This window comes from Sorex fumeus, unplaced genomic scaffold, assembly GCF_029834395.1.
Source record: "Sorex fumeus unplaced genomic scaffold, SorFum_2.1 ptg000078l, whole genome shotgun sequence".
In the NCBI taxonomy this organism is placed as follows: domain Eukaryota; kingdom Metazoa; phylum Chordata; class Mammalia; order Eulipotyphla; family Soricidae; genus Sorex; species Sorex fumeus.
The window spans coordinates 10,626,404-10,698,492 of NW_026606135.1; the positions used below are offsets into that span (position 1 = coordinate 10,626,404).

The 72,089-nt window shown below is 39.8% G+C and overlaps 1 protein-coding gene across 1 annotated transcript; it reads left to right on the top strand.

The window, feature by feature from the left end:
• Nucleotides 1-14,658: 14,658 nt before the first annotated feature.
• LGI1 (leucine rich glioma inactivated 1) lies at nt 14,659-49,710 on the top strand. Its single transcript, XM_056130412.1, has 8 exons — nt 14,659-15,154; nt 15,629-15,700; nt 33,095-33,166; nt 33,270-33,341; nt 41,519-41,590; nt 44,491-44,660; nt 44,910-45,074; nt 48,215-49,710. The coding sequence occupies exons 1-8, from the start codon at nt 14,688-14,690 to the stop codon at nt 49,048-49,050; spliced, it is 1,926 nt and encodes a 641-aa protein (XP_055986387.1). The 5' UTR covers nt 14,659-14,687; the 3' UTR covers nt 49,051-49,710.
• The last annotated feature ends 22,379 nt before the right edge of the window (nt 49,711-72,089 follow it).

Sequence of the window (72,089 nt, forward strand, 5' to 3'; positions counted from 1 at the left end):
ACTGCTTAGTATGCCCCCTCCCCAAACCAAGTTAAAATAAATTAAATAGCAAAGTTTCATTGCCTTGGGTTAAATGCGTCTCTTAAGTAATTGATCATTCACATGCAATTTTATTTGAATCTCAGTATATAAGTGGAAGTATTTTATGAGGAAAATCTAGAAGAGGTAAAGCTTGGAAAACTACTAGCTGAAAAGCCCTAGAAACATAGCCTAACCCGTTAGGTTAAAACAGGTAACCCCTATTTCATTACAAATCACTTGGAGGAATCACTTACTGTCAGTTATTCTGTGTCAATTATCAACTAATTTCCCAACTGAATTAAGAATATAATTAAGGATTCATATTAAAGAGTCCTGTCAATATATGGCAAGGTAGGATAGAGAATAGAATAAAGGATTAAAACCACCTTAACATTTTTTATTCATTTTCTCTGACACTCAAGCAATCAGATATTTCTATAGCTAATAGACAATTGAAAGGAAAGTTACAATATAAGACCTTATATTACTTTTTATTTTCCTCCTCCTCCACATCCTCCTCCCCCTTTTCATCCCCTTCCCCCTCCCTCTTCTTCTTCTCCTTCTCCTTCTCTTCCTTCTTCTTCTTCTTCCTCCTCCTTCTCTCCTTCTTCCTCTCCTTCTTCTTCTTTGGTTAGGCCTTATCTTAAAGTATCATCTTTGTATTTAGGAACTATTAGCATTCCTATACTTGTCAAAGAATATTTTTTGTAATTTTTTTTTGCTTTGGAACCATACCTGATGTTATTAAGTTTGCTCCAGTGGTGTTCAGGTAGCCATGCTGTGCCAGGGATCAAACCAAGAGCTTCTGAAGACAAAACATGCACTCTGGTCCGCTGAACTATCAACCAGCAAAACACACTTTTTGAAAAGTAAAAATAAAACTCATAAATATTGAGATACCATATTTGAAAGTGTATTCAATTCATTAGGAAGGATAGTAAAACTGTTACTAAGGAGAATGAGATGAATTGAAGCATATAGGGACTGAAGAAAGAGTGTTAGAATAAGGTTAGGTTCAACACAAAATTGGTTACTGTCCAATGGCTATAGAATCGAAACTTGAGGATTATGCTCTCTACCTTTCAGAATTTATTTTTGTTCCTCTGAAATCTGATTCTCATGGGGAAGGGGCAGAAGGAGGTAACACCTCCTAACTATGCTTCTTCACGGTTTTATGATTTACCCTCAGAGCTCTATTCCAAAGTCCAGGGGATTAGAAGTATGGTGTGCTAAGGAAGACATCCCTCCTAATCTCACTCCTTGTGCCCCATGCACCAGGCCATGCTTCTCCTCTCATCCTCTCTCCCTTAGTCATTCACAGCTATAGGATAAGTACCTATGTGTTAAGATAAGGGGAAGATTGGAATATCTATTAGGGGATAAGTGTTTTCTCACATGACCTCATTTCCTTTTCATAGAAATCGTGTCAGGAGGTTAACACCTATCCTCCATTCAACACATGAGGAAAGCTGAGGCTGAAAAATGTGGCTAATCTCACAAAATCTTGCCCAAACTCACTTGTCTGGTAAAACTCAATGTCAGGACTTGAGTCATGGCTGTCCCACTAGACCGTGTCCTACTGGACTGGGGTGACTCAAAGGATCCCCTCAGAGAGTCTCTGGAACCAGGATCAGGTCAACTTCAGTCATTTCCTTGCAGCAAATATCATATGAACAACTAATACTGGGTAGACCTTTTAGACAAAACTTGCCTCACAAATATAAGACCTCAAGAATTAGCTCAGCGGTAGGGCGTTTGCCTTGCATGCAGCCAACATGGCCGACCCGAGTTTGATTCCTCCGCCCCTCTCGGAGAGCCCGGCAAGCTACCGAGAGTATCTCGCCCGCATGGCAGAGCCTGGCGAGCTCCCCGTGATGTATCGATATGCCAGACACAGTAACAACAAAGTCTCCAATGGAGACGTTACTGGACCCGCTCGAGCAAATCGATGATCAACGGGAGGGCCTTTACTTTACTTTTACTTTACTTCGTATACATAATGTATCAAGGAATATAATGATAAACAATTATCTATAATTTTGTATACATCATGCATTAAGAAATACCACGATAAACATTTGTTTGACTTGAAACCGATTGTTTCTCAGTTTGAAGCCAAACTGATAATCAGTTTGAAGTCAAACAACCTGGTCTTGAGTAAGCTGATGGTATCTGAGAGCTTCTGTTTGCTCATCTGGAGGGAGAGAATGATAATGCCTTCAACTCGCAAGGCATTCTGAATAGTTGAACATCTGGCCTGTAGGGGGTCCAGCCAAGAAGCAGTGCCCCTATTGACCTCTCCCCGCCATCAGGAGCAGCAGGGGAAGGGCCACATGGGGCAGAAGTGGGTTTGGTGCAGAAGCCTGATGCTTTCCCACTATTGTTGCTTATTCCTTCCCCGAGACAGCAGGGCATGAATCTCTGGTCATAACCAATTCCGTCATTCCCTTGTCATTTTCTGAGGTTAAATTCCAAGCTTCTGGGTCATCATTACCCTGGAAAAGAATGGGTGTGATACAAGGCACAAAGTCATGGGTAAGCAGTGGGAAGCATTTCGTTCTTCCAGAGTGAGAGGATATAGTCCAACAATACAGAGCCCTTCTCAAAGGATAAGACAAAAACTTTTGCAAAAGCCTGAAATCCAGAGCAGCAAGTTCACATTTCCAAAGCAAGATGAGTCTGTTTCAATGGTTGTCCTTTAAATTTTAACAGAATTATCTTACTAATTTATGCAACCATCTGGATAATTTAAATAATTATTAAAGAACCAATACTTTAATATTTAATAAAGAACTAATAATTATTATTTTCATCTTAAAACAAAAAATCAATGGGCAGTTCATGACTTGAAAGGATGAGGAAGTATCTCAAGTGAAAAACGACTAAGAAGTAACGGGAATGATTCAGGCATAAAGCAAAAGTAATTATATTTCTAACTTTATATTTCAATATGCAAGTCCACTCTAGAGAATTACCTCCCAGAACCATTGCTTTTCTTGGGCCACACCCCAATTTAGTATTATGCTTGTTTTATTTCCTAACAACCTTCTTTTTCTTTGCTACTTAAGCCTAGCTAGTACCTACCATGGATTTATTTATGTTTGATACATGGCTCCAAAAAGTTCAAATATTTTTCCAGGAAAAATGCTCGTGGTTTATTAAAACTTTTGGAATTTCTGTATACTTTGATTTAAGTGTTACCATGTATGCATATGCTTGATTAAAGACATCAATGTATTTACCATACAAAAAATTTTTTTTTAAAAAGCCTTTCTAGGTCAATTTTTACAAGATTTTTTTCTCTTCTCTGAAGAGAGGAAATGAAAAAGTTATAGAATAGCATAGTGCCATTCCCCAAGCTCTGTGAAGAGTGTGATTCTCGAATACTTCCAGATTTGACCCAAAAATAAAGCTAGATTATTAGTGCTATAAAGATGAAGAAACCTAGGTATAAAGAAATGAAATGCCTTATCCAAGGCCACCCAGCATCTTCGTGGTTCTTGCCAAAGGATGTTTGTCCATTAGTTTTGGATTCTGTATGGGGTGTTCAGCTTCCCTGAGTTAATGGATTATTGATTACTGTTCAGGAAAATGCACAAAGAAGTTTTTTATGTTCCCCAAAGATGAGAACTTTTGTTTCTTCTCACTGGGAATGCCAAGAGCATTTAGAGGAGGACATTCTTTGTTGTGAAGGTCCAAGACTTTTGGAATGTTAGTATTCTCTAGTCTCAATGTTGCAGTCAGGGTGACAACAGAAATGTCTTTATGCATTTCCAACTAACTACTCTCTTCGTTGTACTCACAGCACTGGATGGAAATTCTGGAACTCAAATAATGTGCTGTGCTTTCCTTCTCCCTTCCTAGTATTCGCAGTCTTCTGTAATACTCTCCTCATTCAATAATAATTCTTTCCTTCACATCAACATTTCTTGAGCACCTAGGAGTACATAAGAATGTTGTGTATCCATTTGTCAGTTTCCCATACATGGCACAACATATGGCAGAAGGCAACTAGCCACAAAGATTTAAGATATTCCCATGCACCGAACTAGTTATTAGAAACTTACTTTTAAAAGAACCCACTCAATACTTTCCTTGCCTTTCCAACTATCTAATCTTTCATAGGATTTCTGGCAGGAATCATTTACATAGAGATCTACTTAAGATTCAGTTGACATGATTCCCTAAAAGATTATCTAGCCTAAGAGTTGCTTTTGAAAACAAAGCTTAAATATCTAGCTGTGCCTGAGGTCATACAGCTCATCTATTGCAGAAGCACTGTTTGGCCCATTTTCTTTCTTCCATGGACCCAAGACCAATGATCAGTCTTCCCAAAATCCACCTTGGTTACATACCCAGATTGGCACAGGGCCCAAAACCTATCATCTCATGTGGGCTCTGCCCTCGTGCAATTTTTCCTGTGCCTAGAAGAACATAAAATCATCATGTTTGTTCCAGGAAACCACTATGATGCAAGGAGACAGTTTTGTGAAAGTGATTAAGAATGTAAATGCTGCAGCTTTAAGCCAGACTGACACTTTGGGCAAGTTGTCTAATCTCTATGAGCCTCTGTTCCCTCAGTTATAAATTGGTAGTCAAGCACTGTAGCACTGTAGCACTGTCCTCCCATTGTTCATTGATTTGCTCGAGTGGGCACCAGTAACATCTCCATTGTGAGACTTGTTGTTATTGTTTTTTGGCATATCAAATATGCCACGGGGAGCTTGCCAGGCTCTGTCATGTGGGTGGGATATTCTCGGTAGCTTGCCGGGCTGTCCAAGAGGGACGGAGAAATTTAATCCGGGTCGGCCGTGTGCAAGGCAAACGCCCTACCCACTGTGCTACCAGACATAAATGCTGTAGTTCAGTGGGACAAACGTGCTCCAGCCCCAATAATTGAAGACAGTAATGAAAATGTGTAAAGTTCATACATTTAACTTGGGTAATAAAAATTATGCAAAACAAAGTTTATGTTTTTAAGTATAATGTACCAGCCCATACTTCTAAATTAATTTTCTCTTTTACATGGTCACTTTAGATATTTTCCCTAATTAATGTTGATTCAATCGAGGGAACAGAAGGACATGAATTTTGGGCCTTGCTGTGAAGGAGGTCAGGACAACTTGGGGCTTTTCGTCTCATTCATCTGAGTTTCAATCAGGATGCACTTGGAATCCTGATAAAATTAACAGAATCAGAGCTGAAATTCTCTTGATTCATTGACCCTTTATTCCCTTCCTTGTAAACCAGAGTTCAAATGAGATAGTTCCCCAAGCTTCCACTCTAGTTCAGTCCAGTTGCTTCCAATAGAAAGGTGGATGGAAGGATGTGTTAAACATATCTTTATTTTCTCTACTCTGGTAGTTTGGCTTCTAGAGCCTTGATGATCCTGGATGGAATGCCTCATCCAAGGTTAGTCAATTCCTAGCAATAGTATGGATGCACTATCCAACAATAGTGTAGGATATCTTGAGTGACTCTCTCATGTGCAAACCAACCATTTCAAAGTTCATGTCCTCAACCTCTTCCTTTCTTGAGTTTTCATGTTCCACACCACTGTCCAATTGCTTAATGAGCCTAGGGCAGGTACCAGATAATTAGGAACAGCACCTATGTCCCCAGACCTACAGAGATAATTCAAATTTACCTAAAAAAAAACCTGTTTAACCAATCATGCTCCTTCCTTCCTATGGAAAATATACACAAAAAATAGCACTGTTGTTTGCATTTTTGTTTTACTCCTTCAGTCTTCTAAAGGACACTAGTGCTTCCTCCTGTGGATTCCCTGCACAATGTGCCATCTCTTCTGCTAGAAACTCTAGGTAACTGAGAGTTTCTTTCTTCACAACAGTCATTTTCAAGTCCATGTGTCTTACTGAGCATATCTGGTGAGTACAAGTCCTGGGCATCCTTACCATGAAGAAAAAAGGGGAAATGAAACCTAGACAAAAGTTGAAAAAGGAAGGTAAAATCAGTAAACATGATTTAAAAAGAATAGAATAAGTTCTACTTATAAAAGGATAGAGATGATAAAAGGTTTTTTCATAATTTCATCCAGCCTTGCAAGAGACTTTTAGGTCAGCATTATTAACCTCACTTTGTTTTGCTGGAGGATCCCAAGCAGTGATCAGGAGACCCAGGAGGCCCCCTGATGATTCTCAGTCAACAGGATAAATCAGTCTGAAGACCAGAGGATGTAATGTGACTCAGACTCTGTGGTATAAGAGATTATACATGGGTGCCACCCTCGTGGACCTTGGAGCCATCCAGAGCTACATCCAGTAATCCTTGGGGGAACATATGGTGTTGGGTATTGGACTGGGGTTGACCACATGCAAGGCTTGCACCTGAACTCCTGCATTACCTCCCTGGTCCTATTAACCTGACTTGACACAAAGAAATTGAGAACAGAAAGATTAAATGACTTGACAAATACACCTTAGTCAATAGACGGACAGTGGCAGGATTTGAACTCAGATTTATTTGAGTTTGCAGTTTTGTGGTAGTCTCCCAAATAATAAGAAGAGAGAGACAGAATAATACTAGGGACATAGATCTATCTCTGAACTTATCATCTAGATAGTCATTCTATTTGCTTTCAGTTCATAGGGCTTATAGAGCTTTCTGAAGATAGAGACTGAATCTGTGCCCTCTACCTAATAGGTGACTCATAAGTACACACTGACTCATGAGTGAATGAAGAACAACTATGAGTATAGCAAAAGAAGTCAGGTACACAGTTCCAAATTCCCAAGGAGTGTATGAACTCTCCCTTTCTCATATATCTTTGATACATCAAAGGAGTATGGGGAGACGAAACTATTCAAGGAAAGTTTTTAATGCTTCCAACAGAAGACACTGAACATCTCCTCAGTAAACTTTTAAAAGAAATGGTCAAAAATCCTTGCTATATGGTTTTGGAGAGATAAAGGTTGCAAAGCTGTTCTGGTATGGCTTTCATCTGGCATTGTTTTTTCTCAAGGTACTCTTGGCAGTTTAGGAAGCTCACTTCTGGGTTTGAGAGAGTTGGTCTAAGTTTCTCAGAATGCCTAAGTGTCTAACTACTCTTCATCACAGATGGCTGGACCTAAGATTAACTACTAGCTTCCTTTGTTTTCCAGAGAGAAGTAATCTACCAACTTTAGTGTAATGTGAAATTTATTTTTCCATTGACTTCTATCCTAAAATTGGAGATGCACTCATGTACTAAAACAGCACGTTTTATTTTCAACCAATAGCAGGTGCTACTGTGCTTCAAATCTGAGCTACCCAGAAGTCCTTATTCAGTTTTCTTGAATAGCTTTGTTCTACTGTGTGCTTAAAGTTTAAAACTTGAATTTGAGAATCATATAAACTTGAACTGAGTTCCAACTAATAGGATTTGTGTGACCTTAGGCAAGTTACTCAATCTCTTTGATGATTCATTTATCTTTAAAATGGGATAAAAATAGTAATAATATTATAATTTTTGAAAAGGAGTATGAGGGCTCAGAATCACTGCTTTAGAATTAATTCTCTCTGTCTCATCTTTCTTAAAATTTTCCACGATGTATTCACAACTTGGTTCTTCATGATCCCACTCTTAAAATAAGGATTGTCAAATTTTGCTGCACTTTTGAATTTCAAGCAATTTTTAAAAGTCTAGTGATTTTTAGGTCACATTCTAGACCAACAAAATCAGAATCTGTAAGAATATGATCCAAGCCTTAAGAATATATGCAGATGTATATTTGATTTGGGGGCTATACCTGACAGTGTCCAGTAACTCCTTCTGGCACAGTGATTGAGAGTCATTCCTACAATGCTTCAGAGACTATATAGTACCAGAAATTAAACCTGGACATATTAAAACCATGTCCTCAGCCCATGGAGCTACCACTCTAAATCATTAAGTATTTCTAAAAAAGTAAGCCAAATTGAAGAAGAGAAACTTCAAAACATATACTTTAACATTTTCATGGTACACATTTCTAGTTAAAGACAATCTTTACCCCGCCAGCAATCTCTAATGTCTTCCTTTAAACACTCAAAATTGCAAAGGATATATTGAGGAGGCTCCCCAGTAATGCCTGAGGATTTTGAAAACACTCCAGGCAATATTTGGTGGCAGTGTGGTACTCAGGTCAATGCTATCTGTCACCCTTTGAGTTACCTCTTTGGCTTGCCAAGGATATTAGAATGCCAAACTGTACCCTCTATCTACTCCCACTTACATCTTCATCCATGAATCAATTATATCCTTATTCTCTAGGGGAGACCAGAGTAGGCTACCTCTACCAACTGTGAGTCTTCTAGAAGCACCCCACATTGCATGAAGTCTTTAGAGGCCTATGTTCAACAGTGGGGTATCAAAGTAAGAACATTCAGGTTAGAGTCCAGAGTTGCTTATCACCAGATACAGGACATTGGGTAAGCTTCTTCATCTCCTCAGCTTTCACTTCCATTTCTATAAAAGAAGAGAGTCAATAGTATTATTATTGATAATATCTAGCCCGTGGGGCTGTTCAAAGGTAATATGGGAGCTCAAAAAAGCAGTTAGCACACATTATTCCTAAAAGGCATCTTTGACCGATGTTCTAGTTTCTTGGATCATGAAAGTTGAATTTCCTGGTCTAACGTTCAAGACTTGTGAGCTTAGTTATCCTTTGAAGAATTATCTTTATCTGTTCAAATTGTTCTTATCAGATCCCAGCACGTGCCCCACATCAAGAGTCCCTGACCCCACACACAAGATCTGCCATGCCTCCTGTCCATCCTCTCTGTTTCTGGTAATAACACACAAGTTCCCTTTGGGGAGCATCCGCTCTTGCCCTCTTGGTAGGACTGCCAGTCAAGGTGCCCTACCTTCCCAAGGCAAATAGAGAAGCAACTGACTGAACCCAGCCAGCTGGACTCTTTCCTTCGGGCGGAAAAGGAGGACCAAAAACTGGGAAGAATTCATCTGAGGTCCTTGTCCATTCGCACCTACACTCTAGATCCCCAAGCTCCCACACATTCTCCATTCCTGCAGCCTGTTTGGGCAGTCCTTCTTAGATACTGGAGTCTCTCACCCTGGCAGTAAGGTTCTTTTGGGTTATGCTAACGGAGTGGATGTCTACCACTTTCTACCAAAATGTCCTAAGCGACACACTTCTAGGTAATTCTTAAGATCTGATCCTCTGCCCGCCGCTCTTAATCCTCTTTCTACCTAATTCTGATAAAGTTACCAGAAGTTGAATGCTTTCCATGGGACCTGCCTTCCCTATTTTATTATCAGTCATACTCATATCAGCCATGCAAAGAAGGTGTTTCTTCTACTTTCTCTTATTATTGCAGAATGAGACATAGAGAGCCAAGGAAGTTGAATAAGTGCACAAAGCAAATAAATAAAAGAAATGTTGGTCCATTGGGTCTAGTTGCTGTCTTCATCGGTATATAAAAAGTAAGATTTTTTTTTCAGTAAGATTAATTGGAATGGAGATTAAATTGTTCTCCTTCCTTCCTTCCTTCCTTCCTTCCTTCCTTCCTTCCTTCCTTCCTCTCTCCTTATTTCTTTTTCTTCTCGTAAATCAACTGAAATAAATAAATTTGTTTTTCATTAGTGAGACAACATGAGGTACAGTTGTAGACTTACAAATTTTTGTGCTTGGGTTTCAATTATACAATGATCAAATACCCATCCATCCACCAGTGCCCATTTCCCACCACCACGGATCCCAGTATCCCTCCCACCCCCATCCCCCCCATCCCCCCCATCCCACAAGAAACACATTTTAATTCAAAACCCTGTGTGCGCATGTGCGCGCGCACTCACACACACACACACACTCACATACTTACATGAAACAAAGGCTTTGAAAGGCCAGGGTGACTCATATTGATATATATGAGTGATAATACTGCATATTATATATTAATATTATTAATTATTAATATTATAACATCATTATTAATTATAATATTGATTATAATATTATTAATATGGCTGGAGCGATAGCACAGCGGGTAGGGCGTTCGCCTTACAAGCGGCCAACATGGCCAACCCGAGTTCGATTCCTCCGCCCCTCTCGGAGAGCCCGGCAAGCTACCGAGAGTATTCGATATGCCAGACACAGTAACAACAAAGTCTCCAATGGAGACGTTACTGGGCCCGCTCGAGCAAATTAATATTTTATATAATTATATAATAATATATAATATATATGCAGTATTATCAATTTCGGATTTAAAACTATGTCATTCCTTAAAAGTCTGCTTATACTCACTAGAGAGACTTGGGGATCTAATAATGAATCTGACCCACAGTTTCGAAAAGACCCTGTCCTATCGAAAAGGCTGCCTAAACTGACACCAGTTTGCATGTCTGAGTGTTTGTAAAAGGAGGCAGGGCCGAGCTGGCTTCTCTTAGGCCCAAAATAACGATTTGTTTACTTGCACAATGTGTGTTTCCTAGGCCACGCCAGCCTGAGGGGAAAACTGGGATCAGAACCCAGGCACAGGCTGTTCCTCTTTTTCTCCGCTTTCAACAGCTCTCCCAGAATCTCAGGCCCCCCTCCAAGACCCTGCCCAACTTTTGAGAAGGCCTGGGGAACGCTGTGCTATGCTCCCAAACATCACTCCAGAGCTTCTCCTGTTCACTGTCAGGACCATTTGACAGTTTCTGTCCTGTCTGCTCCTACTGACCTCAGTGCCATCTAACCTGAGACCCCAGATGGAGATACTGTTAATGTCACATCCCTCCAGCCGCCTCTGGTGCCATTGCACATTGGGTGAGGAAGAGCGTGCCCACCCCCCCCCACACACACACACACAAATACCTGCTTCTGCCAAAGTGTCTGCCAAAGTACGGAGTACCCTCTTTGGTACAGGTATCCAAAGTTGACCCTTCTTACCCTCTCTACATACATTCAGGGGCAGTGGTTTGAAAATAGAATCTCCATTCTGTATCCGCATCCACCTTCCTTTCGTCCCTCTGGGACCTTGTCCTCGGGCAGGGGGGCAGGGGGCAGGGGGCAGGAACTATTCCTACTCTCCTCCAAAGTGCAGGGATCTTTCCTTCCCAGGAGATGCTGTGGTTGCTTCATGTGAAGAGGCTTTTGGCAGGCCCACAGTCTGTCATCCAGCCCAGACGGGTTTGCTTTCTAGAGTGAACACAGACTTAGCGCAACCATTTTTATGTGACGGTGTTGCTTCCCAGGTACTGGGGTCACATGTCCCAAATTCAGTTCTGTTACACATATTAGGAGGATGGCGACAAGTTTTCCCCGTCTCACACCTCACACGATTATAGTGACTTTGCGCAATGATTTCATGTGATGCATACAATGAATGGTCTCGATTTACAGAGGCGAAAGCTGTGGTTTAGCAAGGTTAGTAGCCAGGTCAGGGTCACAAGGCTGGCAGAATGCAGAGCCAACCCCAGGTCCTGCTCAGCTGTTTCTGTAGAACGGAGACTGGGCACTGAGCCGGTCTCAGCCAGGCCTCTCTCCCGGCTTCCCTGGGCCTCCTTCCAGCTCTGCTTTCATCCTTTTAGGCCCCTCTCCCAAGGCCCTGCCCCAATCCGTTACCCACACATACACATTGCCAAACCTTATCATAGGGCCTCCAAGGCAGCTGGAACCCCTAAATCTGCACCCTCTCCCCCTTTACATCCTCGCTGTGTACCGTCTGGGAGGAGGAGTCACCCAGGAAACAACATCAGCAGCTACATCAACACCCTCTTGCAACCCTTTCCACAATTTCATGCAGCAACTTTCCTCAGATCCAACTCTGGAGTGAAAGAGTGGTTCTCCTCCTTGTAAAGACTCTCAGCTTCGCGTGTGACAAGGTTAAAACTTTGCCTGATCTTAGTGGGTGTTTCCATTGAATGAGGGAATTCAAATCAAGGCTTTAAATGCCATAGAAAAAGAAAACGTTATTGTCCTTTCAGAATGCTCAATTGTAATTTGTCCTTAGAGTTTTGCCCCAGAATGGTCCTTTTGCTACTTAAACTTGCAGGCCGAACATGTCAGAGAAGTACAGCTGCAAAGCGAGCAGCTGTGGATATGATCTCTTTCCTTCATTCATTAGTCCTCCTGACTTTACTAGGTCAAAATGAAAAACTGTTCCCCCTTTCTTTGAATGTGTCAGCAAAGCACAAAGCCAAGGGCGGCTCAAGCAACCCTGATCAAAAAAGAGGCAGTAATTGCCTAAACTTTTAGGTTTAGTAGTATATATACATATTTGATTTATAAATAAGCAATTAAACATTTTAAAATTAAAAAATATAAAAGTGAAGCATAAAGAGAATTATGTTAGACTCCATTCACCAATCTAGTCAAATATCTGCCAGCATCCACATATGCAGTGGAGGCTGTGTCACCAAACTTCTGGATGACTGACCCCTCAGTACCTCAGTTTCCCCATCTAAAAATATGCAGACATTAAATTTAAGGACTCTGAGATGCCTCACAAAGTGCTCAAAAGCTTCATTTTATCATGAACACATGATTTTATGTCTGATCATTTAGGAGCTAGGTGAGTGAATAAAAACGATTCTTCATTCAATCTTCACCACAAAATTATTTCCCTGTAGCAAGTTTTCCTATACATTTGAAGCAGGATAAAATTTTCAAAAATGTGACTTGCAGCCAACTTTTAAGTGTCATATTGGCTGTGTAAAGTGGGGCTCGCTGGGCTAGGTACATCGCTCAAAGGGTTGGGATGCATGTTTGTATGTAGGAACCCTGGTCTGAATTCCTGGTACCTCATGCTCCCTACAGCAACATCAGGAGTATTAAAAAGAAGTAAATAAAGTGGAACTCACCTATAGGTCAAGGCTTCTAAAATATCTATCAAATACTCCTGCACTACAGAATCCGGAAAAGTAAAGCATTAGGATGATACTAGAACCATTATTTCCCCTAAACTGAGATTTTTGCCCTTATATAAAAATGAGTATACTTCTAAAACTCTCAAAAGCTGGCTTCCTGAAAATAAACTCCTGGTTCTTTGGAAATACAGTCCAGATATTACCCATCTGCCTCAAACAGCAGATGGGTGAATACAGCCCGTAGCTCTTTCCTCCAGTGGACAGGCCTTTGCAGACCTTGCTGGACACATGTGGTTTGTTCTCCTCAGCTCTCTCTTCCATTCCCCTCAGGATGAAAGGGCCTCAGTAATTACTCCTTCTGGCCATTGCATGCCCCCTGACTTTTTTTTTGACAAGGTCAATACCTTCACTATAACTGGATGTGTGACATGAAACTTCTTAGGATGTGCATGTCCAGACCGTGTTCAGTCTCTAGGCGAATCTGGGTGACCCCACCAACCCCCACTGAATTAACAGTGGGGTTCTTCCTTCCTGACATTACAGTCTTTTGGGGGAAGGGGCAGAAATCAAATCTAAGAAGAGGCAGGACTTCCACTGGACTGTGCTTTCAGAAAACCAGCCAAGTGGTTGGGATATGCCTGAGGTCCACTACCAGAGGCCAGGTGAGAAAGTTCATTCGAGAGATTGAAGTTAGATCCTATTCATTTGCTTGCCTTAACACTCCTTTCATGACTTATCCCTGGATTGATTGCATCATGAACCATGAATCAGGGACTTGGGCCATGAGCTGAGTCCCTCATGCTCCCTGGAACTGAATGCTTTTAGCTGTGGTACAAGGGAGGACCAAGGATCAATTTCTGTCTTCTTCCTCCAACCTCAGGATCTTCCTGCCTTCCCAGGACTGTAGTGCCCTGCTCGCTCGGCCAGGGCCTCTTTCTCTTTTCATCTTTTATCCAAGTCTGCACCTCTATCTCACCCAAAATGATAATAATATCACACAGCCTGCCATTTTGATTTGCTGCTCATAATATTTATGGGGCAGCCCTATCATCATCCCCATTTCACAGATGAGGAATTAGAGGCAGAGATCACATCCTTCACTTCATGGCAAAACTGGAACCTTAGAAACAGGTCTCTTGACTGTCAGTTGAATTGCACCCCCACCCCCACCCCCCACCATAACCGTCTAGGCTCTAGGCAGGATTTCTGCAAAACCCTGGAAGCCAAAGTCAGCTGCCTCTTGCTAGCAGGGAGCTTCCTGCAGGCTTTGGGTGCTCTTGCTAAAGAAGGGAGTAGCATGCAGAAGCTGAGAGGGCATAATCTCCCCAGGTCAGGCTTCTCTTTCCCTCCCTCACCAGGGAAGGAAGGAATGAATTACACTTGGTGGGGGTGGGGTGGGGGAAACAGATTCTGAAAACCAATCATTCATGCCCCGTTGATAAGTGTCAGAAAAGTATTTACTCACATTCATGCCCTGAAAGTCACGCTTCTCCATGTGTTCTTATTTGTCTTTCAGCGATGGCCGGGTCAGGTGAGCTCAGCAAGCAGTGCCACGGCTTTAGCCAAATGCTGCAGAGGGAGAGAGTTTCATTTAACTTCGTTTTTCCAGCCAGGGCTGGCTCCAAAGCGAGTTTTTCCTGGTAGGTTGTTTGCCACATGAAAAGCAAATTCCCAGAGGTTTCTGAGATCGCTGAGATCCCATGCAAGATGCCTGCTCCCACCCACCCTCCCACCCACCCACTAATAAGACATAATGCCGTCCTATTTTTGGTAACAATTAAAGGGCCTCCCGGTGCAAGCAGAAAGCTGTTTATTTTCTGTTACATCACTTCACTTTGCCTTCGAAGGCTGGTCTGTGCTCAGTGTTTTCGTGGTGATGCAAGTCGACTCTCTCCTCCAGCAGTTGGATCCCTCCCATCTCACAGCACCTCACAGGTCTCTTCCCCGAGCAGTGCATTGCTGGAGCGAGGAGCAGCTCACGAATCAGCTGCAGGTCCCTGTTTTGAAAAGCAGATATACAGAGGCAAAGGAAAAGGGTGGACTCCTCTGTGACCTGGTCTTAGAGCAAGATAATCACCATCTGAATTCCAGAAGCCCTGTTCATGTTTGGGGATATTTTTTCGGCTGCATGGAATCAGAGAGAAGCCAAAGGATGGGAAATGCCTGCATCCCCCTGAAAAGAATTGCTTATTTCCTATGTCTCTTATCTGCGCTTTTGCTGACTGAGGGGAAGAAACCAGCGAAGCCAAAATGCCCTGCCGTGTGTACTTGTACCAAAGATAATGCTTTATGTGAGAATGCCAGATCCATTCCACGCACCGTTCCTCCTGATGTTATCTCATTGTAAGGCCCGTAAGCATTTTGATATCTAATTTATGATGTAAAGATTCCAGCCGATTTATTTGGGGGCTTGTGTGTCTGGGTAGAAAGGCATGGGGAGAGAGAGAGAGAGAGAGAGAGAGAGAGAAGAGAGAGAGAGAGAGGGAGGGAGGGAGATTCTTCCTGCACGCTTGGCCTTTTGATAGTACTAACATTTTGCTGCATTTAGAAATTTTGATTTTTTTTTAATTAGCTGCTATGGAACATGGTTATAGATACTCCCCACCCTTGAACATTATTATGAGAAACCTGTAGCAGATTCTTCTCTCCTACTTCATCTAAAAAGGAACATCTAAAAAGGAACAGTACTTCATAAAATAGTGTCAAAATAGTGACTGTTATGCTAAACCGGATTAACATAAGGTTTGTTCTCTGTGTGTGTCTCTCTCTCTTTGTGTGTGTCTGTCTGTTGTTTTGTTTTGTTTTGTTTTCTTTCAGATCCTTTGTGAGATCTGGTTTTACTGAAATCTCCGAAGGGAGTTTTTTATTCACACCATCGCTGCAGCTCTTGTGAGAAATATTTATATCATGACTATTTTTAATATAGCATGTATTTGAATAAGCCCTCTAGCAAAACAATCTCAACATTAAATTTGTCCAATGTGATTCTATTTCTGGAAAGAAAAGGCAGATCAGTAAAGTGAGAGGTAGATGGGTTTGTTTGCGACTTGACACGGGGTGCAGGTTGATTCTTGCAATGATAAATGTGCTAACCTGTAATGCTACCTACTTTCATGGCTAATTTTGAAGTTGTTGAAATGTTGCAACAATGATCACAATTCCATTTTACTATTTTACTTTCATTTTTGACTTGGGAACTTGGGTGATTTTGCCTCAGAGTTTCTGAATTAGTCAGGACAGAACCGAACATACCATATGCGTTCAAGATGTTATCTCCAGGGATATGGGGCAGCCTGCTACTCTGTATGACTTACCAGGGATTGGGGTGAGGGGGGAGAGAAGTTGCAATCTTTCTAGGTAATTGCTTAAAATACTAGTTTTCAGGAAGCTGTTTTCTCATTTTACCTAATTCATAACTAGTTCCCTTACAAGGAGGAAAAGAAAATATTCATACAGAATCATGCACAGGATTAGTCTTTGCTGTGTGTTTTAAGTTGCCACAAGGGAACCATACATTCAGGCTCTGCCTAAAAATAGTAAAACTAAAAAAAAAATGACCAGAAATCAGATATTTCTGCAGCCATAATGTAACATGTATGACTTGGTCAGATGCAGACTCTCTGGTAGTTGGAGTGCCACTTCTTAGACCTGGACCATGTGTGGGTCAAAAGCCTCCATCTCCCCCTGTGCTCAGGTAAGCATCAGGCCACAGTAGATGGTTGTAGCGACATGGATCCAGGAGAGAGTTAACAGATGGGTTGATAGTGTAATAAATTAAATGTTGATTTTCTCAACTGCCTGATTCAGGATGCAAGTTTTACGACTATTTTTTTTTCTGTCTGTTTACTTGTATTAACTGGTCAGTTAGGCTGCTTGAGGTTAAATATGCAGAGTCAAGCAGTATGACTTCAGGAGAGATCTATATGCAAATCTCCCCTCACAATTCATTAGAAACTAGCGTTGTGATCTGGTGCAAATGACTTGCTCTCCCAGGGCCTCAATATCCCTGTCTGTAAAATGGAAGTGGGAACTCTGAATGGCTGTTGTCAGAGTTAAGGAAGATTAAGTAGATAAAATGCTTAGCACAGGGTATGAGAAGAATGGTTACATGGTCTATAATAGGTGATGTTTTTATATGTATATGAAGCTAAAGAATTGAAGATCACACTGGTTATTGTTTTGTTTAGATGGGAAAATAAAAGCCTAAAAGTGGTTCGACTAATTCACAAATCTGATGAGGTTCTATACCATTATATAACAATGTTGGCTAATGTTTTCTCTAGCTAATGTGGTTGAATGGTTAACAATTGAGTAGAATATTCCTAAGGGATTTATCTGATTGATGGGCCAGTGGTGTGATTAGGGAAACTGTTAACACATCAAAGAAATCCCCCAAAAGATAGAGTCTGAAGCATAGAAAAGGACAATCTCTAATCCTGGGATTACATTTGTTGTACCTGGGAAAGTGATAAATTGTGCTTATTCGTTCATTTGTTAAATAAATGAATGTTTCATTTTATAAGCATCCTTTGGTGAGCTAAGGCATCTTTATTCACCCAGGAGAGTTAAATAGATCACTCCTTAAAATTCAAGAAGAGTTCAGTGAACACAAACCAGTCACTCATATTCCAAGCCTAGGTAGGTGTTAGAAGTGGCACAGAAAGACTGGACGGATCAACCTAATCAGTTTGCACATCTCCACTTTGTTTTTCCTGGGTGACAAGCACAGATGTTGGACAATGTTATAGAAATAGTTACCGGCTGCTGCAGGGTAATGTGATTACTTGTATTTAGAATCACAGAGGGAAGCCAAGGAACTGGTTTTTAAATAGCCTACACTGAATGTGTGCCATGCCCCTATGTCCCATGCTCCAAGTTCCTATGGAACATTCCAGTCCTTATTTCCAAAAGTAGTTCAGGTTTCAGAAATAACAAAAGAGCGAGTAATCCTTCCCCTGTATGCCCTTAGTTAACTCGCATTGGCAAAGTTCAACATTGTAGATTTGTGCAAGAGATGATCTTATGCAAAAATTGTTGGGACTCAAAGTTTCTGTTTAATTCTGGGATCCTTATTTTTAAGTTTTTTTTCTCCCTGTTCTTCCTGCCCAATGTTCTCTGCTTTCTTTTCTTCTCAGGAAAGGGCTCCTACATTTATTTTCATTGATCAGGAAAAGAAAGAAAGAAAGAAAGAAAGAAAGAAAGAAAGAAAGAAAGAAAGAAAGAAAGAAAGGAAGGAAAGAAGGAAGGAAGGGAGGAAGGAAGGAAGGAAGGAAAGATAGGCTCCAAATAAAAACTGTGCTAGAATTACAATTAATGGTAGAAATGGATAATTCACAAACAAAAAGAATTCCTCTGTAGAACAAGGGCATGCCATGCCCTGGGATGCCCAGGTGGGCTGTCCGTCTCCCCAGTGAAGGGCCTGAAACAGCCTTGGCCTGGCTTTTGCCATCAGATCAGATCTGACTCACCAGCCACTGATTGGCATTTGCAATGAATTCTAACTGCATTTGTGACGATCACCAGACTGACTTGTTAAGTAGTCTATGAAGAAGAAACGAACTATAAATTTAAGACAACCTATTCTGCAAAGGTAATGGTTTTTTACTCGATTATTGAAAAGGGAACAAATTGCTCATTCCCATCATACACACTGCCAATCTGAAATTTTCATTAGGGCCCCAAATGCTTTCTCAGACCTGCAGAAGGCATGATGAGAAGTGCTTTTTAAAATTTCACCCTGGGGTGCTGAGGGAAACAGATGCCATCCTTTCTTAAACTACGTTCAGTGTTTGGAGTTGGGGGCGAAGATTGTGGTAGGCCGCGGCAAGCACTTTGTGGTGGAGAGGTGGAGAGTAAGAAAATAAAAGCCCACACTCTGTAGGGAAAAGAAAAAGAATAAAATTGTGCCATAAAAATTCACCCAACTATTATACAAACACAATTTTTAAAATGTCTGATATGATTTTAAGCAACAACCAAACCTTTCTCGAGTCGATGTTGTTTCATGCATTTTTTTCCATAGGACCAGTTATGAAACATAGCCAATGAGAATAATTATTCATTCTAGTTTCCCTTTAGTGATAGAAAGTGATGCTTGTAATGAATGCAATTTACAGAAATGTGTTTTCACACATTAGAGCCTTGTTCTTCCAGTTACAAGCTGAAATTCTCAATGATCTAGGCTCATCACAGAAGTAAAATTCAAATTTAAGGGTATAAAGTATGTTCATAATTGCCATTTTTTATAGAAATGTTAATAAAATACATTTCTCTCTTGTGAGCATCCGTACAGGGAGTAAATTAAACAACTGGTTTAGTATCAGGTGTTTTAGAGAAGCTAAATAGGAGCTTGGAATGTAGTTCATTTAATAGAATTAGTTATTTGTCCAGGTTCATCCCTTCGTCTCTCATGATTTTGATCACACACGTTCTCTCTCTCTCTCTCTCTCTCTCTCTCTCTCTCTCTCTCTCCCTCTTCTCCTCCGTCCCTCTCTCTCTCACTCTCTCTCTCCATATTATAGCATCTCATTCTCTTTTCCAAGTTCTGTAGATGTAACTGATGTTTCTAACATTTATTAGAGTTTTGTTCTGCATTTCTCATGAAGGATTATCAGTAGCCAGAGTTTTAGAGAATAGCCTGGATATTGTAAGCAAAGGCCTTATTTCTTAGATATTTGTTGAATTCAGTGCATACTTTTTGGTTTTACACTGACGTCTCCTATTTTAGTAGATAATCTTGCTCATGCTCATATGCTATCTTATGTTGGATATACCTTATTAGATGTCATATAAACTGTGTAGAGAGTGAGCTGAACCAAAAAATGTGAATAGATATTTGTTCATAACATTATGATGTCAAACTCCAACAGTGTACCAGAATTTGAAAGGCAAAGTCCACTAAGCCTTTCACTAGTCCCTCCTGCTTACATGAATATTCATTGTCCTCCTCTGACTTTCTCTAGGTTTTTGACATGTCAAAAATCACACTAGGCCTCCTAGGTTCTTTGTTTGACTAAGGATACCTTTCCCCTGTGAAGGCTAAAATTTCCCCTATCCAGTCTGACTGGACATTCAAAGGGAAATGTTAGTGAAGATGATAAAAATTCTTTGACACAAAGAAGACCTCCTTTCTGACTTACTTTTATTTGTTTAGCAAATGAAAGCATTATTCATTGTATAATTTCAAGCAATAACATCATGAAGCAAAATCTTCCCATTTCAGCAAACATATCTTGGGATTTTTCTGTGCAGCAAACCCAAACTTAGGGCATGTGAGGGACACAAAACCAAGCAACATTTCTCCCTTCTTACCCTGTTATGGTGTCTCCAATATGGTGGCAATGCCATATTTTGCCTATGAGTGAATGTATTGCAGGTTGGTTCTAATCAGCTTTCTCTCATATATTCAGAGAGCCATTCAGTTTTTGGTGATGCTGGTGATGTTTGCTAGTTGGTTACCCTGTGACTGGTGTATGCTGCAAAATCATTGCAGGGGCCTCACAGTGACAGCTGTGATATCAAAATAGTACACTAGTTGGGGCTGGTGATGTGACAAACAGCAGAGATCATAGGTTTTTTGCCTTTAAATTAATATAGGTTCAAATCCAAATCTACTGTTTACTAGTTTTGTGATTTGGGGCAAGTTTCACCAAGCCTTGTTATTTGCATCTACGAAATGGGGAATAACTATATTGCCAATTGCACAGAATTACAGAAGGATTAAGTGAAATAATCCAAGTAAAGCACTTGGAACAGTTCCTGTAACCCAACAAACATTACCCTTTATTATAGTTTCTGATAATCACTTTAATTTGCAAGACCATAACATCAGATTAGCATCTGATTGTATAGGATGGGCTTGCCTACAATCACAGCTTTAAAGTTCTGTTGTTCTACATATAGATCTTATCACAAACTGCTAAGAAGTCTGTCCTTCTCCTAGGAAACTTGAACTATTTACCTTTCTGGGAGTGCAGGGAGAGGGGAAGCATAATCCTGTCACTTATTCCTCATAAAAAAACATTGGCACTACATTTTGTAAAACATGTCTGATTTTGTTTAAGATAATTTAGATGGAAGTTAAAGTAGAGTTAGGGAATGCTATTAAAATTAAGTTGTTAAAAGTTTAAAAATAGGGTATTATAATTTTGAGATCTTTTATGTATCTTTTTTGTTATGGAAATAAAACTGTAGAAATTATACTGAAGGGCATGTTAAAGAAAGTAAAACATAGTGAGATCAAAGAATATTAAAACACTTAAAATATAAATAGAGCATAAGAAGCAAGAAACAAAGGATCTTCAAATAACCAGAAAACAATGAACAAAGTGATAATAACAAAAAGTCTCTAATTGACAATATTTATTCTAAATGTAAATGTATTAAATCCTCCAGTAAAATAATACCATTAACCTGTATTTAGATAAGCATTTCTCATTTCTGTAGTAAGATGGAAAGAGGCCCGATCTAGAAGTATACCTTAGAGTTGGTCACAAAAATCTTTGGACTTCAGAATGTGTGTGTGTGTGTGTATACACATATATACATACACACGCGCACACATGCGCACACACACACACACACACACACATATATAAAATACCAGAGGAAGATTAAATTATGATAGTCGAGCTCAAGTGCTAAGGCAAAGGGAGAAATAGGTTGATTTAATACAATAAAAAATGGTAGTGACTGTGATCCCTCAGAGAAGAAAAATATTACTAAATGCAGCATTTTCAGCTTCAACTGATTGTTTCTGTAGAACATGAACATGAACCATATTTTCCTAATTTTCAGGGGAAGACAGAAATCAGCAGTAGGTTTTTAACAAAATTTAGACCAAGCAAAATAAGTTGGCATTTTGCAATCTTTCTGTTTAGTTAACTAACATAAAGAGTAGCGTAGTCTCATCTTACTCCCAAAACTCTAGTATTGGATTGTATTATAATCTCATCATATTGAATGGGCTATTATAAAGTTATTAAAATAATGTTTTCAATTTTTCAAATTGTTCATGGGTCCTTTACCAGGATCCTTCTTGCTCCATGTGACTATCAACAAATAATATTTCAGTACCTTTTCTGTGGGACAAGAATTAGGAATAAATTGTTAGGCAGCTTTACTTAGCAAGATGACAACTGTATGCAGTGTAAAATTGGATATGGAAGCTGGGACCAGAGATAGTAGGTAGGGTGCTTGCCTTGCATGCAGCCAACCTGGGTTCAATCTTCAGAACCCCGTTTGGTCCTCTGAGCTCCACCAGGAGTGACCTCTGAGCAGAATCAGGAGTAAGCCCTGAGCACCACCAGGAATGGTCCAAAAACAAACAAACAACAACAACTACAAAAAAGAAGAAGCAAGAATCTTCAGGTTTTTCATGCATTGTTCTCACTTGGGTTCCCACCATAAAAGTGGCTAAACACTTCTAGATTGTTCTTCAGGAATTGTATTCACTGCTAATTTATTTGTTTGTCATTGGGCACATTGGCTAAGTGCTCATGGGACCACGTGGTGCTGGAAGTTGAACTCAGGACCCTCTCATGCAAAGCATATGCTCCAGTCTTTAAAACTATCTCCCTGGCTCTGTCAATATAATTTATAAAACATATAATAGATCCAGGTGAAATTTTGTTGGGGAAAATTTGTTGGTTTTATATTGTCTAACACTGAGAATTTTATATATCTCATTTTTAATTTCAACGTCATAATAAAATAATAATATTTTATTGTAATGTGAGGTGGGCATGATCATCTGTATTTTACAGATGAATACTGAATCACTGAAGAGTTAGGGACTCTCCTCAATGTCATGCAGTGGTGACGCTGTGATTTAAACCCACATCATCACTTTAGACTACTTCACTTCCTCTTGAACATGAATCACTGGGTTTGACTTTGCATAGTTTTGTTCCCAAAATCAAACCCCCCTCTCAAAGGGTCAACCTTTGCCATTAACTACGGAATGTGTCCTGATTCTGGGGACAATTACTGAAAAGGAATTTCAAAAGCTCTTTGAAAGAGTGGCAGCATTGCTGGCAAGAACATTTAGTTTCCCTAGGATTCAAATATCATTTGTATTTGTATGCTGCACTGAGAGAGGGAGGGAGGGAGGGAGGGAGGGAGGGAGGGAGGGAGGGAGGGAAGAGAGAGAAAGAGTGAGAGAGAGAGAGAGAGATTTTACTTACCTTAAAATTACTGCTTAAATCAATCCAAACCTATGTTATATGGAACAGTTGTCCTGAAATAGAAAGGTTCTGAGCTCAAATAAAACAGGAAAATACATCTTCTATCTTTGCCTGGCTGTTTGCAATGAACCCTGGCATAGAAATGCTCTGAAATGATTATTTTATTGTATTTTGTAATATCTCATATAATGAGCCATTCTTGGAGACTCTATTCCTTTGGTATTTCTTTTCTTTATTAACTTACATCATCTTGTTTTAGAGAAACTTGCTAACAGAATTTAGAGATATGGAGCAGTGGCAGGAGGGGGGCAGGGGGCAGGGGGGGGAAATCTCATCTCAAAAGATTCATTAAACCATCTGTATCATTTGAAAAACTCACACAACTTTGTTAATGTGAATTCATTGAAAACAATACCTAACAGCCAGGCTCACCGGCAGGCCCAGCAGCAGCTTGGCAAGACTTTTGTGGGAATCAACCAGTGAATGTTCCATCTTGTGGAGGAAATAGTATACACCTGCAGCTTGATTCAAAAGAAAAAGTTCCTTGAGTTTAAATTGGACTGGAGCGATAGCACAGTGGTTAGGGCATTTGCCTTGCAAGCGGCCAACATGGCCAGCCCCAGTTCGATTCCTCCGCCCTTCTCAGAGAGCCCGGCAAGCTACCGAGAGTATCTTGCCCACACGGCTAAGCATGGCAAGCTACCTGTGATGTATTCAATATGCCAGACACAGGAACAATTGTCACAATGGAGACGTTACTGGGCCCACTTGGTCAAATCGATAAACAACAGGAGGACAGTGACAGTAACAGTGAGTTTAAATTACATTCTCACTGTTTCAATTCAAAGTAGGTCCCCCACACAGCAACTCAAATAGTTAAACCAGCACATTCCATGTTTCAGGAAATAGTCTCTTTGCCTTTGCGTAGAGCACAATGTCCAAGGGTTTCATTGTCAATAAGATGGAGGGACGGATATCATATTTTAATCCCTTTTGAAGTTTCAATTTCAGTTTAAGAATACAACCATCATCACTGTCATCACTCTCATCCCATTGTCCATCGATTTACTTGAGTAAGCACCAGTAACATCTCTATCCCTCCCAGCCCTGAGATTTTTGCAAACTCTCCTTACTTATCTTTCCCAACAATCAGAGGCTCTTTCAGGGTCAGAGGAATGAGACCTGTTATTGTTACTGTTTTTGGCATATTGAATACACCACAGGGAGCTTGCCAGGCTCTGCCTGTGCGGGCGGGATACTCTCGGTAGTTTGCCGTGCTCTCCGAGAAGTATATAAATATATATTTCTCTCTATGATTTGTTGCCTAATGTCTGAACCCCATCAAATATGGTGTGTTAATTGTGGAAAATGGGAAAGAAGTGTCTTATGATGTGCCATGTGATCTGGAAAGCGGCCTAGAGCTTGGCGGCAGTTGGGTAGTGGAGGTCGGCTGCCAGGGCTGGGTCCCTTGGGGCAGGGAGGGCTCTCACCCGCCCATTCTGGGGCGCCTGAGTGAAAACAGTCTGGTGCGGACGCTGGTGGCACTGTTACGGGAGCCTCATTTTATGCTCCCTTCCGAGAGAAGCAGTCAATGAGTTCTGAAGGGTGACCAATGAGGAGATTATCTGGTGCCGGCAGGGGGTGGCCTATGGGTGTGATCCCTGGATCTCTCGAGACTGGGGGAAGCAGGCAGAGGATCTTTGCTCCTGGGTACCATTGAGCCCAGAGTGTAAGGTCACAAAGTTCCGCATTACCTGGGTTCTGTGGGACTTCATTCATGCTTGAGGCTCGGCCCGAGCGTCCAGAAAGCAGTCTGAAGAATAGAAAGACTCACGTAATAAGAAGTCTGAGTGACTTCCCTTACTCACTTTACTCACATTTTCTTTTGTGTGTATGTTAGGACTCTCAATCTTAGGAAGATTTTGGAAGACTTTGCATATTCTAAGGAATATACTCTGGGCAAAAGGTATTCTAGATTTGCTGCAGGTACTTGGTGGATCTGATGGGGCTAAAAATGGAAGCACAGCCTCATCATGGCTGTTACCAGCTGCAGGGTGAAGACCCTGCCAGAATCCCAGCTCGTTTACTTTGCTTTTCTCATTTCAGTTGCTATTTTAATTGGAGAACAAAAAACCTATACTGAAATGTTTGCTTGGGGATTAAAGTTAATAAATGTCAAGTTGTTAAAGACGAAGCCTGCTATAGACTAGGCTTCTGACCATGGTTTTACAGACCCTGGGAGATGGAGACTGAACTAATAAATCTGGGAAGGTGTGCTGTTGATTAGTTATCATGAGAAAGGAAAAAATTACATTGTCCTGAAATAAAAGATAAAGGCTATAACGCCCAAAGTGTGGGTTCATGCTTAAAATTTCAATAGTGAGCATGCCTAAAATTGTCCTAAAGCAAACCATGCAAAACAAAAATCTGGTTTTATTCTTGCCCCTGGTTCTGAAAAAATATGGCCTTAGATAAGTCGCTTAGTTTTGGCATGCCTCAATTTTCTACCTGGTAAAAAGAGGGATTGAATCACATTCCTCTCTGAGCCTTTTTTGTGGGGTAGTGGGTGGGGTTTGGGCCACACCCACATTAAGGGGTTATTCCTGGCTTTGTGCTCAGGAGTGACCCTTGCTTGTGCTCAGGGCACAAGTGTGGAGTCAGACATTTTTAACTGGTATCAGCCACGTGCAAGGAAAGAACCTTATCTACTGTACTATTTCTCTGGCTGTCTGAGATTTTTACCCCTCAGAACTTATGTGAAGCAAAAGTCAGGCGATTTCCCATCAACCCCAACTGTGGGCTATCTGAATTAATCAATCCTTAATTCTGCTTAAGATTCAGCTGAATTACTTTGAAAAATTTTTTTGAGGATGAGTTAAAAAATGAAATAATGTATGATGTGTCATGCTTCCCTGTATCAATAGCATATTTTAAAATATTCAAATGTCAATTATTTATGTGGCACATGTACTAAGAATGTGTGCATTAACTAGAATGACTCACCAGCCTATTATTAATTATCATTCAGCCAGCCAACCCTATTCTTTTGATTAAAGGAGACTATTATTAACAACCAGAGGGTCTAAATGATTTAAGCTAAACCAGATCTAAAAAAAGATGTGCCCCAAATCTTCTACCTCTCTAATCGGCACATCTTTAAAATATTTGTGAAATATGTAAAGAAATATATATATATATGTGCCTGAAAATGTGTGCACTTGTGAATGCACACTGCCCATGGCTGCCTTATTTCTTGAATATTGCCCATATCATTCTCTTGAACAGGTAACAATCCCAATACACCTCAGTTTTCTTAGTAGTATAACTGAGGTTTGGCTAGAGAACCTTCACGAGATCTTGCATCCCTAATATTATATGTCCATGTCCTTTGTTCAGATATTCTTTAGAAGAACAGAAGATACGCTCATACACATTATCTCATATATTTATTATAATCTTCCATGAAGTTTTATTATTATAATTCCTAATTTAACAGATTATGAAACAGATTTATGACTGTTTAGAAGCCAGATTCTCTATGCTGTAGTTAATCAACATTGTCTCTCACGTAGTAATCAGATGCTAAGTGCTCTGTCTTCTCTTTTTCATTCATTGTGATCTTCCCTGGGTGGGGATTGGATGGAAGAGCCCTCTAAATCATTTCCCCTTCATAACCAGGAACATTTTCTCTTGGTTCAAATACAACATGTAAGCCACTCATGGACCAAAGATAATTCTGATGGAAGTCACGATATCATAGATGACTAGAGAGAATCTAAAGAAATAAGTTCACTAGAGAAGTAAGTTCACTAATTTTTGTCTCCAAAATCTCCTTTTGGAGATAAAGGATATTTTCTGAGAATGTTTACTCCTTCCACTTGGCCAAACAGAAGGTGTAAACATGGAAGGATCTATAGACATCCTTCTCTATCACTTCTGTATCCTGTGCAGGGCCCATATCTACTCATCCACGAAAAAATCCTGCAGGGCCCCGGGCACATACTCAAGCAACTGTTAAGTCTGCAGTGGTCTCAAACTCTCATAATCCCCTCCTTTGGAACAGAGAGAAAAGACTTGCTGAAGAACAAAAAGGATTTAGGCAAAGTAGGGAGTACAAGTCAGGCTACACGATTCCTTTTGCAGTATGCTCCTTCTCCCCTCCGAGAAAAAGGTGGAGCATGGGTTGCTGGCTCATCTGTTTTGGCATCAAAAGAGGCCCCTCCCAAATCTTTTTGTTTTCTGGACTCCCATTTCTTGCCTCTTGGCCGTATGTGGGACAAACAAAACATCAACATCCTTCTAGCAAATCCAGGATCCCAATTTCTGATCCTCTGATCTTTCCTTTCTTTTTTGTTTTTAATTTTGCTTTGGGGGCCACATCCACCTGTGCTCAGGATTTACTCCTAGCTCTTTGCTTAGAGATCACTTATGGCAGAACTCAGGGTACTCTATGTGATGCTGGGGATTGAGCCTGGCTCAGCTGCTTACAAGGCAAGTACTCTATCTGCTGTTTTATCTCTCTGGCTTTTCCTTTTCACCCTTACCACCAAAACATTCTCAAGTTCATGCTAATACTTTATGCTTCTTTTGAGTTAAATACCCATGGCCCTAACTTTTCAATTTAACCAACTCCTCTAAAAAACTGATTGCAAGTCAGAGTGATAGTATAGTGGAGTAAGGCATTTGCCTTGAACACTGCCAACCTGGGTTCAATTGCCGGCACCCTATATGGCCCCCAGAGCCTGCCAGGAGTGATCCCTGAACACAGAGCCAGGAGTAAGGCCTGAGCACTGCTGGGTGTGGTGATCTCTCCCCAACAGCATTTTTACATTTCTTTACTTGAAAGTAATATTGATTTACATGATTTAAATTTGACTTTGAGACTGCCTAGATGATTAACTCATTTAAAAGAGAGTCTTCCTTTTTTTCCTTCAATTTTTATTTAGGCACCACAATTTATAATATAGTTAATAATAGAGTTTCAGGCACGCAATGTTCCAACACTACCCCCACCTGTCTCAGTGTCTCTCCAACCAATGCCTCAAGGTTCCCTCCCACCCCTCACTCCTGCTCTTGAAAAACTCATTTTTCAAAAGGACCGTTATTTAATTTTATTTCTTAAATCCATATAAGGAGGGAAGGAGATTTCTCAAAAGCTTGTAGCTCCTGCCTTATATGCATGAGACCCTGTGTTAGATCCCTAGCACTGAAACTCCCTCCCAACTTGAGCACCCCCTGCCTCCCCACCCCCCACCTCCCCTGTAACACTCTCAGGTGTAACTCCGGTTACCAGTTACTGCTTCACCCTAATACGACTGCATCACTGGGTCCAAGCACCTGGCAGACCTGCATGGCAGACTCAGTATTGCAGAGGTGGTCCTGAGCCCTCCAAAACTCCTGGAGAAAAAAGAAATAAATCGTTACAAGCTGACCAGTATATTTTTTTATCATTATTTGTCAGAATATGGGTACCAAGTCATTATGTGATCCTTTACTTAAAGACTACCATGTTTGTGAAAAGGGCACTGAACTAGGAGTCAGACCTTACTGGTTTGAGCAAGCTTTTGTCCTCTCAAACTCAATTCTATCAAACGGATATTAATACCTGCTCTACTATGTTCCCAGAGTCATTCCGAAGACCAAATAAGACAATCCAGCAGGAGTCTGACTTGTGCACTATTCTGAGGGTAATAATCATTTAAAGAATAGGCTAGCATGGCTGGAATGACAGTTGCTATGTACAACCTTCCTAAATCTCTTTCTTGGTAAAGAAACATACACTTGATTGCAAAGGGGAAAAAAAAGTCTCCACTCCTCCCACGGTCCTTTTTTTACTGAGGTCAAACATATTTCAAGGAATCTATAAAATAGCAGGGATCAAAGTTTCACTCTCTTTATAGAACATGATCTTTTTAAGTCTTTTTAAGTCTGCATAAGGTAATGAAATGGATAGCCCACTCAACTATATTTAGAATGGATGTATAAATTTACACATTCTTGCCCACGGAATCCTTATCCATAGAAAACTGCAGCTGAATTTAGAATTGGAGGACTAAAATATTCGTTATTGTCTGAGTCAGGGGAATATTTTTAGCTTTTATAAAGAAAGATTTTAAATTTACATAAAAGAAGAGGATACATATTGTAAGCATACATTTTCATAAATTTCTAATTGGCTTATTTCGAATGTTTTAAATTTCATAGGAAAATTGAGAAGAAAGCACAGTAAATATTCTCTGTAAATGCATTGCTTCCTCCATTACCAACATCCCAGACCAAAGAAGGACATTTATTACAATTAATGAACCTACATTATCACCTAGAAGTCACCGTGCATATTAGAGTTCACTTATGGTATTGTAAATGTATAGTTTCAACAAAGGTATAATGACATGTCTCCATTGCTTTGGTATCATGCAAAGTATTTTGTTGTTTTTTATTTTTCTCAAGGGTCACTCTTGGCAGTGCTCGGGGAGATTTGTTCAGGATGTCAAACCTGGGTCGGCCACATGGCAGGCAAACCACTTAATGCCTATCTTGTCTCTCCAGCTATCATACAGAGTATTTTAATTTCAATAAAACCTCTGCACTGTATCTATTAATCGCCCCTCTCCATAACTTTTATTTTTTTTAAACGAAGTGAACTTCTTATAATCAATCAGCACTCAGGTCAAGAAACACTATCTTTAACCCAGAGATACCTCTTGTTCCTCTTTCCAATTACCACCTACCTCCCAGGGCAACCGTTATCCTGCCCGCATAAATTAGTTTTGCTGAATTTATAGTTCATGTAAGCACAACTCTATAGGACGTTCTTTATTATGGTGTAGCTTCTTTTGTTCTGCTTCGGTTTGTAAGATTCATCCATACTTTTGTGTGTGGTTGTAGTTCCAGTCAAAGGTCTCAAGTTAAACAAATCTAGTTAAACACATACTGTACACCAGGAAATGTGTTCAAGGATGAGGTTACAAAGTCAAATTTGGTAAGTCCCTGTTAATGTTGTAGTGACAAGAAATTTAATGTTAAGTGAATTCCTCCTTGTTTAACCAATATTTATTCAGTTTCTTCACAATTGGTAGATATTTCAGCTTAATTATTGATTTATCCACTATGGGAGAAATATTAGAGTTGCTGGATATAAGCAATGAACAAACATAAAAATTCTAGCGGAAATACTCTTCTTATTTTCTGACAAATGTGAACAAGTTCTGCCCAGTAATTACCATTTCCCACTCTGTTTTGCATCTGATTCAACATAAGGGGAGTTAGGGACAGAAGCTATTTCTTCTGGTGACTTAGAATCTGTGATTATAAAGTCACTCATCCAACCATGGGTCACTTTGCAAAGAAGTGAACATGAGAAATTATTTCTTTGTTTCTATTCCTACTTCACTCCATTCTGTACCCAAGGTATTGCTTATGCAGATGAAACAAAAGTCTGGATCCTCAGGAAGCTTTTGGATATTATCCTAAGGACCAAAGAGAATACATTTTATAGAACTATAAAGTGAGAAGACTATTGCCAAAGTTGTCACTAAAATTATCACTGTCACTGTCACTGTCCTCCCATTGTTCATCGATTTGCTCGAGTGGGCCCAGTAATGTCTCCATTGTGAGACTTGTTGTTACTGTGTTTGGCATATCGAATACATGATGGGTAGCTTGACATGCTTTTGCCATGCGGGCGAGAGGGGTGGAGGAATCAAACCCAGGCCCCCCGGGTAGGCCACGTGCAAGGCAAACGCCCTACTCACTGTGCTATCACTCCAGCCCACTAAAATTATGAAACTTAGAATTTTTAAAAATAAATATTGGCATCTGATCTATCTTATTTTTCTTTAATGTTGACTTTTCAGAGTCTAGTGAATTATCTGAAAATAAATCTAACACATTGAAAGAAGAAATAAGAGAGAATCCATTGTCACTCTAAGACTTCTTAGGAAGAATTACAAAATATTATCTAGCTTTGTTTGATTGGTTCTCCTTGCACCCCATTTTTTTGAAATTTAAGGTATATACAAAAGTAAGGTAAAGGTAAAGGTAAAGGCCCTTCCATTGATCGTCGATTTGCTCGAGCGGGCCCAGTAACGTCTCCATTGGAGATTTTGTTGTTACTGTGTTTGGCATATCGAATACTCTCGGTAGCTTGCCGGGCTCTCCGAGAGGGGCGGAGGAATCGAACTCGGGTCGGCCATGTTGGCCGCTTGTAAGGCGAACGCCCTACCCGCTGTGCTATCGCTCCAGCTCTGTTTAGTAAAAGGTAAAAAGGTAAAGGCCCTCCCGTTGATCGTCGATTTGCTCGAGCGGGCCCAGTAACGTCTCCATTGGAGACTTTGTTGTTACTGTGTGGCATATCGAATACTCTCGGTAGCTTGCCGGGCTCTCCGAGAGGGGCGGAGGAATCGAACTCGGGTCGGCCATGTTGGCTGCTTGTAAGGCGAACGCCCTACCCGCTGTGCTCAAATTCACTCCCATTCCCCATATTTCAGCTTCAAACATTATTAACTCATGCACTCTTCATCTCAACTCCCTGCTGTCTCCCTTTGATTATTTTCAAGTAAGTCTCAGATGTTAAATCAGTTTTTTGTAATGTTCAAAAGTGAGATTCCCCTAGATTATTTTTGCATTGGTTTTAGTTTAGTTTAGTTTTGCTTTTTGGGTCTTACCCGCTGTGCTTACTTTTGGTGGAACTTCGAGAACCACATGTAATGCATGGTATCTAACCTGAGTTGCTGTATGCAAAGCAAGCACCTTGTCTGCTATACTATCTCTTGGGCCCCATATATCACTAATTTTAATTCCCTTAGCTAACAAGTTTAAAGAGGTGAAGTCACTATGGTAGATAATAGTTATTTTTAATCCTTAGACTTCAAATGTAAAAATGTTCACTATCGGGGCTGGAGAGATAGCACAGCGGGTAGGGCGTTTGCCTTGCACGTGGCCAACCCGGGTTCGATTCCCAGCATCCCATATAGTCCCCTGAGCACCGTAAGGAGTAACTCCTGAGTGCAGAGTCAGGAGTAACCCCTGTGCATCACCAGGTGTGATCCAAAAAGCAAAAAAAAAAAAGTTCACTATCATAGAATAATGAACTTTATAATGAAATGATTTGTCTGAGATATAAAGTGTCAATTTATGTGAAACTTTTGATCTCATTCCTAATTTAGTCAGTGATTACAAGGGGAACATAAGGTTCCTGCAGATAAGTACCTTACCATATAGTCTGAATATCACTTAAGTTCTTTATAAATTTGTGTTCAGTAACTTGTTTCAACTTGAATCAACACTAATGAGTAAATCTGTAAATTGATACTCACTCTAAAATAGTAATGTCTTGTTTTATTTTTACCTATAATCACTTCTTTTAAATATCTCAGGCAGAAAACAAATTTTACAAGGAATTCACAAAGTATGGAAACTGCTGGTTAATATTCCTTTTATCAGTAGTTTTTAACCAATAACTCTTAAGTTTTAAAGTTGCAAATAAATGTGTTTAAATCAAAGTGTCCTTTTCAACCATTTAGTAATAAGATGGGTCTAAAATTCCTCATAAGCCTCCTCATTTCCCATCTAAAACCTGTTCTATTGTTAAAGGAAGCTGCTTAATGTTCACTGAGCCAGTTGTAAAGGTTTATCAACTGTGAGCTTTCACAGCACAGATAGATGTCCACAGGCTTGAATCTATTTTTCTAGATGTTGACATTGTTTTGTCTGGACAGAATATTCCAGTGGTTTCTAAAACAAGAGGAAAGGATTCTGTGTCTTTGTTATAAAAATTTATAAAATGTTGTTTCAGCTTCTTCAATATTTGTCTTATTTTTTTCTCAAAATGTTACCTAAGGTATGTGAAACATCACTTTTGGGGTGGAGATTGGAGGGTGGGGTTAGGGTAACCCTATATACACACATCCACTTGGTGAGAAGGCCATTGGGGGTTTTTAAAACTTGCAAAAATTACCTGAGAAAAATAATCGTAGAAGGAGGAGGGGTTAAAAAATTACTGTAGAAAACTGACAGTCAGGCATTTTCCATATGCAACTGCCACTTGACAGAAAATCTATCAGTTTAACCATTTTCATTGTATACTTTTCCTGGGCAGGTTATTCACATCGAACTCCTTTGATGTGATCAGTGATGATGCTTTTATTGGTCTTCCACATCTAGAGTATTTGTAAGTAAAAAAAAAAATCTTTGTTTTGAACATAATGATTCAGGACAAGTACTAGCAGTTTCCAACCGCTGCCTGACAAAAAAAAAATTGTAACCTGTTACAGATTTATTGAAAACAACAACATCAAGACCATTTCCAGACATACTTTCCGGGGATTAAAGTCTTTAATTCACCTGTAAGTATGAATGTTGGTATTTTTAAGCTTGCCAATCTATAATGTTGTTTAATGACCTCCAACTTCATAGTTATCCTTGAGAATTTCAGAAATCCAAATTATCTCTTCTTATGCACCTCTACCATCTCTCTTCCATCAGTGTGTGTCAAAAATTTATTATTTTCGGGGCTGGAGCAATAGCACAGTGGGTAGGGTGTTTGCCTTGCATGTGCCCAACCTGGGTTGATTCCCAGGATCCCATATGGTCCCCCAAGCACTGCCAGGAGTAATTTATGAGTGCAGAGCCAGGAGTAACCCCTGAGCATCACTGGGTATGACCCGAAAAGCAAAAGAAAATTATTATTATCAATATGATTTGCCTAAGCCATAACTAAGGAAATAACCTTAATTGTACAGGAAATTGTGTCACTGAGGTAAATTTTTTATCATCTATATGGATTGATAACTCAATAGTTTAATTTGATGTTTATTATTTTTATTTTCCTTAACTTCATAACCATCTAAATATACACTATTTAGATGTTATATGTAAACAGTACCTGGGCAACTTGGTTATAAATGAAACATTTAATTACTGAGCAAGGGGAAATTTTACTTCCCGAGAAGAATTCAGAAATATCTCTTACTGAGTCCAAGTTCCTGTAGCTCAAAAACTAACACTCTAGAAAGAAGAACTATGTGATAAAAACAGTTTTTTTCAAGGACTAGCAGCCTAAGGAGATGGCGAATTTGTTTCCAATATCCATCTTACTCTCAATCCGGGGTTTGGAATTGATAAAAGCACTAGCAGTCCTCTGCTAGAAGTGAGAGCAGAAAAGAGTAATGTGCTGGTGGGTGAGCAGGAGATCCAGTGATACAGGACCTGCTGGCATCTGGGTCACCGGGGCACATCGACCTGTTCTTTGCAAAATTCAAGATAAACTCAGCTTTCACCATCAGCCTATAAAATATCTTCTATATAATATCATCAGGGATAAAATGTCTGTTGTTTATTATTTTCTTTCAGTGCACAGTTGGTTCCTAGTTTAATGCTAAATAAGTTGGCAGAAATACCTCTTAACAATAGGGGAAAGACTAAAACAAAGGGTGAGAAGAATATCTAGAAATTCTGCTCACTTCCATGTCTTGAGACATGTTTCCCAGCTCATGTGGCATGATGTTGCAGTTGAGAAACCCTGAACAGTCTGGACCAAATAATTTGTATTTCCTAGTCTTCCCCACTCTCATACAAATTCTTGAGTATGTGTGTCTGCACACACAATCATGCAACACACATCCTCACACACTTTTACACCAATTACACTTTTAATCAAACTAAAAATGCATGCGTGAGAATAAATGGCTACTATCATTTGTTAAGTGCCTACCTTTATATTGTTCATTATGCTTTCCATGAATTTTCTTTTAGTCCTTTCGACAGTCCTGCCAGATAGGGACAATAATTCCCACTTAAAAAATGAAGAAAATGTCTTGGATTGGCTATATGACTCATGAACTGAGCAGTTATGGAACTATGGCAATATTAAGTTGGTTGCTTAATTGCAATGGCTATTCATCCATTTAATGATTAGATCTTAAGTGTCTGATAAGTGTTATCTCATTAGTGTTAGATAAAGATGTAAGAGAGCCAAGTATTATTCTGGCAACTTTAACCTCCCCCATAACATACCACATTCCCAGTTCTGTTCTAGGGCCCAGCGTGCAGCAAGGAACAAAGACAGACAGAAATGTCAACTCTTTGAGCTTATGTTCTCATATAGTCAGCATGCTACCTCGACCACACCCCCATCTCTACTGCTGTTGGACTGGAAGCAAGGGAGAGCTGAGGGCAAAAGCACTTCACAAAAATAATTATAGCTTCCAAGGCTTCTGTTTACAGTGATTACAATAGAAGTGACATTTTCAGAGTTACTCTGCATGTGATGAAATGTTAATACAAAAATGAGTCTGTGTAATAAATGTTAAAGAATTGGCTCTCAGAACCAAACACTGCCAAAACTCAGTTTCAGACAAAAATAAGTAAAAGAAACAAATACATGGAAAGATGAATGGAACTTCATGACCTCCCTGAATTATATCAATCTCATTCAACGTGACCTCTCTCCAGAGCTTATCATCATAAGGGCTCAAAGGAAGGACAGAAGGGGCTGGAGAGATAGCACAGCGGGTAGGGCGTTTGCCTTGCACGCGGCCAACCTGGGTTCAATTCCCAGCATTCCATATGGTTCCCTGAGCACCGCCAGGAGAGACTCCTGAGTGCAGAGCCAGGAGTAACCCCTGTGCATTGCCAGGTGTACCCAAAAACCAAAAAAAAAAAAAAAGGAAGGACAGAAGACTCAAATGCTATCCTTCCCAGGAACCTCTAGTCTAAGACCTGCCATGCTCTTCAATTCAACTCAACTGACTTCCTTTCAGTTCAAAGGCCTAGGACAATTCCCAGGGTCCTTGCACTCACTACAAGGGAGAAAATTGTCTCCCTACCTTACCTCAAAGGAAAGAAGGGAAGAATGAGGAAAGAAAGGAAGGGATGAAAGCAGGAAAGCAGGAAATAAGGAAGGTAGTAAATAAATAAATAAATAGACAGGAAGGAATGGAAGAGAAAAAGGAGAGAAAAGAGATAAAGGAGTAAGAATGGAGCAATTTAAATAAATGTCCTCAGGGCTAAGGCTCAAAGGCCTTAGGATTGTTTGAATGTGTAGAAAAATATTTGGGGCAATTTTTTTGTCAATCTATAAATTTTATAGACCATTTACTAGTTTGCTTGGCCCTGTAGGGGTACAAAAGACATACACAGTTTCCAATCTCAGAGTATCTGTGTGTCTCCAATTGTTAAAGAAGCCAGTCTTTATTTCAGCTGTCACAATGCCATGCATGTAAGAAACAAGATAATGGCTGAAGGTAAGCTCTACAGACTCTCTGGGTGCACAATGAATTTACCCCTTAACAGAAGTGTGAGTCTAAGCAGGCCACTTAGCATCTTTGTACTTTAGGTTTCTTGTGTGTAAAATTGAAGTGACCATAATCAGCTATAAAAGCAGTCAGGGGCTAGGACCATACTTAGGAGTGCTTAGGAGTCCTATGGTAACTATAAGATTAAATGAGTTTGCTTATGTCGGGTATCCTGAACAGTCTGGTATCCAGTAAACACAACTACATAGGAATATATAAAAATGCAACAACTAAATTCTATTGGTTCTGAAATAGGATCCCAAATGTTGCCGTGTATTTATCCCCATTAAATAATTTTTTATGAAATGGAAAAAAAAACTATACTTGAAGCTCAGCAAATTCAGTGAGACACCAACCCAAGCTGTGAATCTGCATTGCAGGGATCTGGGTGGGCTCCAGATGGCCGTGGGTAATGCTTTCGTAGCAGCAGAGCCCCGCAGCACTGAAACAAATGTGCTCTCTCAGCCAGTCTGGTTGTCCAGGAAAAGACTTTCCAGTAGGTTCTGCAGTCGTGATCTGATGCTTTCTCAGGTACAATAGGAGGGTGCCAAATTTGAGGGAAAGAATCTATGGGAAAGACTGTCTGCCACTGAATATGCTTTATGCTACTCATCTCATCTTTAGGCAGTTTGTTTCCTGGACATTTTAAAGAATGCTTCTAAGGTGGAGTCTGTATCAGTACCTAGAAATGATACTGAATTGAAAGTTTTGAGGAACCTTCATGTTGCTTTGTAATAATTATCACAGGGAGGCTAAGATGAGGGAGGATACTTTGTCATACCCATGCAACATGGGGTGAGTAGGGCTTTGATCTTCTCTCTAACTCAGAGTCTTGGTTCAAGGAATTTAAGAGAATGGTCTTCTGCTCATTTCTTATTAAGATTTGTGCTACTTTGGAGGGGACATTCGGGGGCACAGGCAACACTGTCAGCCTACTCCTGGCTCTGCACTCAAGGATCACTCCTGTGGGGTGGGGGGGAGGAGAGGGGGCTCAGAGAACCATTTGAGGTGCTAGGGATTGAACCTGGTTGCCTGGATGCAAAGCAGGTACCCTACCCCCTATTGCACTGGCCCCCAAATTTGTGCTGTTATCCACTCTTGACCTCACTCATTATCTTTCTTTTATTCATTCAATCAGTTTTAAGTTAAGGGTGCACTGGTGATACATGGAACCCACAGGGAACCCGCAGGAACAATTCCAAGCCTGGGCTACTCTAGTTCTCAATGCCCCAGAAGCTCAAAGCATGCTGGAAAAAGGCAGCTCCATAGAAAAGCTCATCTCTCATCATAGGCATGGACATCATCTGACCACTGAGATATTTAAAGTCTTGGCTCATTCTCCAGTCTGTAATCTCAGAACTTCATGATTACAGACAAATGATTGACAAGACCATTACACAGAGAGATTCTACGCTATGAGGACCCTTTAAAAAATTCAATTTTATTCTTTGTTTTTTTAATGAATTTAAAATGGCTGGAGCGATAGCACAGTGGTAGGGTATTTTCCTTCTACGCAGCCAACATGGCTGACCCGAGTTCAATTCCCCCGCCCCTCTTAGAGAGCCTGGCAAGCTACCAAGTGTATCTCACCTGCACGGCAAAGCCTGGCAAGCTACCCGTGACGTATTTGATATGCCAAACACAGTAAAAACAAAGTCTCAAAAAATGGAGGCGTTACTGGGCCCGCTTGAGAAAACCGAACAATGGGAGGACAGTGGCAGTGACATGAATTTAAAATAACAATACATTTATGTGGCCGTCCCAGGTTCAATTCCCAGCAACCCATATGGTCCCCTGAGCACCACTAGGAGTAAATCTTGAGTGCAGAGCCAGGAGTAACCCCTGTGCATCGCCAGGTATAACCCCAAAAAGCAAATATTAATAATAATAGTCATAATAATAATAACACATGTACTCGAATAAAAATTTTCACAACACAGAAATTTGTGAAGGAAAAGTAAAACATTCTAAAATGTAAAAGAAGAGATCTTCTTCCAGACCTTTATGCACCTTCATGCACCTATAAACATACCTTCGTTCTTTCCCATTTAGATTACATTTCACATACTATTCTCCAACTTTATTTTTTCCATTTAGGTATAATTTCACATCAAATCAAAGCGATCATCCTCATTAAAAAATCTCCATCAAAATATTCCATGTTGCATGTGATTCATAATTTTTTCAGAGTCATTAATGAAACTATAAGTTGTTTCAAATTCTTAGATAATACTACAGACAATACTGAACTAAATATCTTTTCCCAACTCTGCAGTCGGCCTCTACCATGTTTCTTCACTTGAGTACCACAGAAAATTCTTAATTGGCCACCACTAAGATAAATATGTGAGCATTTCATATGAGCATTTCATGTGAGCATTTCAAGGGATGATCATCCCTTTCTACGAATCTGCACTGGAAGTCCTTTATATCAGGGGCCTCTAGTACATCTGTGAAGAATAATTCCTGGACAGTCAGTATTGTTTCCCTAAAACTTGCTGTCCAACTGTAACCTATAACACCACTGCCTCCCAGGAACTTAAGGAAGTTGTTTAACTCCAATTCTTGGGCCCAGCCGTGCAGAAGCTTTCCTCTCATTTCTGAGTCTTAGCTCTTGTTTCTCCTTTGTTCTTGTTTTTGCTTCGTAATGAAAAACAGGCCGTCCTACTTAGTCTACCCCATATCAAACCTGAATACGAAGCCTATCTGAATTCCTTCAGATCGGCCCACTGTGAGTCAGTAATGAATTGACTTTGAAAAGTGGAACAGAGAATGGGCCCCCATTTGGTACAGCAAACTCATCTATTTCTTCCTCTGGTGCCCCTAAGGAAGCCTTGCTGTACCTCTTAACATAGTCCTGCTGTTTCTTTGATTTCCAGGGTGAGAAACTCCCTGTCACAAAAAGCCAGCAGGAAGCTTAATGCCTCATTCTCCAGTCCTTTAAACTAGCCTGCCTTTGTCAAGCCAACCCTTAATTCTATTGAATTTAAAGTCCTCCATATTGTCATACAAAAATACTGTCTTGTCCTGGAAGCCACATAGATCCAAGTCTGTGACTCACCAGCTGCTGCTGTGGCTTGCCTTCACTTGAAGTGTGTGGCACTTAGAGCTCTCATTTTTCAGGCAGGAACTCCAAAATTTACCCAATATTTGAAAGATCCACGCGGTCAGCAATGCAAACGAGCTGCTTCTTCTGTATAACCCCAGAGGTAGCAATAATTCTAGACTTCTATGTTTCATCATTTCATGTCTTCGTACCTACTTTCCTATTGCCCAGTTTCCTCCAAGTTTGTGTTTCGCTTGCATAGCTGTTTGAGTTGGTTTCTAGGAAGAGATGTCCACTTAGGAAACATTTGCAAGAGAATTTTACACCAGCAAACAAATCAAGACTCATAATGAGTGGCTCTGGACAGGTCTAAGACATCAGGATTTTTCTTTTTTCAAACAACTGCCAGTAAAATGACTTATGGAGACACAATCTTGAATAGATCTCTTCAGCTACATTTTACTATGTTTTGAATGTAGATACTCATAGAGGTTCATACTTGTGATCACTTTTAAAATGCTGCTTCTTGGCCAATATATACACAGAAACCCCTTCATTTCCCTCCTCCTCTTTCTCCTTAGTTGTACTTCATTGAAAATAGTCCTGATGCCAGGGATTATCCTCAGTCTCATTTACTTTATTCCAACAATCTTATGAGATGAGGTATTGTTAGTTCCATTTAAAAATGAAAAACTAAGTCCCAGAGATTTATAACCAAAGTCACACTGCCAGTAAATAGTGGAGTCAGCATTCAGACTGAGATCAGATGACTCCAAAGCCATGCCCCTCAGCACATAATAGACCGTTATTGAGTTATTGAGACAAGAGCATTTTTATTCAGTTCCCATGCTATGTTTCACATTCATTGAAAAACTTTTCTTTAATCAAGTAATAATTTCTAAAACTCAGAAAACACAAACAACTTAAAAAACTAATCTTTTAAAACTCTTAGATTTTTGCTTTTGAGAAATCACAAACTATATGAGAAAAAAAGGCAAGATTTTGAAGCATTTTAAAAAGCATTAGAAAAAAAAGCATTAGAGAATTTAAAAGGACTTTGGATACCAACAATATAAATTCTTTAGTTTTAGTGTTTCTTATATAAAAAAACTCCTAAAATAATCATATAACACATAAGATGATATATATAATTATGATTAAAAATTAAAAGTTACTAGATATAGCCTGCCCCCCAATATAAAAGTACGTAGAACCCTTTTCTATCATGCAGTATCAATTCTTTATTACATTTACATTTTGCAGAATGTACATGTTTTCTTTAGCTTCATACTATCAAGACTATTTTCTACTTGCTAACCTTGATTAGAATAACTTTAGTGATTCATGGAAAAAGAGAGAGAGCAATTTGGGGGCAAAAAAGAAAAGAATGGAAATAACCAAAAAGAAGAAAATAATTGGATAGATGAATGGATGGCTATTTACAAGAAAAATATTTTCTGAGGTGTAAAGAAAGCAAAAAGGTGAAAACACAGTAAGAGGTGCAGTATTCTTGGAAAGAACAGATTTGTGTTTCCCAAATTCTGGAGCTGTTGATACGTTAGTTGAATGTTGAGCTATTATCTAGAGCAAGTGAAAGGAAGAGAAGAAAAGGGACAGTATGAGGAGAGAGGCATTTAGGTCAGTTAACCATCAGCTGGGAGAAATTCCCTGGACTGGAAGGTCTGAGACTATGACTTTCATATTCTGTTCTAAATAGGAAGATCTATGTTCAACCATTATCTTATTATTGGTGTTATTGTTGTTGATGTTTTGTTTATTTATTTATTTATATTTTCTTTTTGGGTTACACCTGACGATGCATAGAGGTTACTCCTGACTCTTGCTCAGTAATTACCCCTGGCAGTGCTCAGGGGACCATATGGGATGCTGGAAAACGAACCCGGGCCGGCCGTGTGCAAGGCAAAGGCCCTACCCGCTGTGCTATCGCTCCAGCCCCTGTTGATGTTGTTTTAACCATGATACATGATGGAGATATATATGGAGAGTTCAAAGCAAAAGGGCCAGTAATTGAAAGAAGGATTCTAAGTAGTATCTAGGAAATAAAAGTAGTTTAACATAGTCTGGAAAGACAAAATGCACTCATAACTAAACTTCATCATATAGCACATTTATTAGCTATATTTTCATATAATTTTCATCACTTTTTTCTTTCTTTTTTTAGGAGCCTCGCAAACAACAATCTGCAGACACTTCCAAAAGACATTTTCAAAGGCCTGGATTCTTTAACAAATGTGTAAGAGAATCTAAGAAATTACTCACTAATTCATTAATTTGCAATCGTTACAAAAATGTATGTATGGCATGGCTAGTATAAATTTTAATAGACTAAAATTAAATTGGAATTTTAAAATTTAAATGAACTTAAAATTTACTTTGACTAATGTTTACATCTTCTATGGTACTTATTACTAGAAATTCTAAAGATATAGTGCTTAGACATTCCTTTGACAAAATGTGTTTCTTTATGTGAGTCAGTGATAACAAGGAGCGTCCAGAAAAGAGAAGGCCCAGACAGAAATTTTAAGGTGCCTTTTTTTTCTAAGGAGATGCAGGAAATGGGGTTACAAAGAAAAAACATAAAGGAGTCTGGGAAACTGACAGAGGTAGATGAAAGGTTACACCCATGGGTTTGGTCAGTCAATAAAGAGAGCGCGAAGGGGGGAAGGGAAGAAAGTTTGCCTTTTATCATTAGACAGAACAACAACTCTAGGCTTAATCCCCAGGAATTTGGCTTAAACCCCAGGAAGGGAATGAACTTAATTATTTTTGACCCTTTTTCAAACAAAAGTGCTTTCAAACTTTGACTTTTAAGCCTCAGAGTAAAAGATCTTTGCAAGGAATTTGTATATTTTGCTGTAAACGAAGCAAGTAATATATGTCTAACCCTCTCAAAGCCATTTAGTTTATTTAAGTGCCTTCCAGGACAATAGAAGGATATTTAAATGCCATAAAGTAGAATACAGGAACAAATGAAAGGAAGTATGAAAGCAAAAGTTTATTGTTAACGTACTTTGCTATAGAAAATATGTATATCCAGAACAACTTTATTAACTAAACAACTTGAGTCAAGTAATTTTTGTTGAACCCTATATTTAACTTCCAATCAGTAAATAATGAGAAACTTTCTTTGTTCCTTGCAGTATGGCTCCCACCCTCCCTGCCAATTATCCCAATTCTTGATTGACGGCATATTTTCAAGAGTTTCAGAATCAGGATACTTTCAAGGAGATCTCCAACAGACCAGTTACCTACTCTATTTACAATAGTCCAAAAGAGTTAACATTCACTATTCTGAATCAGAACATTTTTGGGAGACGACGTCAGTTCTGAGAATGTCTTAAAAGTTATACAATATTCCATGACCAAAAGTTGAGGATACATCTTTTTGGGGAACCCTTTGTCCCATTCTTGTGTCAAACTAGACCCCATTCTAGCAAAAAACAACAACAAAAACCCAAACATTAGAAATGGCCTTATCTCTTTAGGAAATCCTGCAATGGGTTTGGTCTCTTGGATCTACTCTGATATCACCGAATTAAAAGAAAAAGTACAGAAGAAGTTGCAACTTGGTAGATTTATTGGTTTTGTTGACTTGTATCCCCTAAAACACATTCTGAAATTTTGAAGTATTTATAATGACTCGAAGGGCTGTCAAGCAGGCTTTTCATGCTGGGAGCCCTGGATTTGATCCTTGGTAGTACATAGTCCCTTGAGCACTGCAGGGAGTGACCCCTGAACAAGAAGCAGAAGAAGCCCCTGAGCACAGCTGATTCTGTTGTGACCCAACTACACAACCTGATCTGCACCCCCTGCAAAAGTATTATTCATGTTCTGGGTGAATCTTAGGAATTCTGTAACTAAGAAGGGTTTTAAGAAGGAGATGCTAGTTATGAACAAAAGCAATGCAAATAAACCGAGAATTTGGTGACTTGGGATCACAGGGAAAATTTAACCTATGCTTTGTAGCTTATTGTGGGCCTGAGCTATTGTATATCTGTGTTGACTCTGTATTGAAGTCATTTCCTGTTAAAACTGAATTTGTAGGCATGGAATAAGTTCAGGATTAATTATATCTGTGAGGAAGAAGAAAAGGAAACAGTTTACATTATTTAATTAAATCTGATACAATAATCACTGCATTCCACTCTCCAGAACTCTCTAGACCTGAACTGTCCAATATGTGTTCACTGAGAACAATGTGTTTCTAATGGAAATTAGGAACAGAACTTTAAATTTTACTCAAACATTAAATAAACTAAATTTTATTTAGTTTTTCAGCTTAAAAACTGGTTTCCAGCTTAATTATTGAAAACTTAATAATTGAAACAATTTGAGAGTGTGAATCTATTTTTTATTGCAAATTTTATTAAACCCAAATACAGATTAGGAGGCCAATGGAGAGAGTTTAGGTGTCAATGGCGTATGCCTCGCATGCATGTGGACCCAACATTGATTCAGATCCCGTGTTTCTGGTAGATTCCAATAATACTCAGACAGAGAAGCACAGTATCAGGAAGCCCTAATATTGAAGCAATCAATTCACTTAATTAATGATTGCTGGAAGTGGTCTCTTAGCTACTCTGAGCACTACCTGGGAAAACAAAAAATAAGTAAATATGTATATATATATACATGTAATATCTGTATTTCTGATGAAATTTAGCTTCCAATTGATATACTGTTAATATTAAATTTGTACTAAACTTCAGCAGCTGTTTAAAAGACCATGCAAAATATCACACTGTTAATTTTAAAATTGTCTGCATATCAGAATATTTGATACATATTGGATTAAATAAGATGTTCCATTAAAATTAATTTTTAACTGTTTGTTTTTAATATGCATACAGAAGTTTAAAAATAAAATATGCGGTTCATATCTATATAGTTTCTTGGACCATATAAATCTAGACTTGAGCTACCTGTGACTTTGAGTGGGAGCAGTTTACAAGGTTTCGATGACTGGGGCGGCCACTCAGGGTACCTTCTGAGAGTAAAGTGAATGATCTCTAAAGTAGATTATTATGAGAGATGATAGGGGAGATTACTATGGTCATTTATTGTCAGAGTGGATGTTATGCCTGAGAAGGAAGGGCCCTGGTATAGCAAAAGCAGCTGGAGTTTATCTTTCAGGGACCTAAGAGGGAATTCATTTAATTGTGACTGTAAACTGAAGTGGCTGGTGGAATGGTTAAGCCATACCAATGCAACTGTCGAAGACATCTATTGTGAAGGTCCTCCAGAATACAAAAAACGAAAAATCAATAGCCTCTCTCCCAAGGATTTTGATTGCATCATTACAGGTAATATATTTCACCTCATAAAATTAAAATAAGGACCACTTTTAAAAAAAACATGTGCAGGAACTGATATTCTTATGTAATTACATTTTTAAAAATATTCAGAACTGTTAAAATGTCATGTGCTTAAAAGCAAAGTACAATTTCATTTTACTATTTCTCTAAAATAAATATATCTCATGTATATTTGAGATCTGGCCAAGAAAGAGACATTAGCACTCGGTTACTGATCATTATCTTCTATTTTTGCAGAATTTGCAAAGTCTCAAGACCTGCCTTATCAATCACTGTCCATAGATACTTTTTCTTATATGAATGATGAGTATGTAGTCATTGCTCAGCCTTTTACTGGAAAGTGCATTTTCCTTGAATGGGACCATGTAGAAAAGACCTTCCGGAATTATGACAACATTACAGGTAGGAGGGTATTTTGAGTGGAAAATCTTAAGATTGAGTTTGACCTCCTACTTAGACCAAGGGCAATAGGAAAAAATGAGTGGTATGGGGGGACAATACTTCTGATAAACTTAGAGTAATTAGAACCACAAGTTTAAGGTAAGGCCTAAGTAACCTGAAATTGTTTCCTAAACCATAATTTCCTCACTTATAAAATGGAAATAATAATACTTAATTCAGAGATATTATAAAGTAATGAGATCAGAACATATATTTAATAATCAGTCCAGGACCTAGCTTAGTAATATTCATTGAAAGTTGAATTATTTTTCTTCATTGAAAAAGCATGGGGCTAGGAATCCATATGGGTGCTAATTCATGTTCTGTCACAAACCAACTAGGTAAGACCCTGACATTCAGTAGGCTTCCCTTTTCCTTACCTACAGAATAATGATGTCTATGACCAGTAAGTCTCAAACTTTGTTGTCCTAACATTATTTCAACAAAGTGTTAATGTGGAAGACTGTGACAAAAACGTCTTTATGCTCCAATAAATTTATAAGCCCTATCTCCCTCATGCAGATTCTTAATAATACAGATGAGACAACTCTGGAAATCTTACAGTAAGCAAACCTCTTTCTAGTATTGTGTTGCCTTTAATTTGATCATGAAAGTTTTAATTTTGTCCTATTAAAACTTTTACTTAAGTGATCACATAAGTTTCTATGTCAACACTTTCTAAGGTTTTAAGTCATAAATAAAAGCATGGAACTCTCTCTGAAATATTTAACTCTGTAGAAACTCTAATACCTTTGAATCTTCTCCTAATAACACTGAACCCTCCACAGGGAAGGTCACCCTTTCACTAAGGCTGAAAGGGTCATAACTGAACTTTGCTTATTGTCATCAGCCCCACTGCGTGAGAGATCAAGACATATCTGGGGCTTTCTTAAGACCGAAAAGCAATATCAAGGGATTTTTTCCAGGTGAACTGGTAATAACACAAGGCATTGGTCAAGGGCCTTGGACTGTTCAGTGGTTTAGAGATGAGATTACTATGCATATCAAAACTATCTGCGTCAATACTATTATAAACATGTGATCCAAATGATAATAAGTTAAAAGTAAGTTTGCTAAAGAGGTGGCATAATGTGAAGAGAAGGATGGAATCTTGGATCATTGGTGAAAGGACACTGACATTGGTGGGAGATTTGGAGCTGGAACATTGAGTGCCTGAAACTCTGTTATTAAAAGCTCTGCAAATGAATAAATGAAATAAAGGGATCTCCTCCAAATTGAGACTGTCCCAATTACCTCCTTTTGCTCATAGAGGAAGATTATGCTTCCTTTCTCCTTTAGCTCCCCTTGGTTTTCATTACCCTGCAGCAGAACTTTGAGAGTGTAGGTCAAGTTCTTACTATTCAGTTCTTCAGTTGCTTTGTATGACTCTTAGATAAACACTTTAAAGGGAAATATACTTGCAGACTTCCAGAGGGCACCATCTACTCCTGACGGACACATGTTTAAAACATTTATGGTAACTATTTTTTCTCTCATCACAGATATTTCTAACCCATCATGGTGTTCTTTCTTGCAGAGTATAGACAGAATCCTCAACACATTTTCTGGGTAGTCAGAATCAATCAATGTAGCACATGGTTGAAATTTTGTAGTCATCCCTGCTCTACTGCACCTGCTCATTGTACAAAAAAGGAAAACTGATTCCCAGGGAAGATAAGTGATTTATGAGGTTATAGACTCAGCTGAATTCTTAAATGGGTCACAAATAAAATAGTTTTGCTAATGGGTCTGACCTATGAGTAGTTCATGCTGACCATACTGCTTCTGAACCCCTAGTTTCATAGTCAGAAAAGCTTGGGGTTCAGATTTTTCTATTCTTTCTCTTTGGATTTCTAGATTCAAACTTACTTTAAGAAAGCAAAATCTATTGAGAAATATAAATTTCTTAAAAAAAAACAGAGTAGATGACTGAGAGATCTCATATCATTTTCTGTGATTTTCCAAAGTAACTTTAAGGAACATCATTCATGGTTGCAAATTCTTTTATCGTTTTCAAGGATTTCATTTCTTTCTCTTCTCCCTTATTACCAATCTAAGCTAAAATTTCAGAAAAATGACAAGTGGCATCTCTTTCTTTTCTCAGGGGAAAATGAAATTAGTTCACTCTTACAGCAAACCAATTACAGGTAGGGCCAGGGATTATACAGACCAAGGCTCAAGACTTCATGAAGTTTCTGAACCTTTTGGAATCTTAGCCCGAATTAAAAGTTCTGGAACACTTAACATCTCCCAGTTAATATCCTGGGTTAAAAGCATAAAGACATGGCCTGAGCAATAGTACTGTGGGTAGGGTGCCTGCCTTGCACATGGCCAATCCAGGTTCAATCCCTGGCATCCCATATGGTATCCTCAAGCACTTCCAGGAGTTATTACTGAGTTTCAGAGCCAGGACTAACCCCTGGGCATCACCAGGTGTGTCCTGCCTCAAGAAAGACAGTAGGAGACCTGGGTTTAAATCCCTGTCTGCTCTCACAAGCAGCACTGAACCTCTCTGCTTAACTGAGAAAGGGAACAAAGTATTTATATAAAAATTTAGGATTCATGTTTTAGGGGACCACCTCTGGCAGTGTTAAAGGGCTAACAAATGGGGATAACTCCTGACAGGGCTCAGGGGACTAAATGGGGTGCCAGAGATAACTGTGTGCAAGGTAAGTACCCTAGCTGTTCCATCTCTCCAGCACCATAGGAGAAATTTTAATGAGATTATTCATCAAAACACATAGTAAGTTCTCAAGAAATGCAGATTCTCACAATGATCATTCATTATGTGTCAGGGAAAGCAAAGCTTCCTTTCAGTGAGGATCAAGAGGAGAAAGCTCAGATTGTAGCTATATGTCCCCAAATATCTAGTGCAGTTGGACGTAACATGACAAGTCAATTGGGGGTAACTAAGTTCTATGGGATAGAAATGTGCAAAACTTTGAGGTTGTGCTGCTAGGGGTCTTGATTAGCCTTGCCTAATCAACCAAAACTAACTTCTCTCAGGCTGATTTTGGTAAAAGTTGCATGGTCTCAGTTGCATGTTTACAGACTCCCAAAGAAGATGACCATCCAACTAATCTCTCTTTGTCTTTTCTCAGGCACGTCCACTGTAGTGTGCAAGCCTATAGTCATTGAAACTCAACTCTATGTTATTGTGGCCCAGCTGTTTGGAGGTTCTCACATCTATAAGCGAGACAGTTTTGCAAACAAATTCATAAAAATCCAAGATATTGAAATTCTCAAAATCCGAAAACCCAATGACATTGAAACATTCAAGATCGAAAACAACTGGTACTTTGTTGTTGCTGACAGTTCAAAAGCTGGTTTTACCACCATTTACAAATGGAACGGAAATGGATTCTACTCCCACCAGTCCTTACATGCATGGTACAGGGACACCGATGTGGAATATCTAGAAATAGCCAGACCACCGCAGACACTCAGGATGCCTCATTTAATCCTGTCTAGTAGCTCCCAACGTCCTGTAATTTATCAGTGGAACAAAGCAACACAATTATTCACTAACCAAACCGACATCCCTAACATGGAGGACGTATATGCTGTAAAGCACTTCTCAGTAAAAGGTGATGTGTACATTTGCTTGACAAGATTCATTGGCGATTCCAAAGTAATGAAATGGGGAGGCTCCTCATTTCAAGATATTCAGAGGATGCCATCAAGAGGATCCATGGTGTTTCAGCCTCTGCAGATAAATAACTACCAATATGCAATTCTTGGAAGTGATTATTCCTTTACTCAAGTGTATAACTGGGATGCAGAGAAAGCCAAATTTGTGAAATTTCAGGAATTAAATGTTCAGGCACCGAGATCATTCACCCATGTGTCTATTAATAAGCGTAATTTTCTTTTTGCTTCCAGTTTTAAGGGAAATACACAGATTTACAAACATGTCATTGTTGACCTAAGCGCATGACACCCAGTTCTGTGGCTGCCATCAGAAACTTTCTACAGTACCTGATCCGGATGAACTCAATGCATGATGACTCTTATCACATTCGCAAATGAATGCCTTTCAAACATTGAGACTGCTAGAACCAAGCACTACCAGTATCTCCATCCTTAACTGTCCAGTCCAGTGATGTGGGAAGTTCCTTTTATAAGACAAATTGAATCGTGTAACTGTTCTTTGCAGTGAAGATGTGTAAATAAGTGTTTAATGGTAAATGTTATTCAAAAAGAGAAATATTAAGATGTACTTTTCCATTTATTTATTCATGTGTTCAGAAACAACTGCCAAATAAAATGTTTACATTTTCTTTCATATCCCAAAGGTAATTATTTATAAGAGTTGTTTTATTTTTGTGATGGTATGCCGAGGAAATAGTTTTATACATCTGGATATGTTGTTCTATTTGGATCAAGAATTTCTGCTGTGAATAATGTATGAAGATGAAACCCTGATACTGGTTACCCATAATTTATGAATAGGTTCATCTGCTAATTTTGAACATTCTAATGTGTTTCAAATAGCTTTTAGGAATGCTTTGAAGTGAAATGGTGACAAATTAAAAGCTGGGTAGAAAAAATTTCCTATTATAAGAAGATTCATTTGAAATAAAGAATAGTAAGAAGACTCCTTTTCTGTCTGATAGCTTCAGTTAAACTCATCATTCAGACAACATAGGAAGCTGAAGTAGAAATTTGAGATTGAAAAAAACACTATTCAGGTGTTTTCTTTAAATGTGTGACTCTAAAATTATCCAACAGCTAACACCATCGTATAGCACTCACTTCAAATATACCTGATATAAAGGCTACATAATCTGATCAAGGGTGCTTCACTTTTAGTGGGTGTTGATGCCTCCTTGACATGTTGCAGAGTACCTGTGAATCTTAGATTTGATTTTTTAAATCCCTGCTCCTGGATCACGTGGGTTTTTAAAACCTAGAACAATTCCTGTGATATAGTAGCATTCAAAACTTCTTCTAAAGAATTTTTGAGGGGGCTGGAGCGATAGAACAGCGGGTTAGGCATTTGCCTTGCATGCGGCCGACCTGAGTTTGATTTCCAGCATTCCATATGGTCCCCTGAGCACTGCTAATTCCTGAATGCATAAACTAGGAGTAACCCCTGTGCATCGCCAGGTGTGACCCCCCCAAAATAAAAGAATTTTTGAATGTCTCCTTGCTATAATGTAATAATAAACTTTATGAGGCCCTTTGACCTAATCAATAATATTTATTGAGTATCTATTAAGTACAGAGCATTAGTGAGGAAAGAAAAACTGAGGGAGAGTACAGCACGGACATTGTCCTTACCTTTCAGGACCATGCAGGACTAATTAGAAAATGGATGAGTGGGGAGGAGATAGGTTAGGACACAAAACCTACGAGCAATCATAACAGTAAATATCTTCTGAACATTTTAATACAAATAACAGGAGTACCAAAGATAGTTATCTTGGAAGTAGTGGTCCTTGTTTGAACTAAAAAGAAAGAAAGAATTTTCAAAGGAGATCATAGCATAGGAACATTGACTTTCTTGTCTCAAATTGGTTCTTTGCACTGCCCTCATGAAGAAGTAAGAACGTTCTCCATCTCATTATCCCCCAGACTCTTTTACCATACTCTTTTGTGTGTGTGATGGAAACACAACTTGTGTCTTATGAACCTAAGACTGGAAAGGTACACACATTAAACGTTTATTTAGTGCTTAAGATGCAGCACCTTGGGGAATGATGCAGAGGAACTAGATTCCTTTACCATACGGAGAAGATATTACCTCTGCTATTAAGACCAGCAGGGAATACAAGCTTTGCCCACTCTTGAGCCTGTGCAAAGGAAGACTAACCTCTGAGTTTTTTTACTTTTTTCGAGTTCCCTTTCCAACAGGATGGATGTTGTCAGAGAATGAGTGCTTTATGCAGACTGGGTTTAAGTCTAGTTCTCTCAAGTACTGTTTTTGTCTACAGGAAAGTTTCTTAGCCAGCCTCAGTTTCTTCATCATTAAAGGGGGTCAATGATGCCTACTCCTAAGACACTAGTAGAATTAAATGAGTGAGATAAAGAGCACAATGGACTGATTTTTGCTAATAATGGCCATAACAACCTCCAATTCCATAGGGTCTATGGAAACTAACTCCCCCACACCCCGTGCCATGAAGAAGTGGGTGCTAAATTCTCCAATTATTGAGTGTGAGCACATTATTACCAAGAGAATGCTATGGAAATGATGCAGATAGACTTATTAGTTGGTAGTAAAAACAATTCAGCATCTGCTTTGTGAACTAGCACTTATGTTTCGGAATCATTGAACTGCCACACAGGAAGTCCTACTAGCCTGAGGTGACAATTATAAGAGGAAGTACAGATTTAAGTCAGCTGCCTTAGCTGTGGTCCCAGACCAGTCTAGGAGTAAAGATGCCTCTAGGTGATTTCAGCCTCTGTCAATATCAGTCATAAAATATTCCCAACTGAGTCTTGATAATTATGGAACAGAGATAAGCCATCTCTGGGATCCCAGTACAAATTCCTCACCTTTAGACTTACTAGTAAAATGATAGTTTTAAATTGCAGCTAAACGTATAGTAAAGTTTTAAATGGAAAACTTTTGGGGGTGATTTATTATACTAGTAGTCATTGGAATAGTATTGAAACCGTTTAATACAGAACAGGCACAAATTAGAACTCTGCAAAGGCTAACAGGCTATAAGCCAATACTCAAAAGTAGTATTTGTTTTGGGGTCCCACTTCACCTTTTTGTATTATTGTGATTCACTGGCATTTTATTTTTAAGAGATAACTCTTTAAAAAAGCAATCAATTATCAATGTTCTTACTCTGTGTCAGAAACTTAGTTGAGTTCAAGAATGTATAGATGAATGATCTATGTTCTATCCTGCCTGTTTTCACAGAAACATTGACTAAGATAGCAAACTGAATCTCTTATTTACCTTAAACCAGGGACCTAGAGATGTGAAACAAGCAGGAGAGGTGGGCCTCTCTGCACTGGGATTATATCTTTTTACATCACATGTTGCTGCTTTTCAAAAATCTTCCCTCTGATAAGAACCTGAAATTATACCTAGGGAAAGAGGATAGGAATAGGGGCTGACAGAGAAAATGAATCTAAAAAGGTGGGGTCCATTTTTGTAAAAATTGACCAGCTTTTTTTAGAGTTGCCATCTCTCTTTGTACTCCTCCTCTACCATATACAGTCGAATTTGGTCTCTCCCCAACCACAGACGATTGGAGTGAATGTTCAGTTTAGGTGCTTAGTCTAGAAGCTAGGCTGAGTAAAGCTTGAACAAATCTGGTTCTCTCTCTAGGACACTAGTGTTTAGGACTACAGAGGCATCAGACTTATTAAGTGGTGATCTTAAAACAGATTTTCTTAAAGCAAATGGATTTACCAAGAACCATTTTCTGGGGAAATATAAGGAAATGAAAGGAGCATGGGGGTGGGGCAAGATATGCTTCAAGTATGTCATTTAGAGTGAAGTCCAGCTTCAGCACAGCCCCACATGGAACTTTATAGCATGAATTAAGCCATAGAATATGTCATATATTGAAAACAAGAAGGATTTTATACATTACATAACCTTTTTTATGATTTGCATAACCTTTTAGGCATCTCTGGAAGATAAGGTTCAAATGAGTCAAGGACAATCCCTCAAGGAACAATACACAAGTGAGTTAATGGAAACCCAAAGCAAGATAGGTGCATAATCCAGAGCGGGTTTATGAGATTATATCTCATCTGGATGAGATTCCTGTCGAAGACCCAACAGTGTTTTCTGAGGAACTGAATTCTCCATTATCGAACAGTTGGGATGGTCCAGAGCATAGAAGATGCTCTGAAAGTTGAGAAGAATGTAAAGAAACAGCTCAGAAAAATGCAGAGGCGAGAATCAATGTGGTCTGAGGAAGGGAAAGAAAGGAGAGGAGTAAAAGAAGAGAGAGTAAATAGTGAACGAAGGATAGGGAGAGAAATCACTTAATCACTTAATCCCCGTTATTCATCGATTTATTCGAGCGGGTGCCAGTAACGTCTCCATTCATCCCGGTTGCGTGCTAGCGTAGCCCAATGGTATCTGTTCGTTTTAGGAACATGTAGAGCCTCAAACCGATTATTTAGGGTCTTGACGAAGAAGTCTGACCATCTTATAGGTGGGAGAAATAGAGGTATAAAAGAAGAAAGACCATGGTGTAGGTATGATGTCCTAGATTTGATCATCTCAAACCCGGAAGTGGGGAGAAAGGAGACTTTGGCAGATGAAACAGCTAAACTGGGATACAGTTCCAATAATAACAGCCAATAGGGGGCACAAGACCAGAGGTATCCTGACAGGTGGTTCCAGGTTGGAGTTTGGGGATCTGGTCTTTATGCCTCATGTTGATTAGTGTTAGAGGTAGACAGTTCCCTGATGAAAATCTGCTCTTGCATGAGTTTGTTTCTTTAGCCATGGCAATCCACAGATAGAGGCCCATCTCTTGCAGGAGGAGAGGAAATAAATCCTATATTTCATAGAGAAATAGTGTAGTGGGGGAGACACCTTTCATGCAGTAGGCTATTTGATCCTTGGCCACCTATAGGGTTCCCTGAGCACCACCAAGGGTGATTCCTGAGTGCAGAGGAGAGAGGAAGCCCTGAGCATAGCTGGGGTTCCTCCCCACGCCAATATCAAAATAGAAGAAAATGCCCAAAATTTAATCCTTTTATTTGACCAGTTAAATGTGATCTCTCCTTTCTCTGGTTCTCTCACCCTTTGCCTCTTTGCTGAGCAAGGCTCCCTCCTCCTTCTGCCTGGATCACGGTTAGATCCTGACTGTCATTTTTCTCATCATGCTACTCACCCGAGGGTCAGGATGGGTCTTAAACCCCTGGAATTATTCTAACTCACTACCTTTCAGCTCCTAGAGCAGCCTTATTTATTGTAAAGTTTCAGGAATGAAATAAGTTCAGCAGCTTCAGTCCATGTTTGGAAACAATCTCTGTTTCCATATCTGAGAAGTAGTCACACTCCCTACAAACAATTCCTGGACCCATAAATAATCTTGAATACTGATTATTCCCCCAAAAATAGATCTTCACAGACTACCCTGCTCCCCAAGGGTAACTGGTGTGGGGTAGAAGTGAGAAGATCTATTTTTTTCCTCCCAATAAACACACATTTCAGGGTAAGGGACTTACACAGTGGTTAAGGTGTTTGTCTTGCATGTGGTGGGCCCAGGTTCAATCCCTGCCACCTCATATGGTCTCTCAAGCCCTGCCAGGAGTGATCGCTGAACACAAAGCCAAGAGGAAGCCTAGAGTACTGTGGAGTATGGCCCCAAAACAACAACCAAAAAAAAAAAAAAAGAAAAAGAAAAGAAAAAGAGCCCACACATTTCAGATCTACCTAAAAGCTAGTCCACAAATGAGGATAAAAATCTATTTGTTTAATATGGGGGACAACCATAAAGGAACTAGCGTGATAAAAATTTCAGAAAAGTCATGCCCTTTAAAATCTGGGGACTCAGATGGAGGAAGGTATCACTTCTAGTGACACTTAGTCTGACGCTGCAGCCTGAACTTGAAACCCAAGTTTGGTATCACCCAATGATGCTCAGGGCCACAAGGACCACAGCCTATAGCCTGGGAGGGGTTTGGAGAGGGGGTTGGGATGCATACGAGAGGCAGGAGGCCCCATGGCCACACTGCTGGTGCTCAGGGTATCCGAATTTTGCAAGCCATGCACACAAGCTCTCTGAGCTATCATTCAGCACTTCTCTTTGCAGTTTTATCCCCAGAGAGGGAGCCACATAATAGTCAGCACAATTCAGAGATGCTCAGAGAATATATCTTTCTAGCTGAGGCTTTTAAAAAAAAAGTTCCCAGCAATATCACATCAAATCAATCCTCTTAATAGTGCCGGATTCCTGAAGTTGGAAAGACAGTACAGATGTTAAGTCACTTGCCTTACATCCTGTGGAGCCTAGTTCAAATCCTTAACACCAGAACATGAGTCTCAAGTATCACCAGGGGTAACTCCTGAGCACAAAGCCAGGAATAGCCCCTGAGGACCACAAAATGTGGTCTAACAATCCCCAGAAAATCAAGAACCACCACAACTAGAACAGTGTCTGATTTTAGGACAACTGTCATCTGAGCTTCATTCCCTCTCTACCAGTATTTAATAATTCTTTTAAAAAACCCTTAATGAAAAATTTTTTATGTAGGAGTACTGCTTTTTATTCAGCCACTGATTAGATGACTGAATTGTGCATGAACTTCACCTTACTATTTTTTATTTTTTATAATTTTATTTGCTCAAGCGGGCCCAGTAACTTATTGAATCACCGTGAGAGCAGTTACAAAGCTTTTGGGTCTAAGTCTCAGTCATAAAATGAAACACCCATACCTTCACCAGTGCCCATTCTCCACCCCCCAAAACTCCAGTATACCCCCATCCCATACCCTCCCCATACCTGTGGGGCAGATGATTTCCACATTTCTCTCTCTCTACTTTGATCCCATTCAATATTTTGACACCAGACCCACCATTATTATTTGAGATTTTACCCCAACACTCAGATCTGCTGAAAAGGCAACAGTAGACAATTTTTTTTCTATTGCTGGTTATGAATAACATATGATGTTGCTTGGCTGCAGTAGTGGCCGCGCGATTTTGAAATTTTGAAATTTTAACACTTAAATCTGGAGGGATTTCTGCTAAAACTTGCTGGGTTCCGAGATTTGCTCCCGAGTCTCTGGGATCATGGCCGCTAAACAGCTTGATCAGGAGGCAAAAAGGTCATTCGTGGGCGATACCTTGGGATCTCTTTGGGGTGGGGACAGGACCGGCTCCACCTCCATCCTGTGAGGCCCAACATATCTCGTCACTGCGGGCCCAAACCTGACTGTCCAATGGCCTCTTGAGGATGGTGGCCACCGAGCCGCCAGGGGGAAGCAGGTGGAGGGACAAAACCCTTTCCCCCGTAGGGGGGCCTGGTGACAGTAACCTACTGTGTGATCCAGGTGCATTTCTGCCAAAAGCTGCTGGGTTTCAAGATTTGTTTCTGAGTCTCTGGGATCATGGCCATTAAGCAGCTTGATCAGGAGCCAGAGAAGTCTTTCGTGGACAATGACTTGAGGTCTTGTTGGGATGGGGAGGACAGGACCGGCTCCACCCCCATTCTGTGAGGCCTAACATGTCTCGTCACTGCAGGCCCAAGCCTGACTGTCCAATGGTCTCTGGAGGATGGTGGCCACTGAGCCACCAAGGGGATGCAGGAGGAGGGACAGCACCCTTTGCCCCCTGGAGTGGCCTGGTGACAGTAACCTACTGCGGGGTTCGGACATATTTCTGCCAAAAGCCGCTGGGTTTCGAGATTCATTTCTGAGTCTCTGGGATCATGGCCGTTAAGCAGTTCGATCAGGAACCAGAGAGGCCATGCCTCCAATTATATAGCTGAGCCGGAGGTGGCTTGTGGTGTGTCTCCCACATACCTAACTTTTGGCCATTTACTTTTTTTTTTAATTTTTACTAGCTTTTATTTCTTTTTTTTTTTAATTTTGTTTTTATTAGTGAAACACCATGAGGTACAGTTATAGACTTATAAACTTTTGTGCTTGGGTTTCAGTTATACAATGATCAAGTACCCATCCTTCCACCAGTGCCCATCCTCCACCACCATGGGTCCCAGCATCCCTCCCACCCCCCATCCCCCCCATCACACCCTGCCTCTGTGGCAGGGCATTCCCCCTTGTTCTCTCTCTCTTCTTTTGGGTACTGTGTTTTGCAAGAGATGGCCGTTTACTTTCTTGGTTAACTTTGCCCCAAGTTTTTGGGGTCTGGCCAAAGGCACAGCAGCAATTTTGGGGTATCTGAAAGTCTGACGTTGCCATCAGGCTGCTGAAGCACTCGCCTCACAGGTACAGATTGACCTGCTGGCGGGCCAATACCCCCCCCTTAATGAAATATTATTAATGCCCCAATTTAATGATAATTCTAGATTATGCTTATTAAACACTATGTGCCAGGTACAAAAATAAATTATACTAACTACTTTACCTAGATTATCATTTTATTCTCTATGATTTTATAATAATAAATTTATTTTGTTCTTGAAATAGCTGAGTCTAGAAAAGCAAATTATCTTACAAACATTCACGACCCAAGTTAAGAAACAAAGTCATAGGGCAGAGGGATCGCATAGCAGGTAGGGAGTTTGCCACGCAAGCAACTGACCAGGCTTCAATGCCTGGTACCTCATATGGTCCCCTGACCCCCGCCAGGAGTGATCCTTGAGTACCAAGCAAGGCTAAGCACTAAGCACTGCCAGGTGTGACCCCTCCACTCACCTCCCTCCCCACAATACACAAAAAAGAAATAAAGCTGGAGCTATAGCTCAATAGTTTGAGTGTCTGTGAAAGTCCTGGATTTGGTCCCCTGCACCACAGAGTCCCTCAAGCGCTCCTGGGAGAGAAACCTGAGCACAGAGCTGGGAGTAGTTCTCCAACAACACAGGATATGGCTCCAAGAAACATAAAAAAGGAAGGAAGGAAGGAAGGAAGGAAGGAAGGAAGGAAGGAAGGAAGGAAGGAAAGAAGGAAGGAAGTCAAGACTTTTTTGAATAGTATACAATAGTAATACCATTTAAGAACTGCTTAAAGCTAAAATACAATTGGGGGTCAAAGAGATAATAGAAGGGTTAAGGTGCCTTCTTTGCTTGAGGCTGACACTGATTCAATTCCTGGCATTGCATATGGACACCTGAGCACTGTCAAGAGTGATCCCTGAGCACAGAGCCAGGAATAAGCTCTGACTGCTACTGGGTGTGGCCTATGGCCCCTCCCTCCCCACACACACTGGCCAAAGACAAAAAAATATGTTAAAAATTGAGAAGAGTTGGGGTGGAACACTAGAACAATGATGGAGAGAAGTGGACATTTGGGTAACGCTGAAATATTTTATGTATAATCCTACTAATAACAGCTTGTAAAACATGGTGCCTAAAATAAAGGCAATTTTTAGTTTTTTTTTTTTTTGCTTTTTTGGGGGGGTTACACCTGGCAATGAACAGGAGTTACTCCTGGCTCTGCACACAGGAGTTACTCCTGGCAGTGCTCAGGGGACCATATAAGATACAGGGAATCGAACCCGGGTTGACCGTGTGCAAGGCAAATGCCCTACCCACCATGCTATCGCTCCAGCCCCAATCAATTTTTAGTTGTTTTTATTTTGGGGTCACATCCGACATTGCTCAAGGGATTACTTCTGACTCTGCACTCAGAAATTACTCCTGGCAGTGCTTAAGGGACCATTTGAAAGGCAGGGGATCCAAACTAGGTTGGCTGTGTTCAAGGAAAATGCCCTACTCACTGTATTATTGCTCCAGCCCAAAAGTCAATTTTTAAAAATATATTAAAAATTCAGAACTTTGTAACTGCCTATCTGACAGTTGACAGAATAGGCACTTGGGAACCTGTAACATCTTCAATAACCTAGGGATATTGGTAGTTATTTATATTTATGGACACAAGCTCAATTTCATCAAACACCTACTATGTCCAAAGCACTATGGTAGATAATAATAAAAATTTAAATGACCAATAAATTGTCCTTATCCTTAATGGATTTACAAACCACTGAATTTTATTTCTAGAAGGCATCATGCAAAGTAAATAAATAGGCACATTAAGGTTTTTTTTTCTTTTTGGATTACACCTGGCGATGTTCAGGGGTTTCTCCTGTCTCTGCACTCGGGAATCACTCCTGGTGGTGCTGGGGGGACCATATTTGATGCTGGGAATCGAACCCAGGTCGCCCGCTTGCAAGGCAAATGCCCTGCCCACTCTACTATCGCTCCAGCCCAGGAAAATTAAGTTTTATAGGTTATAAAGAAGAAAGAAGGTGTGACTCCTGTTTTACTGCTTTTTTTTTTTTTGCCTGTAGGTCTAGCTTGTTGGTGCCCACAATATTTCTTTCCTTGGAGTAATAGTCATAGCAATTTAGATGTAATGGTTTAGGCAAAGGGATCTAAGTTTGCATCTCAATGTGGCTACTTTCTAGCTCTATGACCTTGGACAAATTAATCAATCTTGTCTGTAAGATGTGAATAATAAGTTATAAGTAGGTTTCTATATTTACTACTAGCCTGTGAACTATCCCAGAAGGAATTATCAATATCTCCATTATACTAATGAGTGTAGTCATGTACCCACATAGAGTCACAGAAATTGTGATATGAAATCTTCATCTGGCCATTCTCTTTCTCTCTTAGATGGGGCATACTGCATATATATATATGATATATTAAAAAGGATCTGTAAACATCATCGGTTAGGTGACAAAGAAGCCCTTTATATCTCTCCATCACCTTCTCTTCCATGAGGGCCAAGGATGGCCAAGGTGAGGTATTTGAAGGGTGGGGGGATTCAGGTAACCTATCATCAGAGGCAACTATATCCAGTAAGTGAGGGGTGGGCCAGTGGATAGAGGAAAGTGTGCAAATGACCCCAGCAGCATTCCTGGACTACCACACCAAGGTGGCAGGAACCATGGTCAGTAACACGTAATTGAGGAGTAATTTGAGGGACTTTGGCCAATTTGAAAGTACCAATGTTTTAATAAAATTCACTTTTATTAAAATGTGGTCAATATTTGTATCCATGAAGGAACGATAAATGAAAAACAGCTCTTCAAATTTCTGCCTGGCATTTGTGTCAAAAGCCAGATAGCTCCAACTGATAGAATAAAGCAAGTCTAAAACATTGTTTCTGTTAGCCAAATCACATTAAATGATATGTGCCTTTCCTTTTCAAAAGATGCATTCTTTACTTTAAAATGAAGACAGGAGGTGGGCAGACATTTCAAAGTAGTGGGGCATACTCCTTCTATGAATCTTTGTTCAGTCCCAGCCACTACAAGGCTCCCTTAAGCGTAGATGGATGTATCCCTTGAGACCTCCAAGCACTCACTGGCCTAAGCATTGACCTGTGGAACTCAGTTGACTGAATAGCACTGGGAATGACCCCAAGGCTCTCTGAGTATTGCTTGGAAGGTCCCTCAAAAGCAAACAAAGACAGAATGCAGAAGTTTTTCTATATTGTAGTGAAGTGACTCTAGTCAATTTGCCTTGGGTCATTCTCAACTAAAAGTGGTCTGGTAGGGACAGGGTAATTCCATTTCCTTGTTCACTCTCAAAGGATGTATAAGAATTATCTAACTGTGGGTAGTCAGAAGGATAGTATAGGTGTTAAGGAACTTTCTTAGCAAGTGGATGACCCCTGGCACTGAATGGAAACCCCAAGCAATGCCAGAAGGACCCCCGAGAGCACAGAGCTGGGAATAGCCACTAAGCACCATAGGCGTGGCCCCAACACACACACACACGCACACAAACACACATGCACAACATATGTGACCGCTTTTTCACCCCAGATTCTAGATTCTGATCTATGAGGAGAAAGAGTGTTTAGGTTGTAATTTCCTGAAACCTAAGTACACTAACTGGAACATAAAAGTGCATCTACCAAATATCTGGGGCAAATACTCAGATGTTCCCAAATCTGTCAGTCTTAAAATATTGACTCTATTTTTCTACATAACGACTTCTTCCCAAGTCAGTCTCTCTTTTTATGTTGAAGGGATATCATCCAACATGGCACGTTATCAGTTATGCCCAAGAGAAAGATAATGTCCTCTTTGGCATTAATTCTTGCAAAAGTTTAAGGTTGCTGCGTACTGAGCCAGTATTCATCCCATAAGCTATGTTTTGGCTAAGGATAAAAGGCTTGATTGGCCAATCTTTCATCATATGCATACTCCCTGGAGCACACAGATGAGAAAAAAAAATAGAATAAAAATGAGGTAAAGGTGTTTCCCAAAGTAAAACTGAAGTACTGTTAAAAAGGAAAGGATGCTAGACAAGCAACATAATAAAAGTAATTAAGAGATCTTATTTCTATTGATAATTCCTATTTTAAGAGCCAAAGATACCAAGGGCAAGGCCAAACCCTGAGATGTGTTTAAAATCCCATTACTAAAAGGCTTCAAAAAGCCCATCAGCTCTAATTTTCTGAAACTTGGAGAAGTTAATCTATCTTTGTCTATTATTCATGATAATTCACTACTAGAACTTCTATTTACATTTTAAATTGTGTTCTCTGAAATATTCTGCTTTAAAATATTTAAACTGATAGCTTTGTTTCAAAATAAGGTTTTCCCAAGTGAAATCAAGCTTCCAACTCTGATTTAGTCATCACCCTTCCTTGGGAGATGAGACCAAGAGTTCCTAGATCACTTTCGGTTCTCTTCCTGGATGAGACCTGCATTTCAGATCAATCTCCACCTGGCAAAGACAGAATCAACTGTCTTTGAAGTCTAATACTTTTAAGTCGGACTTGCAGATTAAAATGCTGGAGGCTCCTTAGTGATCCAGAACTTTATCTAACTTAGCCTTCCTGCAGGAATCTAGTCGACTGGAAGATGTCATAGACCATCTTATTAGAGAAGAGTAGAACATAAAACACTGATTTCTGCTAATAATAGTTTTCCAATCTGGTTATTTCCCTGAATCACATAGAATGCAAATTAGATTACTGGGAACCCACCTTGGACCAACTAAAATGGAATATTCAAAAAATGAGATCCTATAATTTTATTTTTAAATCCTCATTAGGCAATTCTGTTATCAATATCCCATCACCAATCTACTCATTCAAATTTCAGGAGCTCTGCTCCAAATAGCCACATTGGAATAACAGAAGTGCTGTGTTAAGAGCACCAAAACATTTTTTTAATGGCCCAGAGCACAGAAAATACTTGCTTTAAGTATTACCTTGAGTAAGACATTTCTTTGTGTCTCAATTTTTTCTGTAACATACTGAAATTGGATCAGACCATACTAATTTTGAAAAAAATCTGTGGCTCTCAGTTAGAATTGGAAAAAAATGACTTGGAAATTTGGAGATCTTGACCAAAGACCACCACTATAGAGAACTACAGAAATTTCTCATAGAAATGAACTTGAGCATTCCCTTTCATTCCCTGGACTATTATTTTATTTTTTAAAAAATTAATTTGAGTGCATGAGTTTTTTGCTTTTGTAATTCTGAGATCGTTGTAAGAAAATAATTAAGCCTTAGATAATTCTTCAGAATTATCTGTTGAGATATACAGTATGAACAAACTGAGAATTATCACATTTTGACTTGAGTTGCTGTCTTAAGATCTGCAAGCAGCATTTGGTATGTTGGTGTTTAATGGATATGACATTTCACTATGCCAAATGGGAATAGAGTATTTTTAGTACAGAATTCACTGAGGTTTAGTAAAGAGGGCATGTACTCTGAATGAAGTGTGAACAAGCAGATACTATTTTTAAAAGCCAAATATAAAACCTGTTCCCATCCACTATCACAAAATAGTCTTATTTACACTTAACTTTTCATCATGAATCTTATAGAAATTACCCCTTTACATGTCCCTTATAAGGCAGTTTTTTGGGTTTCATCCCTGCACTAAATAAATAATTTCTGGTTTTATTTTGGGCTACACCTGACTGTGCTCAGGTCTTAGTCCTGGTTCTGCATTCAGGGATCAATCCTGGTAGGACTTAGGGCACCATATCATAGAATGCCAGAGAACAAACCTAGGCCAGCCACTTGCAAGGCAAACATCCTACTCACTGTTCTATCCATTTATCTCAAATAAATACAATTTTAAAGCAGCATTCTGTCTACTTATGCACTGCCTAACATACATTCCTTATGCTTTTACAAGATTTTGATAGCTATGTTATATTAAACACTAATCTTTATTAATAATTGAGAACAACAATAATATCTACCATTTATTTTCACTACTTTTCGCTATTATTTCATTACTTTTCGCTATTATTTCGCTATTGAGCATTTGCTATATCCAGAACATGTGCTGAATATTTTACATGTATCTAATCATGATATTATTGGGGGGTTGTGGGGAGGGGCATACTCAGCAGTGTCTCTGTGCTCAACGATCACTCCTGGTGGGCTTGGGGGGCCATATGGGGTGCAGGGGATCAAACCTGGTTTGGCTGCATACAAGGCATATGCCCTACTCATTGCCATTGTGCCACCTCTCTTGCTCCCTGCCACAATACTATTGTTATCACTATTTTCTATAGAGGGTACTGATATTCAGAAATATACTCAAGGCATGTAGTTAGTAGACAGCAGAACCAGGATTCAAATCTAGATCTGTCTGAAATATGAACACTATATTTACGTTGATTTATCAAACAGGGTAGGCTGAGTTATGTTGTGACTTTGGTAGCACTCAAGTACTATTGGTTTAAAATCATCAAGACTTGCTTAGTTTCTCAGTGGCACTACTGAGAATGCTGTTCCAAGCCATTGTAATCTTCACTGACGTAAGCTTTAATGACTGGTCACTCTATGTGGGATATTTCCAAATAACTCTATTCAAACAAAAGAGAGCAATACACAGTATATACTAGTTCTTATAACATCTGTCTTGAATGACATACATAATTTCTATTCACATTTCACTTGCACAAGAAAGTCACATAACCATGCTTAAAACCAATAGAACTGAGAGATATAATTCCATTCTGTGTGTGGAAGGAGATAAAAAGAAACAAACAATTGTAAATATCCCTAATGATAATCACAGTGACATTATTGTAGCAATCAGGTAAGCACGGTACCTTCTTCAGGTCACTGCTTCCAACTTTTAGAAAAATGGCTAGTAGGTATATAGTTAAAGCTGAATTTATATCTATAAGTTAAATATATGTATGCATGAGTATATGACTAAATGAAATGAAATAAATTTAAAATTACAAGCAAACAGACAAAATCCCTTCAATATAGGACAAGTATCCATTACTAGATCATCTTTCAACTGCAGCCACAAGAGTCATCACAATTATGATGAAGTCTGAGAAACATTTTAGAATTTTATAAGAGGCTCATAAGTCATGAAGTACAAGTTGGTAGGTGGATCATAAATTGCATTTTCATAATATTTAAATTAATAAATTGTAGCTGGAGCAATAGTACAGCGGGTAGGGCACTTGCCTTGTATGAGGCCAACTTTGGTTAGAGCCATGAAATCCTATATGGTTCCGTGAGCCCACAAGGAGTGATTCCTCACTGTGGAGCTAGGAGTAACCCTGGAGTACCACCAGCCATGGTCCAAAAGCTGGACGAAAGGGAAAAAGAAAGAGGGAAAGAAAGAAAGAAAGAAAGAAAGGAAGGAAGGAAGGAAGGAAGGAAGGAAGGAAGGAAGGAAGGAGAAGGAGAAGGAGAAGGAGAAGGAGAAGGAGAAGGAGAAGGAGAAGGAGAAGGAGAAGGAGAAGGAGAAGGAGAAGGAGAAGGAGAAGGAGAAGGAGAAGGAAAGGGAAGGGAAGGGAAGGGAAGGGAAGGGAAGGGAAGGGAAGGGAAGGGAAGGGAAGGAGGGAGGGAGGGAAGAAAAGGAAGGAAGGAGGAAGGGAGGAAGGAAGGGAGGGAGGGAGGGAGGGAGGGAAGGAGGGAGGGAAGGAGGGAGGGAGGAAAGAAGAAAAGAAAAGAAAGAAAGAAAGAAAGAAAGAAAGAAAGAGAGAGAGAGAGAAAGAAAGAAAGAGAAATTATCAATTGCTGACATCAAAATGTGGTATAAGTTAGGGTAGTAAAGGAGTAGTGACTGATTTCCCTAAGTGAAGAAAACTATCATATCATGTCTGGAAAAGGTAATTTTTCAGAGGTAGATCATGCCTGTAAACCTAGAAGAAGACATATGGAAAGACTTTATGATAGTAAAGTGGCATTAGCAATGATCTCATGGATATAACATCTAAGCAGTAACAGGAAACAAAGAAAAAATAAACAAGTGGGACCACATCAAACTAAAAATCCTCTGCATAGTAAGGCAAACAATCAATATAACAACAAAATAATATCCATATGGGAGAAACATTCACAACCATATATCAGATGGACGTTACGGAGCTGGAGAGATGGTAGAGTGGGCAAGATGCTTGCCCTACGTGCACCCAAGCAACCAGCTTTAACCTGGACACCCAATAGGGTCCTCTGAGCCCACTAGGAGTGATCTCTGAGCACAGGTGGGTGTAGCCCTAAGACAAAAACAAATTTAAAAAGACTTCATTTCAAAAATATATTAACAAATTGCCAAAACAGATTTAAATATGGGCTAAAGACTGGACTAAACATTTATCTAAAGAATATAACAATAGGAACTTCAAAAATACGTAACATGCCAAAAGATATGTGAAAAAGTGCTGAATAGGACTAATCAACAGGGAAAAGCAAATCAAATCACAGTGGGATATCATCTCACATCCCTGTTAGGATGGGCATCTTTTCTTAAATGTTGTACTGGTGGTAGGAATGCAAAGGGGCATGCCTGTTGTGGAAAACAGTATGGCGAACGCTCAGAACATTAAAAAACATAGAACTACCATATGATTCAACCAGCCCAAATTTGGGTATATATCCAAATGAACTGAAATTAGAATTTTAAAAAGATATTAACACTCAACTGTTCATTGCACATTATTAGAACAGCCAAGATATAAAAACAACATATGTATTGAATAATTAGTGGATAAAAATATATTTGCAATTTATTATTACCCAAACTTAAAAATAAAAAAAAGAAAACTGTATAATATGTAACAACATGATGAATCTTCAGAATTTTTACTATATAAAGTAAGTCAGTGGCAGAAGAATAAATACCACATGATTAAATCTATCATAAAATATCTAAACAGTCAGATTTCAAAAAACAGAAATTAGATTATGATTGTCAGAATTTAGAGGGAGTAGAAAGTGAAGAGTTGTTCATCAACAGCCATAAAGTCTCAATTAATTATACAAGATTAATAAGTTCCAGAGTTCTCCTCTACAACATTATCACTATAGTTAACAATTTGTAATGAACACAATATTGAGAGGATAAATGCAATGTTCAGATTTCTTACCATAATAAAATAAAACTTAAAATATTAATAGCACAGCGGTAGGGCGTTTACCTTGCACGCAGCCAACATGGTCAACCCAAGTTCGATTCCTCCGCCCCTCTCGGAGAGCCCGGCAAGCTACCAAAAGTATCTCGCTCGCATGGCACAGCCTGGCAAGCTACCCGTGATGTATTTGATATGCCAAACACAGTAACAACAAAGTCTCCAATGGAGACGTTACTGGGCCCACTCGAGCAAATCGGTGATCAATGGGAGGGCCTTTACTTTTACTTTACTTTACCTTGACAAAAATATTCATATGGAGTAGGTAAGTCTTTAGATATTCCTAGTAATTTCACACAGCCAGGCACAACCCTCTTTATCATCACAATGGTCAAGAAATTTGTGTGTTGACACTTGCCCCACCCCCAGCACACAGACACAGACACAGACACACACACACACACACAGACACACACACACACACACACATACACACACACACACACACACAGAAATTTACCTAAAGAGAGTTCAGGCATCAGAATCTCAGGCATAATAGACCAAAGGTTAGCATAAAATATTTATGCATTCTAAAGAGCTTAGAACAAGTGTTATTTAAAAGCCTAAATACCAAGGTGCATCTTCTATTCCTCTTCCATAATCCTGATGCTAGGTGAAGAAAAGATATTTCTAGACTTACAAAGTCTCATAAATTTTACCTTTCATGAAAAGTAAAAGGATGATATAGAATGAGAAGATTGGACTCAGACCCGAGATTAGAGAGTATACAATTTTCCCAGAATTGATCCCTTGTACCATGTGACTCAGAGCATCACTGGCATTCCTGGTGGCCCCTGGGAATTTTTTTGGTGGCCCTGGTACTCTGGTGCCATAGAACTGAGCAACACATAGAACTTGGGCCCTAAGACTGTACTACCATCCAGTTGATGAGTATCACTGCGAGTGGCTTTTGGGCCCCCTTGGCACTGCTTGGGAGACCAAAAAAGAAAAGGAAAAAAATGAAGTCACGAAATTTGCTTATAAATGGATGTACATGGAGAGTATCATGCTGAGTGAAATGAATCAGAAGGGAAGGGAAGGATATACAATGACTGCATTCATTTGTGAGATATAAAAAAAAATAGTATGAGACTATCATCCAAGGCCAGGGAAAAAGGGGCCAGGAGGACTGGTTAATGGCTAGAAGCTGTAAGTGTGTGGGGATGGAGGGCAGTTAGGATAGAGACAGTATGACAATAATAGCCGGAAATGATTACTGCAGAAAAGAACTGGGTGTTGAAAGTAGGTAAAGGGATAACATGATAACCTTTCAGTATCTGTATGGCAAACCACAATACTCAAAAGGAGAGAGAAGTGCAGGGATGGAGAGGGAGAGAAGAAAAGTGTATGTCATAGAGGGGGAAATCTGGTGGGAGGGAGACTAGGGACATTGGTGGTTGGAAATGTACACTGGTGAAGGGACTCAAGTTGGAACATGGTATGATTGAAATCCAATCATGAACAACTTTGTAACTGTGTGACTCACTGTGATTTAATTAAAAAATAATTTTTTAAAAGAAAAGGATACGAGGCTGACATGGATTAGGAACAGAGGAATCCTGAGGACGGAGGTGAAGAACAATTTCAAGAATGATGCTGTGGGGCTGGAGTGATAGCACAGAGGGTAGGGCGTTTGCCTTGCACATGACCGACCCGGGTTCAATTCCCAGCATCCCGTATGGTCCCCTGAGCATCGCCGGGAGTAATTCCTGAGTGCAGAGCCAGGAGTAACCCCTGTGCATCGCTGGGTGTGACCCAAAAAGAAAAAAAAAAGAATGATGCTGTGATCCAGTGAAGACTACAGATGATGGTAAGTGAGGGCTTCTGGAGGGAGAACCCAGAGGGGAAAAAGTGGAGTTGATGGGTTATTTGATATGGATTTTATTGAGAGGCCTTTGAAAGACTTGATGGTTAATAATTAGTACACAGAAATTTAAGCGATGGGGCTGGAGAAATAGTGCAGTGGGTTGGGAGTTTGCCATTCACATGGCTGACTTGCTCGGCTTTCAATCCCCAGCACCCCATAGAGTCCTCTGAGGCCAGCCGGGAGTGATTCTGAGCACCGAGCCAGAAGGAAGCCCGGAGCTCTGCCTGGTGTGGTCTTAAAAGAAAATCTAAGCAAGTAAATAAAACAATACAATAATTTCAGGAAATTAAGAGTGGTACAAGCAGAAAAGGTAAACAATCATTAACAGGGATCAATAATCATATGCTTATAACAGGATAATACTGATTTAAATAAGATTTTTTTAATGGCTGCTTATTAGTCTTTTAAATATACAAACACACTCATTTATCATTGAACGCTTAATTTCTGCATCTTGGCTATTATAAATAATGCTGTGATGACTATAGGAGTGCATATATCTGTTCAAATAAACTAATTTGTGGGGATAAATTCCCAGAAATGAAATCGCTGAATCACATGGTAAGATTTAAATAAGAATTCTATAAAAGTAAACATTCATGGAATACAATATGTGCCAAGGTAACTGCTTCCCAAAACCTATCACCCCATCAGCCTTACAACCTATTATTGCCAACATCTTTACAGACAAGGAAGTGGCAACCCCCTTCTTTACAAATGGTAAAGGTAAAGGCCCTTCTGTTGATCATCGATTTGCTCGAGCGGGCCCAGTAACATCTCCATTGGAGACTTTGTTGTTACTGTGTCTGGCATATCGGATATGTCACGGGGAGCTTGCCAGGCTCTGCCGTGCGGGCGAGATACTCTCGGTAGCTTGCCGGGGTGGAGGAATTGAACTCGGGTTGGCCATGTTGTCTGCGTGCAAGGCAAACGCCCTACCGCTGTGCTATCGCTCCAGCCCTCTTTTTTTTAACAAATGAAAGCAGAGTAAACCTAAACCTAAACACTAAGCAGAGTAAACCTAAACACTTCTCCCAAGGTTTCGCCCATGAGGGTGAAACCTGAGCCGTTTAGCCCCAGCACTCCTGCTCCTTACGTTTTGCTCTCTTCCACTCTAACCCTGGAGGATGAGAGGAGAGAGTGAAGGAAGAAGAACAAACATATAGGAGGTTGTGTGGATGAAGTCTAAATTCCCATCTTCCCTAACATACAGATTGAGTTCATTTCAATAGAAGAATTCATATTTAAAAAACAGAGGCTGGAGTGATAGCACAGCGGATAGGGCATTTGCCTTGCACGCGGTCAACCTGGGTTCGATTCCCAGCATCCCATATGGTCCCCCGAGCACCGCCAGGAGTAATTCCTGAGTGCATGAGCCAGGAGTAACCACTGTGCATCGCTGGGTGTGACCCAAAAAGAAAAAAAAACCAACCAGATAAAAGTGGCCAGGGAAGAGACTGACCCTTGGAGATGAGACTAGAGAAGAATAGGGCAAGGGACCACTGCTTGTATTAGAATTCCTTTGAACTCTAAAACAGTTTTCATCTAATACTTTAAAAACTATTTTTTAGGTGCTGGAGTGATAGCACAGCTGTTAGGGCATTTGCCTTGCACACGGCCCACCCGTGTTCGATTCCCAGCATCCCATATGGTCCCTTGAGCACCACCAGGAGTGATTCCTGTGTGCAGAGGCAGGAATAACCCCTGTGCATCTCTGGGTGTGACCCAAAAACCAAAACCAAAACCAAAACAAAAACAAACCCAAAACCACTTTTTTTTTTTAAAAAGAGAGGCTTTCTCCAAATTGGAATTTAAAAGGGTCTAAGTTCAGAAGGAGAGGGACAGACACAGAATGATTGCACTCATTTGTGAGATATGAATAAACATGATATAAGACAAATACCAAAGACTAATACCAAAGTAAAAACAAGGCAGGAGGACTGGTCCATGGTTGGAAGCCTGCCAAAGTGGCGGAGGGGAGGGCAGATAGAATAGAGGAAGGACCCTTATGACAATGATAGCTGGAAATTAGCACTCAAGAACTGAGTGCTAAAAGTGGGTAAAGGAACAAACATGATAAATTTTCATTAGCTGTATTGCAAACCATAATGCCTAAAAGGAAAGAGAGAGGGACGAGAGAGAGAGAGACAGAGGTAAAGAGAGACAGAGAGATAGACAGAGAAAAAGAGACAGAGAGAAACAGAGAAAGAGACAGACAGACAGACAGAGAGAAGAAAGTGCACGTCATAAAGGCAGACTGGGGTAGAGGGATGGTGAGAGGGAGACTGGGGACATTGGTGGTGGGAAATGCACACTGATGAAGGGATGGGTGTTGGAACATTGTATCACTGGAACCAAATCAGTAACATTATAACTGTATATCTCAACATGATTCAATTTTTAAAAAATTTAAAAATAATAAGAGCGAAAAAATGAGATAAAATCCTTACCCACATTTAAATATTAAACTAATAACAAAAGGACTAATTTCCTTGCTCATCTCACCCCAGCTATCTCTTGGAGATATCACTGCAGGTTTGAAGATTTTGTGGTCTTATCCTCCTAAGGGGCTGGAGCGATAGCACAGCGGTAGGGCGTTTGCCTTGCACATAGCCAACATGGCCGACCCGAGTTCGATTCCTCCGCCCCTCTCGGAGAGCCCGGCAAGCTACCGAGAGTATCTCGCCTGCAGGGCAAAGCCTGGCAGGGTATTCGATGTGCCAAACACAGTAACAGTCTCACAATGTTACTGGGCCCTCTTGAGCATATTGATGAACAACGGGAGGACAGTGACAGTGACAGTGATCCTACTAAGCTGAGGCTAGTATGCCTATAGTCAATAATATGGACCAGATGATCATGTTTTCAGTATTTACACTGATGTGGGGCAAAATTCAGACCACTTTTAAACACACCAACTTACTGATATGCTTTTCCACTGTAAAGACATAAAACTATGTGGTAGGTAGAAGCTCTCAGAAATAAATCCCAGACAGTAAGTATAAGGCAACCAATGTTAGTATACTGGGAAGGGTTGGGGGGGGGGGGGGGGCTAACCCAAGACTCAGAGGATAACTACAAAGAATAAAATGTGGAGAATATTACTGGTTCTTAATAATCCAGCACTTTGGGATAAATAAACCAACTCTCCAATATCTCCAGGATATCTATATCACCTCCATCAGCATCTTTCCAAATTTTCTCCCCTTTGCTTTCAATTTAAAGGGTCAATCTGATGCTGACATTTAAGATTTCTGCAATGCTTAGCTACCACTTCAAGGATACTATAGCAGATGAATCAACAATAAAGAGTATTACTGTGCTATTGCAAGTGGTGTTGTTATTTGCCCCCAGATAAGAACCTCCAAATATGTGAAGGCAAGGTCAAGATATCTTCATTTGACAACAAATCGAATGAGTAAGAACCTAATTGATGAGCCCAGACACTTTCTGGCCATATTTCAGGGCCCTTCCCAGAAATAACCCATTATCCATTATGATGGGTGCCAGAATCGTTCACTCGGGCACGTTAGATAAACTCTACCTGGAAATACAACATGGCTTCTTGCCATGTTCTAATAACAAGAGGGTTTGCTACCTGCTAAGAACTGCTGAGGAAGGAGAGTTGGAGGGCATGAAGGCAGCTTATTGGAGGGAGAGGGCATGGTTCAATAAAACAAACCTTCCAGGGCCAGTAGAGGGCAGCAGAGGTAGGCTGCCTGGGCAGATAGCACAGGATACCTGTGTCAGCGCCTCTGAACCTCATAAGCACTGTCAGTCTTGGTTTTGGTTTATGCCAATGCAATATAGCAACAGAAGCCAGAAGAAGAATTTGAAACTGAGGGAAATATGCAAATAGCATTTTGCTCTGATGTTCTCCATATCTTTATCAATAAGAAAGCAGCACCTAAGATCTTTCTCTGAAGTGAGTTTGCTGTCCTATTTCCTGAGAAAATTAATTAATTCAATGTCTGGCCCTCCCAGGAAGACCAAGTTGAATGGCATTTTGGATCATGCACAGCTAAACATTAGAACATCACAGCTCAGCCAAATATAAACAGATTCTGCCTGAAACAACCCAGCCTTTCCTGCATGCCACAACAAAGGAGAGATGATATAAACCCT

Excerpts from the sequence above, each read along its gene's own strand:
- LGI1 (XM_056130412.1), top strand. The coding sequence starts at position 14,688 with ATGCAAGTCGACTCTCTCCTCCAGCAGTTGGATCCCTCCCATCTCACA. Across the intron at positions 33,167-33,269 it reads CTTCCACATCTAGAGTATTT|ATTTATTGAAAACAACAACA; the intron begins GTAAGTAAAAAA and ends AACCTGTTACAG. Across the intron at positions 33,342-41,518 it reads TTAAAGTCTTTAATTCACCT|GAGCCTCGCAAACAACAATC; the intron begins GTAAGTATGAAT and ends TTCTTTTTTTAG.